Source organism: Lygodium microphyllum, chromosome 7 (assembly GCF_053477565.2).
Source record: "Lygodium microphyllum isolate KBCC chromosome 7, Lygodium_microphyllum_v1.1.10, whole genome shotgun sequence".
In the NCBI taxonomy this organism is placed as follows: domain Eukaryota; kingdom Viridiplantae; phylum Streptophyta; class Polypodiopsida; order Schizaeales; family Lygodiaceae; genus Lygodium; species Lygodium microphyllum.
In genome coordinates, this window is record NC_141141.1 from 102,014,828 (window position 1) to 102,086,916 (window position 72,089).

Below are 72,089 nucleotides of genomic sequence, written 5' to 3' on the forward strand. Positions count from 1 at the left end.
GTAGCATACTTGCAGTGGAGGTCTTCAACAGGAAAGATAATGGCGGTAATTGGATTTGTGATAAGTATTATAAGTTGGATTGGATTTTGATGCACCCAAGTACTCGAGGGAGTTTCAAGGTCAAGCGCAAGGATGTTGCAAACCCTAGCAAACATTGGAAAGGTAGAATTCTAGAGTTCAGAAAAGTGTTTAATGGCACAAGTGCAGTAATAGAAGTGTTGATTCAACATGTTTATACGCATAAACAAATCTTTGTACACGACGAGAACAACATTGCAAATTATAAACAAAACAGTAAGTTGTTAAATTTTATCATTGATTATTCTTTTGTATCAGAGTTGTTTTTAAAAGTCTTTGCAATATTCTAATTCAGTCTTGTTTGATTGACAGCTCTATATCCATCGACTTTGCATGAATGGCAGAATGTGGAATGTTTAAGCGGCAAGATACATGTTTGGCATGAAGAGATAGGTTCTTTGATCTATGATAATACCTCTACAAGTCAACTTGCCACTCAAAATATCTTTTTTTATAATTCATTGTATGTGGTAGAAAGCCAGAGATTGCAGCATGTCCCATTCCGCCATTGTCTAGTGGTGAATGGTTCATTGGTAGCTTGGAGTTGTCAGGAGCTTGCAAGTCGAAGATAAAATCTGACATCAATAGTGCTATGAAACCCACCACAGGCTCCAAAGATGTGCATCTTAATTGGTTTATTCCATTCTCATTGTTTGCACATTTGTTTGGTTCATGTGATGTTTTGAAGAAAACAAAGATTACTTATCAATGCAAGTGTCCATCCGAGGAATGGATGAGTCAGCTATTGGGTGAGTCTTGGGAAGTCAAAAGAACACATTTTGATGAGACGATTGAGTGCAGGGTCAACCAATCTGATATTACATTCAGGTAAAACTTTTTTACTACTTTGCATACCTTGATTTAATTGACATAGGTCTCGCTTAGATGAATTGTTATGTTAGTCTCATTGATCACTTACCATTATTTTTGTTTTTATTATAGGTATTTCATTGCTAGACAAACTCTGTGCGTTCGCTTTCGATATAGAAGATGGCGACTTTTGCGAGGGGAGTGGATCAGCTTGGATCAAGATATCCGAGATGACACACATACAGCGCTCGTAGATGTGGTAATCTTGTGGAGTGGTCATAATCCTTTCGTAGTCAGTGCAGAGAGTCATTGGCCCATTTATTTTCTGAGACAAGAAATCCAATTAATTTCTAGTGAGCCCCTCTACAACTTCTATTTCAAGTTAGATAATAGAAAAGTCAGGACTCGTAGTGAGCAATCCATGACATGTAAACAATGTGCTTCTCCACATATCCTTGAGATAGTGGAATCCTTGTAAAAAAACTTTATAAAGAGCGAATACATACCTTTTTTGAACTTCTGAGTACTTTAAATTTTAGTTTACTGTGATCCAAGCGTGCGATAATACATACTGTAATTACTCAATCGTGCAGTTAAAAATCATAATTAAATTGCAGGTTAGAGGTCTATAATCTAGAGAATATTGTCTTTGCACAATGATATATTGTAGCGCATCTCTGCTGCTCGTTTATTACATTTTAATATTAAATTGGATCCAAAGGGAATTTCAAGGCCTTTTAGATTTATTTTCTTTAAAAATTTATATATTTTCTCTCGTTAGACTTGAATATACTCAGCGACCCAAACATATTCGAGGATATAATAATGTAGAACGAAGCGTTTGTCTGTATGAGTAATTTTAACAGTGACTTTAAAGTACTGAAATAAAGAAACTAAGGTAAGAGTTTTAATTTGAAACTTTAGAATTAATAACTTTATAAAGAACCTTTATTTAAAACCCTAGACACATAAAAGCTATAACTCCAAACTCATTTTCGCTTTCATTCTCCACTTCCCTATACTTGTGCTCTCATTCCTTCTCTCTTTGTGTGCCATGGCTACCACTCCCGCCTTCGCCGCATGGATCAGTTCCACATGCTACGCGCACATAGGGGACTAGATATACCCTAGGTTTTGCGCGACCTTGAGTCTAGAGAGCTCGCTTTCCACTGTAGACCCTGACTCTAGTATACTAGCATCGTTTTGTGATGCAGTGAACCCTCTCACTTGCTCTATTCCCGACTCCACTCTCAGGTGGGTTCCCATGGATTTTTTGTATAGTTTGTGTGCCGGATCCAGCCATGCAAAGGTGATAAGTCGAGCCCTGGTGCATGTGGGGCAACATCTCCGCGCTAGAGCAGTGCCCACCTCGTCACAGGACCACGTCACGATGGATCTCATTGAGAGGGATGCCGCCTTTGCCATATATGTTATGTGCACTGAGGTGCAAGAGGACAGTGACGAGGACATCGACGCACCCTCTCGGCCACTATTAGAGTACTTTGAGAGGGAGCCTGAGGAGATCACTCTCGATCTGAGTGTTGAGGCAGCACAGAGCTTGGCCATTGTGCACCCACCTCCCTGCCCTGATGAGATGCCCACGAGCGAAGAGCCACCCCTCTCTTCTCTCCATGCTATCACCATCGAGGGGGTGGAATATCTACTCATGCAGGATGTGCTAGAGTTGTTGGAGCTTAGGGAAGAAGAACTATACTGTATCATGGTGCGTGATGCACCTAGTGATTTCATAGATTTTGATTTACAGGATGCCCCAGCACATGTTGATGAGGTGGCTCGTTATGATGGCACGAGCATCGATGACATCTCTGCCATTGTGAGCATCCAGGAGCAGATTGAGGATGCGGCGCCACAGTATCAGATCTCTGATGAGGAGTTCGAGCGGTTGCAGGAAAGCCTTTTTGGTCCTCGACCCGACTATGCAGTGCCTACCCAGGAGAGAGACGAGGGCAGCCCAGTGGCAGGAGCAGACCTGGATGCTCCATTACAGCGGCAGATAGATGATGCAGAGAAGGTAATGTTCTCGGTTTCATATGAAACTTAACCAGTAGGGCCTCTAGGGCATCGGGAGCACACACATGTGTTTTTGTCGGGATCGGGCCCCCAGAAGTGCCCTGGCCGGAGGCTCGCGTCTGGGGGCCTGAATCTGCTCGCGTCTGGGGGCCTGAATCTGCAGATTCAGGCCCCCAGACGCGAGCCTCTGGCCAGGGCACTTCTGGGGGCCCGATCCCGACAAAAACACATGTGTGTGCTCCCGATGCCCTAGAGGCCCTACTGGTTAAGTTTCATATGAATATGATTTATATATCTTCAGCACACTCCATGCATAGTGAGTCTGATACTGAACTTGTGTGTTGCAGGAGATTGTCTATATAGATGAGTTTTCATCTAGGCAGGGTGGCCGATCTGGTAGCCAAGGAAGGGTGCAAGACTCGGCATTGAAGGAGTATGTTGAGCAGCTTGTCAACGACATTATTGTATTTCATAAGACATGCTCCCCTGCTTTTGCAGAGAACTTCTTGAAGTTGAGGGCACTAACAAAGGCTGGGCCCTTCAAGACCATCCCGACCAACTCCAGCCTGGAGAAAGTAGTGTTGCTTCGACGTTCGAAGCTTCTCTACTTATTCACGAGTACTAGGTCTGGCCCACTTTTCTCCATGGTGGCCCGTGGCATGGTTGCCGGTGTTGAAGACCCCACTGTCATTAGACAGGAACTATTGGGGCAAAATGTATTGTTGCCTATGATCAAGAATAGCTCTGACCATGGGGAGCCTAGCTCCAAGAAGCCTAGGAGAGAATAGATGTACTTATTGCCTATTGATATCGCATCACTGATGTACTGCACTTTGTAATCTTCTCTTCAAGTAATGAAAACTGATGTTTGTTGGATTCGCGTGCAATGTAGTTTGTGATACGTGTCATTTACTGTTTTTTTTTACTTGAATGTTACATTTATTTATCGAATTTATACGTAACACGATTCGTACCCTAAATTTAATACACAGTGCTTTATCGAATTCGTGCGCAACATGTATTTGTTCGAACGCATGTAACGATAACTCAACGACGTAAATAAAATAAATATCAAGTGACTAAACAAAAATAAGACGCGCCAAAAACTTTGTATTTGTATTAATAATAATTTTACATGGGGTCCATTACGACCAAGGCTTTACAAAATGTCTTCAGAAGCTACATTCCATGTGCTTTTGAGTTTGTACACCTCTATCCTTGCTGACCTCCGCGAGGACTATCTTTCCATCGCCGAAAGAACCTCACTATCCGCAGATCCCTCTCGGTGACAGTGACCCTCCTTGCATGCACCGCTGCATAGACTGAGTCTCCAAATAAGTCGATGAGGTAGGCTTCAGCAGCTTCTTGTAGTGTGAGGAGGGCCTGGGTAGTCCAGCGATCCGGTTGTTTCGCGCGTGATGTGTTTGGAAACTGGTTCATGTTGTTCATGATCAGTATGCCCTCCATGATCTCCCGCACCAACTTTTGGAATGGAGCCTTCGGTATCAGGAGGTGAGTGGTCTTCTGGTAGTGGCGGATCTCGCGAAGAGCCACTGTGCCTGGCTTCCATCGACGCTTGCGATGCTGGCGTGGTGGTGGTGGTGGTGGAGCTGGAGGACGTGGTTGCCGTATGGAATTTCCAGGGGGGTATCTCCGGGCCGCTTGCTTGGTGCGTACCATGTCTTCTAGGAGAGAGAACTCAGAACTCAAAAGTAAAATGTGTAAAATGAGGTGAAACTTTAAACTTATAGCCAAACTTTTCAAAAACCCTAAAATTTCAATTAATGAATCCACGCTTAGGAAAAATATCACCAGTGCTCCGATTCACATGAAATTTTACCTGTAGGCTCCTCGAGGACACATCAACCATCCAAAATTTTTTTGGCCCCAACAGAAGCCTCTGGATCACCTGTCCGGAGGCTCGCGTCTGGGGCCCTGAATCCCCAGATTCAGGGCTCCAGACGCGAGTCTCCGGACAGGTGACCCAGAGGCTTCTGATGGGGCCAAATTTTTAATATAAATGAGTTTTTCTAATGCCCAGCATGAGGGTGAAGTTTCACCAGATTCCGATTTATAAATTTGACGGTTCAATCTTTTTTTGAAAATGCGTTAACTGCATTATACTACACTGATAATGTATTGTCAACCTCGCAACTGTAGATTAAATGTATTGATAATGAGTGTGTGCAACTGCAGATTAAATGTATTGTCAACCTCGCAATGCGAAACATTGGAAACTTAAAAATTGACAAAAAATAAATCATGGGTAAAATGGAATATCGCATCAGATATACTATTGCCAAACCACTAAATATAGTAAGGATATAGTGCATCGGCCCATGTACAACTGATCACCGACGTGTACGTGGTTGCACATTGAATTTATCCTCAACAAAACTACTTACAAAATTGGAAACTTGAAAATTCACACAATGCGAAACATGGTCAAAATAGAATATCACATATTGGATTTAGCATTGCGAAACTATGAAATACACGGTAGATAGTGCATCGCACCAAGTACGACTAGAGCTAGGGAAAATTTAGCTCCATTTTGCAGGCCACTACTATCAAATACTTGAAGGTCTATTGGAAAGATAACCCAAAACTAAGATCCTTACAATCTACAACCAAACCTGAGCTAAAAACATAGATCCAATTACAAGGTAGCTTCTCAAAGCATATTGTTGACATTAAGATTAAATGCATCCTTGTTATTGCGGATCCTACGAACAAGAACCAGATCTATGGGCTTAATAGTGATACGTCGGGCATGAATGGCTAAAAGTTGACCATCACTCATTAGATCAATCAAGTAGCTTTCAACTGCTTCTTGGAGAGCAAGCAAGGCTTGGCTTGACCATCGCCCCACATTCCTTGCCTGGTTCCTCGAAAAGAACTTGTGATGATGCCCTGACTGTAGATCTTGTAGTATTTCTCGCACCAACCTGGAGAATGGTGCCTTAGGAATAATCAAGTCGGCACTCTTCTGGAATTTCCTTATCTCGCGTAGCGCAGCTGTGCCTGGTCTCCATCTTCGCTTTTTATGTGTTGGAGGGCGTGTATTACGAGTTGGAGCAGTAGTGGGAGGTGGAGCAGCTGGAGCATGTGGACCACCATTTCTGGACAATGGCGAACCATCATTATTGACCATACTAGGGCCACCATTGTTGGCCACAGTAGCGCCACCATTATTGGCTGCAGTAGGGCCACCGTTATCGGTCACCAGGGGATCTTTGTCACTCACAGTACGCTCACTAGATTCGGAAGAGTGTTGAGCTCTTGCTCTCGCAGGCGCCTTTTTGATAGGAAGCTTGGAACGTGCCATGGCTGTGATAATGAAGGATAGAAAGGTGGAGGGTAGAGTGGAGAGCAATGGGAAAAAATGAAAGGAGAGACGACTTAAATACGAAACTTTCAAACTTACTGTGGTGTAAATGAATTTTAAATTTATCATTTCATTTCATTTCTCCACCCCATCCCTACCTCTCTCTATCTCCTGACACCCCCCTCATGCCCCCCCTCTCTCTCTAGGCCAATGAATGTTCCAATGTTTAGAATTTTCATATCTTTGTCTTAGGATTTCAAAATGGACTTTTCATAATTAAAAAACAAAGTTCGAAATCGACTTTGAAAAATATAGTGACAAACCTTTGAAATTTTAAAGAAAATTTATAAGACATCTCATGTTAGAGATATGAGTATTGATGTGTCATATCCTTGGGACTTGTGCTCTCTTGTGGACTCTAAATGCATCAAAATTATTATCTTTATCTAGGTCTCCATTTTTTGCCATCTCTCTCTTGGGTTGCCAACCATTCTGCGTGCCGTTGTCTAGCTGTGCTGTTTTCATATCTTGCTTTTCTCACTTCATATATTGCCCTACTTATAGATTCTGCTTGAGATGTTTTGGACTTCTTTTCTTTTTCCTCGTATCGTATCTCTAGTCTCCTATACCACCATTGGAATAATTGCCTCATAGAATTGGAATCATTGATGCCACCTCCATGATCAGTTGCCTTTTGAAAAGCACAGCGAGCTTGCCAGTGAGATCTTTCCATGCCTTGAGTTGACCATATTGCCAAACTTCCTTGATCTGCAAAGTATGGACCATGTGCTTCAAGTATATGCTGCACAAGAAAAGAGATTAGAAACACAAAGTAATTTGAAATGATGATTTTTTTTTGCAATGGTGATAATACTGACCATGTAGTGTGTTATGCTATTTGTAGTCCATGCCTCCACCATGGACTTATGAAATTTAGCAGCTGTCTCTTTAAATGCATTGGCATCACCATCCATAAACCCCAACTTCTGTAAGAGAGCTGCTAATCTATCTAGGTGTATCCACACTTCTGCCTTCGCAATCCTCGTTCGTCCCCCATTGCTCCAATCTGAAACAGCAAGGTGCAACTTTTTCCATGCTTCGTACTTCTCTGGTTGTTTTACTAGTATATTGCCTTCCTCATCTCGAGGTGGAGATAAAAACTTCCTAGCCTTGGGTCCGCCAAAGCATGGTTTACAAGGAACATTTCCACTCTTCCCCGATTTTTTCTCGTCCTTTTTTATTTCTACTTGGCCTCCATGCAATCCAACTTCAAAGAGGACTTGTTCTACCTTCTTGCATGTAGCATCAGATTCTGACACGGGCTGCATCTTGTATGCAAAGCATATATATTCATATAATAGCTTCTCAATTATTCTAACCAAACAATGCAATGTGCAAAAGTGAACCCTTGTTAGTGGTATTTCCAAAATAGGGCGCCAGTTTGGATCCACTGGAATTAGCATTCCATTTCTCATGACTTTCTGATCACGTGTCGAAGCACCCTGTTGTCCTGCCTTGGCAAGCCATTCTTTCTTTCCATCTTTCCCTTTCTTCCTAGTTTGCATGCAGTATATGCACGGAAATTTTGCATTTGCTGCATTTGATAAACCAAACATACACTTCAATGTTTTTAAATCACCTGCAAGATGCCATTCAACTTGATAGTCCCCAAACCCCTCAACATGTAAAATTGCTCCATTATTTTGCTGTTGAATAACACTGGGTATATTAGTGAGGTTAAAAAAAACTTTAAGTACTTCATGGTCCTCCTTTGGTACTTCAAATGCTGCAAGCCACCATATTTCATTCTCCGATTGTACACTGAAGTATAAAGGATGTTTTTCATCGATGTTGGGATCCAATGCTCGATTCATAAGTGTTATACTCACACGCTCAAGTTTTTGCCCCTTGATAATCTCACTCTCATCAAGTTTGAGGACAAACTTAAGCTTGCCTCTACATTCTTCCATAGACATATTGTAAAACTTGACCATAGCAATCTGAACCCTACATATATCCAATACAAAGTTGTTGGATGCATTCAATACAAAGGCAACTTCTTTGGAACCATACTTCAATATGTGTGTGTGTTCCAGATGCGTAGGCTCACTAATTAGTTCTAAAACTTTCTCATTTAGTTGTTTTCGAGCCTTCTTCACGTGAAATGGTTTTGGCAGAGGCATTACTCGCTTAGTATTGAAGACTTGCTTAAAACCTGTATCCAATTGTTGATAGAGCATACTATATGACTCAGAACTCATTCCCACCTTGTCACATAATCCCTGAGCATCTGTAGCAGTAAACAAGTTGCTCACATCCCTAAGACGTTCACTAGCAACACCATCCACAATGTCCCTGAATTTACGATTTTCCAATGCATTTTTTACCATATTCTTGCTAAGGACTTTGGCAATAGTATCATTCTCTGCATGAGGAAACATATTTCTCATTGTAGTAGATTGAGCATATATCCGTCTATGATATTGTCCACTTCCTTTGGCTAATTGGCCAATTGGTTTAACGGATCGGATGCGCCGACGTGCCTCTTTGGTTTTTAAAGTGGGCCCAATCTCCAAAGTTTTTGTGAGCTTCCTCTCTATGTTTTGATTCTCCTTCTCCAAGTCATTGACTTTAGACTGTAACTCCATATTCTGCACGTGTGTAGCATGCATAGCATCTTCAATGACAGACATTGCTTGTTGTAGGTTCTGGTTCTCTCTATCCTTCTCAGCCAATAATCTATCCTTTTCCATCAAAGATTGCATATTCCCTTGTAATCTTGTCTGCATATTTGTCAAGGTTTGATGAGCCCCTGCTATTCCTTGTGTGACAAGTCTGCATGTGTATCCATACAATCCTTCATTGCCTTCACAAGCAAACTTTACAAATGATGTAAGCCCTTCAAATTGTGGTGGCCTTCGAGTGAGTGGATCGGGTGGATAAATGCACCCATCAACCCAAAGGTCCACATTTTTTTTCCCTACATTTCTTTCTTGTTGCATCCTGCATCTTATTGCATCATCTCTTTCCACAGTTCTTTTGAACATTGGTGCATATTCATCCTCCAATTGAAAGTGAATATCTCTCTTTCTCTTGGTACATCCTGCACCTGCATTCTGCAAAAAAAAAGTATACAAATGTTAACTTGGATTAACATTCAAATAGCAGAACTACACCCCTTTGATTCACTATATCTGTGTTTTTTTTAAAACCCAGTTGATTCTTGTCTCTTTCTCTTGCTTTCAGTCTTGATAGACCCTAATCAACCTGTAATCTTGGGTTTTAATCTACCTCTAATTAGCATCAAATCTTATCTTCTTTTCTATCCAAAATATTCTCTCTCTCTCTCTCTCTCTCTCTCTTTCTCTCTCTCTCTCTCTCAACAAAAATTCATCAAGGAAACCCTAAACACATTCATACTGAAGCTTGGCTAGTGGAAAACAATAACATCATCTTATCTTCTACCCTAATTTACTATCTGTCACTCTATCACTTATTTTCTTTGTTCATCTCACACATTCCTCTCTGTCCCCCCCCTTCTCCCCTCCTCTCTCTATCTCTCTCTCTCTCTCTCTCTCTCTCTCTCTCTCTCTCTCTCTCTCTCTCTCTCTCTCTCTCTCTCTCTCTCTCTCTCTCTCTCTCTCTCTCTCTCTCTCTCTCTCTCGCTCTATGAATTGATGCTTAAGGACTGAACAACAACTGTGAAGAATAATAACATCACAAAGATTTAAAAAATAAAGATACCTCCATTATCACTGGATTGCTTGTAGTATAGACTGTTGAAGACGGAGATTTCTTACTGCATATTTCTGAAGAGGAAGATGGCTTGTAGCAGGGTAGAGTGTGTTGTAGATAGAGATTCTTTGATTTCAACAAATGGTATCAAAACTACTCCTCAATGCTGCTTCAGAAGAACTCGTATGCAAGAAACCATATTCTGGAGGGAAAGAGAAGAATGCACAAAATTTGGGACAAAACTAGAGCTTTCTGAGGGAATGAAAAAATGCCCAGAAATAGGTATATACTTGTCCAAAAAAGATGAAAATTTACAAGGAAACTCTTGAGTCAAAAAGGTGTCTCTGGGTAAAAAATAATCTTAAAATATGATGTGTACGTCATTTTATATCATTTTTTAACTTTCGCCCTTTTAAGAAGCGAGAATGAGAATGATTGAAAAGTCATGAGGGCACTAAAGAGGGCATTAAAGAGTCATGAGGGCATTAAAGAATGATTGGCTGCGTTTTTAGAAAAAATAGAATTGTATTTTTTTAGTTATGAGGATTTTGAGAAAAAGTGACCTTATCCAGCAGTTTGGGAATAAAATAATAGGTGAAATCTATTGAAAACACAAAAACGAGATTTTCTTGATTGTAGAAGATCTCTTTTTATAATATTATTTTGGAATCTCTTTTTAGAGAGAGAGAGGTGAGAGAAACCCCTTAAGGGGCAAAAAAGAGAGTCCATATTTCTCCTAATGCAATGGGATTATGGCATATGGCTCTTTGTCTTTGGATTTTTCACTAGCCCTTTTGATTCAATTTCCAATATGTTAGACCAATTTAGGAAGAATGGACAAAAAGGGTCACCATTTGTTGATTTGACTTGTTTATTCCTACTATATTTTTGCTCTCTGAGTTTCTTTCTTTGTACATTACATGTACTTCCTTTTTTAAATAGCATCTACAAGCCATCCTTCTCATTTGATAAACTCTTGCACCATCTTTAACAAAAGTGCAAGTAAAAAATGGAAGCCCTAAATATTGATTATAAATGATTGGGTTAACACTTTGCCATCTTGCAAGGGCTCCCACAAGGTGAAGAAATCGAAACAAGAGGATATCAAATATCATTGGAAGGGACATATCATTGGTTTCAAAATCATAGCTCAAGGGTGATTTACTTTGCCATCTTGCAAGGGTTCCTACAAGGTGAAGAAATTGAAACAAGAGGATATAAGAAAAAAAAATTTGGAAGGGACATGATTGGTTTAACACTTTGCCATCTTTCAAGGGCTCCCACAAGGTGAAGAAATTGAAACAAGAGGATATCAAATATCATTGGAAGGGACATATCATTGGTTTCAAAATCATAGCTCAAGGTTTATTTACTTGGGTTCAACATGTTTACATGCAAAGGAGGTGTACTTGCCTCCAAATGAGCATTATTCTCAACAAAGCCACAGTAAGTTTAGTTTTGAGTTGAATATTGTATGCGCTTTTTGGTTAAAACATGTAGTAAATAGTGGATTATTGGTGTTAGATATAAGTTTTTATGGACAAGTTTTGAATGGTAGCGTGTGAAGAGCCTTAGCGTCACATTCTATGCAATTCATAAAGAATTTTTAGATATTATATATGCTAATCAAATTACAAATTCTTTTTAGTGAAGGTAGGATTTTTGTATGTTATGCACAATATGTGGTTCCATCAAGAGAGGGTGCATATGGACATATTGAGGACTTACCATTATTAAGCCTTACATCCTTGAATTAGAAGACTCCTGATGAAGTAATAGTAAAGAGCTTCAAACTTAGAATAGTTGAAGACATTCAAAAGGCCATGACTCCTTAGAAGGATCTTGAGAAGAATACACTTGTGATTTTTATCCTTACATATATTCATAGATTATTTTTAAAAAATAATTTTATAGAGGATGAAGGTTTCATGGATAAGTAGAAATTTTTAGAGGAGGATTTGGACAACATTCTAGGACTATCCTAGAAATTTAGGGAATCTGACCAAAAGGGTGACTTTATTATACAAAGCAATGCATATAGTCAATCTTTCGCTATATCTTACAATCCCTTCATGCCATTTTTGGCTTTTTGAAATTTTGTGAGGCACTCACTCTTGGATTTTAACTTTACCCTTTTGATGTGAAGCATGCTCATCAAGGAAATTTGAGCAAAGCTTTAATATCCTCTTCCTCCTCTTGGACCACCAAACATAAAACTATGGGACAAAATGACACTTTATTCTACCCATTTCTAATGTCTAAATCCATATATAATACTCCAATTTTGCAAATGGTTGCATAACATATCATACACATTTAAAAAAACTTAGTTACAACTTGTAATTGGATGACCTTAGCTATGCTAAGGGTGAAATCAAAAGAGGATTGCCTTATGAAATGCAAGTCCAGTCTTCAAGTAGCAAAGCACGCATTACATTTCACATTTCATCGGGCATTTCTGATTTTTGGTTTGAAAACTTATGAAGTGTGATAACAGAGTTCAAAAGGGCTTTGTGGATCGCCGTTATTACGTTACAACAAAAAAAAAAAGACTAGTTAAATTTGTTTCACAAGAAAAATAACTAATTTAATCATTTTCAACGTAGTGAATTAGCTCATTCAATCATTTTTCAATGCATGTACAAAAAAAAGACAAATAGAAGTTTGTTACCTTAGAAATGTATTTCTTTCTGAGAATGAATGGATTTTGTTAGGAGTACATGTACTCTCTGCTTGCAATGCACAATGTGGTTTGTGGGTGAGAGAAAAAAATGCATAAAAGAAAGTTTGCACAAACACCAGCCTAACTTTGTGTACTTATTTATCAAATGTCATCATGCACTAATTCAAAAAGGTACCATGTACTAATTCAAAAGAGCTATATTTAAACTATAAAAGAAAGAGCTAGAAATCCTCCCTTTCACCCAAAAAATGGTGCCATAAAAGTTCCATAAGATTCAAAAAATATCAATGACAAGTGGCACAAGTTTCGAGGCAAAAATGGTATGCCGGCCACATGTGTAAAGTAAATCGTGTATTATAATGGCCACGCCTGTGAGGAAATGTCATTTAAAGCAAATTTTTGAACCACAAAAATAATTTTTCTAACACTAAGCTCTTTTCCTACTCTGATTCACCAGCACGAGGCAACCTCATTATAGCTCAAAAATTTTTAGCACCCAGTATACAAGGTGCTAAAATCTTAGGCCTATAATTTCCTTTGACAGATCTTGGCTATCTCAATAGTGAGGTAATTTTTGAAATTATTAACTTTTTTTTTAGTTTCTCCAAACCTAGCATGCTAAAACAGAGTTTAGCTTTGTAAAATCTCATGTCTTAGATCAAATGGAGGTGGAGAATATGTCTCTGATTACTTTGACAGGTACCTTGCTAAACATGGGATTAGAAGATAGTTAACTTGAAACTATACACCGCAGCAAATAGGGTACTGATGGAAGTAGCAAGAGCTATGCTGAATGAGAAGAGTTTGACAAATGGTTATTGGACTGAAGCAGTAGTGACTACTATCTATGTGCTGAACAAAACCCCTACAACAACGATTCATGATGTAACTCCATATGATAGGTTGTATGGTCATAAGCTTGACATTTCACACTTGAAGGTATTTGGCAACATTGCATATGTGCATGTGCATGTTCATGATGAAAAGAGGAAGAAATTGGATCCTAAAGCTGTCAAGAGTGTATTCCTTGATTATGCACAAGATCAAAAAGCTTACAAGTGTTATGTACTGTCTACACATGAGACATTGATTAGCAGAGACGTTATTTTTTATGAGCTGGCATTGTGGTATGGTAATCCTATTGCAGTGGCTACTAATGGATCAGTCAGCACTAGTAATGCTGAAAATACACCTACAGTGAGTACATCTATGAGTGGTCCCACAGGTGATGGGTCACCTACAGTAAGTCCTTGGTCAGGATGCTTGACGAGTCGTACTCCTACGTCCATTGACACGGATATGTTAGTGAGGGGGAGATTGGATAAGGGAAAATAAAAGATGCTTGAGGATGTGACAAGTCCACTTAGAGCAAGTTATGAGTCGTCCGACAATGATAGCTTGGATAGTGAGTTGGGAATTCCGTCTATTATGACTCCTAGATCAAGGCAGAGTCGTTATGTACCGCCTCATGAGAGGCAAGCTTAGAGTGAGCCACAATTACGGAGATCTGAGAGAGTTAGAAAACTAGTTGATAGGTTTACATACACTGGTTATTCAACCATCCATTATGCATATATGGCTATTGTGATAGGTTACAAAGAACCTACAAAGTTTGATGATGCAGTTACAGATGATAATTGGTGTGTTGCCATGGGCAAGGAGTATGCATCCCTGGCCGAAAATGAGACTTGGGAATTAGTTGAGTTTCTTGAAGGAAAATTCCCCATTGGCTGCAAATGGATGTACAAGGTTAAGTGCAAGTCAGATGGTTCGTTAGAATGCCATAAGGCCACGCTAGTTGCAAAAGGGTATGCACAACAATGTGGCCTTGACTATGAGGAGACTTTCAGTCTGGTGGCTAAAATGGAAACAATCAAAACTGTCATTGGTTTGGTAGCATGCAAAGGCTAGAAATTATGGAAAATGGATGTCAAGGATGCTTTCTTGAATGGTGATTTGGTTGAGGAAGTATATATGGAGCAAGCTGAATGTTATGTTCACCTAGACTTTCCTACACATGTATGTAAGCTGAAAAAGGCTTTATATGGACTGAAACATGCACCTAGAGCATGGAATGCTTGGATCAATAGTTATTTATAGCAACATGGATTTAGATTGGGTGAGGTAGATCACAGTTTGTTCACGAAGAAGACAGATCATGGATATGTGTTTCTAGTGATTTATGTAGATGATCTTATCATCACTAGAGATGATGAAGAGGGGATTGTTGAAATTAAATCATGTTTACAAGCTGAATTGAAAGTCAAAGACCTTGTTGATCTAAATTACTTTATTGGGATTGAGGTAGTCTCTACGCCTCAATGTATATGGCTGCTACAGAAGTCGTACGTTCATGACATACTACAGAAGTATAGTATGGCTGGATGCAAGCCTATGGAGACACATCTTGATCAAAATGTTAAGCTGCAAATTGATTTTGGGAATGACATAGAGAATGTGATTATGTATTGAAAAATGGTGGGCAGCTTGATATACTTGACTATTACTACTATTACCTGTCTGACTTATGTTATGCAATGGTGCTGATTAGTCAGTTCATGTAGAAGCCTCGCAAATCACATTTAGATGCAGTCATTAGGAGGATCATGAGATATATAAAGGGTACTATACATTATGGGTTGTTTTATACATATGGAAAATCCCCTGACTTGAGAAGGTTTACTGATGTTGATTGGGTTGGTTGTGCCTATGACAGGAGGTCAACCAGTGGTTATGCATTTGGATTGGGCAGTAGAACGATCAGTTGGTAGAGTAAGAAACAGCTTCTTGTTTCGTTATCTAGTACAGAAGCTAAGTACAGAGGAGCTGCCTTAGCGGCTTGCGAAGAAGTTTGGTTGATGAAACTGTTGAGATATCGAGCTCCACTCGTGATACGCCAGGGTGACCGTTGTGTATTTATGTCACCGACTTGTCAGTTGCAGATGCGGTTGGTACACCGCCCCTGAATAATAGCTACATGATAGCTATCCTTATCTACTCTAGTTCGTGGCTCAGTTAGTATGCCACCTTAGTTAGTTGAGTTTGGTTTGAGACCCATATCTAGGGTTCTTCTATTTCTTTGTACTTGAGTTCTTTTGGCTTACACAACTAAGAAGAGGAAAACTGTTTTCAGCCTCCACCCTTGTGTGTCTTCCCCCATTGTGCAAGCAAGAAAGCTTCAAGCGAGACTCCTTCCTTCTCTCCCACAATCTTGACATGGTATCAGAGCCTTGTTCGTGGTAAGGAGCTCAAGAAAGCAAGCCAAGCTCGCGGTGGTCTGGTAAGAGGAGCAGTGTTGCTTTCATTTCCTGTTTTGGGAGCAGATCTCTGCAGGTAGCACAGCCGGAAATTGCAGGAGTGCATTGTCTCAGGTTGAGACGCCCTTCGCGGTGAAGCAAGACGACCTTGTTTTTTTGATTTGAGGCCATTTCGGGGCCTGTTTTGCAGACGGAAGTTTTCTACACGCACTCAGAAAAAGGCTCGGTTTTATGCTGTGCAGCCACTGTTCTACAGGTCGGTGAATAGTTACAGTAAAAATTGCATTGTATGCTTGTGCGCAGAGACATTGGGAGTTACAGAATCATCCCTGTTGCCTGTTGATGCAAAATCGTCACTAGGAAGTGACTGTGTGGTCAAATACCACTTTCGCCAGATTTGCAGATTCTCCCTTGTGAGGGTGAAGTTGTGGGTTTTGCAGTGACAGAATTTTTTGCAGTCTTTTGTAATGGCATCTGATTCTCTTTCACAGATTGTCACTGAAAAGCTTGACAAGAACAACTTCCAGGCATGGAAGTTTAGAATGACGAATTTCCTTATGGGAAAAGGATATTGGGAATTTGTTGCAGGAAATGAAGAAGAACCAGTTCTTCCTGATGTTCCCAATCAACAGCAAATGCAGGCATTCAAAGCATGGCATGAGAGAGCCAGGAAAGTTATGTACTGGTTGTCTATCAGCATTTCAGACTCCATGATTGTGCATATTCAGGATGCAAGTACGCCAAAGGAGGCATGGGATACTCTGTCAAAGATGTATAGCACAAATACGCAAGCCAGGAAAATGCAGCTCAAGCAAGAGTTGCACAATGTGCAAAGAGAAAGTATGAGCATCAACGACTACCACATGAAGGTGAAGAAGATTGCAGATGCACTTGCTTCCATTGGGTCGCCAGTGGAAGATGATGATTTAGTTTCCGTGACCTTGAATGGTCTAGGAAAGGATTATGCACAGTTTCGGACATCCATTTCAGTTCGTGAAAGATTTCCTGATTTTGAGGAGTTGATTGCTCTTCTAATTTCTGAGGAACAGAGAAATGGTGGTGCATCTTCTTCAGGAGGAACTTCAAAAGAAGCTGTTTTCTACTCAAATGCTGGAAGAGGTAGAGGCAGAGGTAGAGGAGGCCGATTTGGAGGCCGTGGCAGAAATCAGAATATGCAGCAAACTCAAGAAAACCAGTCCTATGGAGGAGGACGTGGTAACTCTAGAGGCAGGGGGAGCCAAAGAGGTCGTGGTGGATGGCAAAGAGGCCAAAATGCAAACAGTAATGTTGAATGCTACTATTGTGGTAAAATGGGTCATATGGCTAAAGACTGCTATAAAAAGCAGAATGACATCATGAATGGAAAACTGCAACAAGGGAATTATGCATCTTCTAGCAGACAGGGCGATGACAGAAATGAGCATTTGTTCATGGTGCAGCACATGAACAATTATGTGACAAGTGCAGAAGAAAGCAATGATGTATGGTATGTTGACTCAGGTGCATCAAACCACATGACAGGTCATGCAGAATGGATGGAGGATGCAAGGAAGATGGAAAAACCAGGATTTGTGGAGACTGGTGATGATACTGCACATCCTATTGTGCAGATTGGAAAAGAGAAGGTTGATCAGCCCATGTTTGATGTGAATGCAGGTCACTCTTATGTGGATGGTGAATCCAGTGGCTCAGAACAGAGCATTGATGATGAGTTGGGTATTCCTTCTATTGTTACACCTGGAGTAAGGAAGACCAGGGATGTTTTGAGGGCACCTGGGAGTGAACCCACTTTGCGCAGGTCTACCAGAGTTAGGTATCCTGTGGATAGGCTGAAATATGATGGATTTACAGCCATTCACTATGCATATATGGTCAAGGTGATACAGGAACCAGAACCCACTTCTTTTGAGCAAGCCATGGGAAAAGAAAAATGGGAGAAAGCCATGGATGAAGAAATGGATGCCTTGGAAGCAAACACTACATGGGAATTGGTACCTTTGCCTAAAGGTAAGAATGCAATTGGCTGTAAGTGGGTTTATAAGGTGAAGCACAATGCTGATGGTTCTGTGAACAGATACAAGGCAAGATTAGTAGTCAAGGGGTATGCACAAACATATGGCATTGACTATGAAGAAACATTCAGTCCGGTTGCAAGGATGGCAACCGTAAGAGCAGTCATTGCTATGGCTGCATCAAAGGGATGGTCTTTACATCAGATGGATGTAAAGAATGCCTTCTTGCATGGTGATTTGCAAGAAGAGGTCTATATGGAGCAGCCACCAGGTTATGTGCATGCTGTTCATCCTAAGTTTGTTTACAAGTTGAAGAAAGCCTTGTATGGCTTGAAGCAAGCACCTAGAGCATGGTCTGACAAGATAGGACAGTATCTTGTCACTATTGGCTTTCAGATTTCCAAGGCAGATTTCTCACTTTATGTGAGAAAAACAGAGAAAGGTATTATGCTACTTGTCATTTATGTTGATGATTTGATTATGACAGGTGACAGTGATGAAGATATCCTTCATGTGAAAATGCTATTGAAGCAGAAGTTTGAGATGAAGGATTTGGGAGAGCTGCGTTATTTCTTGGACATTGAGGTGATTAGATCACCAAGTGGGATACAGCTCTTGCAGAGGCAGTATGGATTGGACATGCTGTCCAAATATGGGATGACAGGCTGTAAGCCTATTTCAGTTCCTTTGGAGCAGAATGTGAAGCTGAGCACAGATGTAGGTGAGCTTCTGGAAGACCCTACTATGTACAGACGCATAGTAGGAAGCTTGATTTATATGACTATTACCAGGCCAGATTTGAGCTATGCTGTTGGATTGGTAAGTCAGTTTATGCAGGCTCCAAGGAAACCACATTTGGATGCGGCTAGACGCATACTCAGGTATGTGAAGTCCACATTGTAGTATGGACTATTTTATGAGACTGGGGTTCAGATACAGTTGCATGGATACACTGATGCTGATTGGGCTGGTAGTATTTCTGATAGACGATCTACCAGTGGATATGTGTTCTCTTTTGGGAGTGCTGCAGTCACTTGGAGCAGCAAGAAACAGCCTACAGTTGCCTTGTCGAGCACAGAGGCTGAGTACAGGGGTGCAGCAATGGCTGCATGTGATGTAGCTTGGTTGCATAAGCTACTTTATGATATGCATCAGTCTACAGATGGGCCAGTTGTCATTTATTGTGACAACATGAGTAGTATACACTTGGCAAATAACCCAGTCTATCATGCTAGAACAAAGCACATTGAGGTGCATTATCACTATGTGCGAGAGAGGGTTTTACTAGGTCTTATTGATCTAGTTTATGTCAGCACAAAGGATCAGGTAGCTGACATATTCACGAAGGCATTGGGCACAGAGAAGCTGCGCAAGTTCAGAGACCTGCTTGGTGTGCAGGAATTGGGATTGAGCTCGAGGGGGAGTGTTGACATATCGAGCTCCACTCGTGATACGCCAGGGTGACCGTTGTGCATTTATGTCACCAACGTGTTAGTTGCGGACGCGGTTGGTACACCGCCCCTGAATAATAGCTACATGATAGCTATCCTTATCTACTCTAGTTTGTGGCTCAGTTAGTATGCCACCTTAGTTAGTTGAGTTTGGTTTGAGACCCATATATACAGGGTTCTTCTATTTCTTTGTAAGAGAGTTCATTTGGCTTACACAACTAAGAAGAGGAAAACTGTTTTCAGCCTCCACCCTTGTGTGTATTCCCCCATTGTGCAAGCAAGAAAGCTACAAGTGAGACTCCTTCCTTCTCTCCCACAATCTTGACAATTTGAGCATCCCTTAGCATGTTTGGCATCACTTCAGCATTATTGAGCATAAGAATAAGCATTCCCATGACCATATCAAACAAGATAGGCTCTCATACATGTGTAATCACTGCCATTACTGCATAGGTGTATCCAATGATACATACATCCATCTTCAACCCAAGTAAAGCAATGTATTACCATACATCATTGCATACATAGTTGTATGTGTATCTAAAGATACATTTTCTGAGGTACATCCATACATCCCATGCATACAAGAGTATGTCATGCCATAATCATCAAAATTCCATCATGCCAAGTCAATTTCTCAATTTCCCAAGAAATACCTATACCTACAAATGAGTTTTGGGCTCCAGATCACCGAGAGGTAGGCAAAGCTCCCCCCGGGCCAGGTTGTGCACCCTTTAGGGTCTTTGATGGCAAGGGGGGGTCACCTCTCTTTTGTCTTGCCACCTCACCTGGCATCGGGCTTTTCCTCACCCGGAATATACATGGCAAACATTTATTAATTAAACACCCAGCATGAGATGCATTTTAGGAATGGAAATTTTGGGCTTTTCATGAAGTGCATGGAATTGGAATTGGGAATAGGGATAGAGAGCCTATCGACAGTGATCTAATAAGGCAGAATAGTCTACTGGCAATCTTCGTGCCTGAATCTTCAGCAAAAGCATCTATAAGAGCCTGATTTAGCCTCTCCAAAGTGAGAGTTTTCCTCCTCAAAATCTTGAATGCATACATTACCGCCTCAGGAAATCTAGGCAAGTGGAATCGCACTGATTAATACATGTCACACGACATGAGATTGTGACCAAAGCATGTGTGAGGAGGGCATCAAGAATAGGCCATGGAGAAGGGCTCAGTGCTCTGGATGTCAGAGACATTATCTCCTTAATGTTGCTTGCTGCTGTGTTGAGTGATATACAGACCCATCAGCCACAAGGGAAGACCCTTGATTGAGATGCATCGAGCTCTGTGCCAAGGGGTATTTGAAATTGGCTGATTGGTTTGATCTTTTCTAGTCCTTCAAAAGGTTGAAATTGAGTTTTTGAGAATATGGAGCTCCTCAAAAACTTGCATATAAATAGCACTTGAGACTAAGTGATTCAATATAGCCAGATGATATCCCATCCAGATTCTGAAGCTTTCCCAAGGTGGCATGAAGTGTTGAATGCATTTGTGACTGTGGTTGCAGCTCATTTGTGACTGTGGTTGTAGCTCATTTGTGACTGTGGCCAGGAGGCCACCCTGATGCATTGACTGGCAGGAGACTACCAGATAGACAACAGTAGCATATTTGTCTTGTTGATCTTTTGATTTAGACTCTCGATCTCCCAAGGCAAGATAAGAAGAAATGAGAGTCTAACAGGACTCCTACTTCTGAATTTTCAACATAGTGTGTACTTTGTGAGAGTGGCATAGAGTGGGAAATTTCCAGTAGCAGTGAGCAACAACCAAACTAGAGTAGCATTAATAAAGTATGAGTAATCAGTAATCATTACCCAACAGTATTGAGCAGCAGATTCTCTAACTCTAAAGCATTCAGTTCAGCTACCTTAGATTAGGACATCATGGATGTTGAAGAGCATTCACCAGATATGATAGGCCTCAACACCCTTAAACACACTCTATGTTTACATGAGAGGAGGCAGGCTGAACGACATGCAGCTGTAATGGCCAATCACACAAAAATGATGGGTGAAATGCTCAAACTGAGAGCCACTATGGACAACCTTGGTCTTCAAATCTCGCAATGGATGAAGTCTCAAGTTAATGGGCAAGTAGATCATGGGCAGCACATTGAAGGCCATGGAGATCACGTGACTCTTGCAGATCATGACCAGCATGATGGAGATCATGGGCAGCATATTGATCAGATTGAAGATCATGAGTAGATCGCTGATCAAGTGGACATTCCACTGCAACCCCATGAGGAGACCCTTCAGTCCAAGGATGTTGTGTTTGTATGCCTAGTAATTGCCAAGAATGCTGGGATTATGGACATGCAACACATCGAGAATGATGCAATAAAATTTTCATGCAGTACTGTATGTTTCCAACAGCATCCATGCACATGCCAAGTTTAATCATATGATACTCATCAGAGACTTGATGCAAAAGTCAACAGTCATGATCATTCTAGCTTCACTCATGAATGATAATCCACTACATGGAAGGGATCACCACTTTCCTTTTGATCCCGGTGGCAAGCAGAGACCCACGTTTGTATGGATGACCTGTACGCTAGTGATGCTTACCATCCAGGTTATTGATTTGATCCCGAGGTTTGGAATTAGTGATCATCTTGTATTGAGACACCTTCCCTCATGCTCACACTGCATACATGATTTCAGCCATGCCTCCCCTCCCCCCAACTATCTTTTCCCACTCGTAATGCTGTACAGAGTAGTACTCTGTAGCCCACTACCTGGCCATACCAATAAGTCCAATCTCTTTTTTTAAGGACAAAAACTTTATTTTGAGTGGGGATGGATTGTAATGGAGGGGAATACTTAGTGTTAGGTTGACCCAAGTATAAAAGGTGTAAGGGACACTGCATATGTACCAATTTATGAATATACATCTGTCCTTTCCCCTTCTTCACCTTCTCTCATGTCCTTCCATGGTGGCTGCTAGCCATTTCTCTCTCCTCTTCCCTTCTTTCTCTCTCCTTCTCTCCTCTCTACAATCTTTCTCTCTCTTCCTGCACCTCTTCTCTCTCTTCTGCAATCCCTCTCTCTCTTCTTTCTTTCTCTCCTATCCTCTCTCTTACAGTGATTCTAGATTCTGCAATAATTTTTGGATTACTTTGTTTGCTAATTTAGGAACGATGATTGATTTTTCATCTGCATTTCATCCTAAAACAAATGGGCAAACAGAAGCTACTAACAGTACAATTTTAGATCTTTTGCGTGCATACACAATTTCAAAACCACAAACATGGGACACACAGTTACACTTACTTCAGTTTGCATACAATAACACACCACATACAGCTACACAAAAAGCACCATTTGAAATCATTTATGGATATAGATTACCTACACTAGTTACATCATTGTCAAACAAAGTTCAAACTACTGATAATATTGCTAACATGCATGCTACTATTTTTGATGAAGTTAAAGATATGATTGTGAAAGCCCAACAATCATATACAAAACAAGCCAACAAGAAAAGAAAAGCTATGAGTTTCAAAGTTGATGATTATGTTTGGTTACGCATTGAAAAGTGAAGATTACAAAGTGTTGACAAACACCCTGTTGTAAAGTTAGCTCCTCGATTTTATGAACCTTTCAAGATCATTCACAAAATCAATGACAATGCATTTAAACTAGAATTACCACAACATTGGAAAATCCACAACACTTTTCATATCAGTTTATTATGACCTTTTAGAGGCCAATTACCTGTACATCCTGTCTATGAAAACCCTCCTTTGTTAGAAGAAGAAAGTGAAATCCTTGAACCTAAAACTATTCTAGATACTGACTTTATGACCACTAGAACTGGCCATAGATATTCTAGATATTTGGTTAAGTTTAAAAATCATCCTATTGAAGAGGCCCAATGGATGCACACTCGAGACATAAGTGCTTACCCCTCACTATGAGCTTCACATTGAGCTAATAGCAATTGAGGACAATTGCTATCCCACCTCAGGGGTATGATGCCAGGAGGCATATTCCACGGTGGATTCCTTGAGGTTTTGCGATGGATTCCGTAAAATTATATTTGTTGCCAAGGCTCATACACAAGGTGGATTCCTTGTGCGAAAAGTCAATGGATACGCCTGTCCTTCTCGGGCGTCTTGTTAATTTAATGTGCAAGTGGGTGATTCCATAGCGGGTGAATCCGCAAAATACATATTTAAATTAATGGACGTTTATGAGTTTAGAGTGCGCACTCATAATAAATTAAGGTTAGAATTGAGTTCTAACCAATTTATTTATTTTGTAGCTGAAGACTGCTAGGTATTCACTTTTGTCAGTTTAATTTTATTATTTTCTAACAATTGTGAATGCTTCAGTTGATGTGTAGAGCAGGCAGCGGTGGCGTTGGGAAGCACTGGGCGATAGCATGTATTCGAGTTATTTAGAAGAAATTATCATTTTGATGGGCGCACATCTTAGGCGTGGCGCCAATATTTATTTTGACACGCTTATTTATTAAAGTGACTGATATTTATTTATTATTTTGTATGTGTATGGGCGCACAATTTAAATATTTGTTATTGGACATTATATTTGGACACAACCTGACTCTTTGGGTGCCCAACCACTTTATTCTTTAGTTGGACAAAAGCAAACACAAAAGCTAAAGCGTGCTAATTGTAAATTGGGCTATTTTTTGAGCTTGGAGATGAATAATATATCAAATACATGCTTCGACGTGGAGCGCTCACACAAGGCATGGGGGGAGATTGTACCCAATTATTATTTTCTTCATGTCGTGCAAGTCTTTCTCTTGTTTTTTGTGCAAAAGTAGAGTTATTTTGTTCTTGGGGACCTTCCGACGCTCGCTACGTACGCATACAGCATCTGATCTATGCACCAAAAGGGGTGTGCTTTTTGGTGGCTCCCTTTGGGGGCCCCTAATTTCTTGAATTTTGTGGGGGGGGCGTTTTTTCGGCGGCGTGAAGGGATGAAGGCACCATCTTCACGATTTGATGAGGGGGGGCTATGGTGGCTGCAAACAATCCTCCCGACTGATCTGATGCATTATCTTCTTTCTATCTTCGCTCTCCATCACTGGTCTCTGCTCCTCCAATGGCTGCCTGCTTGCTGAGATTAAAAACCATTCTTTCTCTCTCCCCCTCTCTCTCCCCTTAAGAGGCAGTTTCTGCCCATGAAGAAGATTGAAGACCGATTGAAGACCGCTTGTCCGGCATGGTACCGCCGGATCACTCCCGGATTGGTGGAGGGCTAGAGTTTGATGTTCGAAGGTGATCTGAGCATTAAATGAGGGCTGATCTGCAGTTCGCATCATATTTTAAAACCCGCAAAGAAGGAAAAAACCGGTAATTCTATTTTACAAAGGAAAATTGCTTGTTTTTGACATTTGATTGAGTCAATGTTGTTCTTATGGAGTGAAAATTGGTAGAAATGTTGTTCACTATTTTTCCTATACTTCCATGATGGAAAAATCAAAAAACATAAAGTTAAAATGTTGGAAATAATTTTTAGAAACCCGTAAAACACGGTTTTTATGAGGAAAATGGAGTTTTTTGTGCTTTCGAGTAGGATAAACCAATACACATGGGATAAAATGCTGATAAAATCTATATTTCTGTTGTTCTAAGAATCAAGAGCCATAGCTATGAAAAATATACCAATTTTTAATTGGAAAAATAGAGAAAAATAGAGAAAATGGGAGAAAATAAGGGGAAAAATAGGAATATGCCTTAGAAAAATACGAAAAAATATAATAAGTGGTTGTGGATATATGGTGGAGCAAAGCATGAGGTTTGGCCTCAGTTTGCCCTATCTTTTTGTTACAGTGTGTGATTTATTGCTCTTTATACACTAAATCATGACAAAACAACCTCTATACACCTATGTAACGAAGCAAAACTTAAATGGTGAGGGGGAGTAGGATTTTGTGCAACAATTTGAGGGCTGAAATAATACAAATTCTGATTGTTTTTCTATGCATAGCATTTAGGAAACAGCCTATTTGGAAATTAGGGATCTAGTAGCACAAGGTTTGCCTTGGTGGTAGATTCTTGCAACGAAGCATACATGTATTAGTTGGAATTCATGGAAGGATTGTTTGCATACTAGCACATAGGCTGATTTTGAAACATAACTATTTATGCACGCTAAGACATCCACTATTGCATTAATCATACATGTGGTATCAACTCTTGGAAATGCATAGCAATTGTTTGAATTATACTTAGCCTACGCTTGAGAGAGTGAGATTTCCCTTGTCGTAGATTAGTCATTCATTTCTTGGGGAAAATTATTGGTAAGAAACATGGTATCTCCTGGATCTCGCTGAAAAGAGAGGAGTTTTGTGCGAATGTGTTTGTATGTGAAAGCAACACATCTAGGGGCCAATCCCCAAGATGTAGGAGAGCTACAGCGGGGCCATGGCAATGAGCCGGTGGGGTGCCTCCTATGTCTATGATACATGGTGCTTATTGCCAATATGTGTGGGATACCCCCTTTAAGGGGTTTTGGGGAAGGTGCCGTTGGACTCTTATCTAGATACAAATTCAATATTAGAAGTATCTAGTGTGCATTTAGTTATTACAGACGCTCATGGCCTGCGAGGGTGTGTGGTGGTGGAGTTGTCTGTTGTGTGCATTAGGTCCGATATAACGTGCTCACCCCTCAAATTGTGGGACATGTTTTAGCAGACCATCGAGAGATCAATCTAGAAGATGCCACCTAGCACTCCCAAGGAATAACACGGGGTTTGCCAACTAGGGTCTCTCGAGTCTGCCTCGCAATAGAACTTATCCGGTCGTTCCCACTAGGATCGACCTGAAGTCCGGGTTCCTAGCAGTCGAGTCTTCCTAACAGCCTTCTAGCGTTGCTCTACAACTGCTCCACTTTGTGCAGATACAACTGGACCAAAGCAGATTCATACCGCACTTCGTTCAAAGAGAATGGGAAATGAGAGGGATGCATCGCTCGACCTCTCTGCCCGTAGGACATAGTCCCATTCCGATCCCCTAAAACGGTATGAATCAGGGTTCCAACCAACATTGTCTAAGGTCATCGTTCAACTTTTCCTAATATTTCTCGTTAACATTTCCTTTGAGGAAAGCTCTCGGCTAACCAAGACCACCCTTCCGTAGGATAGACCCCTTGGTCACATCCACCACGCTTCCCTCGAGGGTTATTTTAGTTATCTAATTACCTATCACATTATTTTTTGATATATAAAAGCAGCTTCCTTAATTAACCCATTAATCACAAGTTCCTTTATGCAATTTAGGGCACAGACATGAATACAAGATAAAACAAGATCAAACACTTCCTTAACTTGTCTTCAGATTAATGTTTGTCTCTTGCCCATACAGGAGAATTAAGTGTTCCTTTCTGCCTCCGCAGAAAAATCCTTCTGTCTTCCGGCAATAAAACCTGAAGGTTTATCCTACCAAGATTCCGCCTTGTAACTAGTATCAAGGCCTCGAGATCCCATCTCGAGTCACGTAGAACACTTGTGTAGGGCCCGAAGGCATTGGGATTTACGGCGGCCAGAGCCCCCACTGGAACCCAAGCGTCCTCCTATGCCAAGTAAGTTCCACGGAGAGACCTCTCGCAGCAGGTTCGGTCCACATTCCTGATGCGGATTCATAACCCCCTTGGTTAGGGTTTGGCGGTTCGCGGGGAGTAGCTAGCGCCATCCTTCCTTAATTATCCCTTTAGGAAATCATCCACAGCTGAAGCAAACAGCTTAAAAACAATTACTAGGGAAAACATCCCTTTTTTTTCCATGGCAATCAGTCATCTCAGACCCAGCCATGCAATCATCAATCACACCCCACTTGGGTTAACATCCAAAACCACATTAATAAACAATTGAATGCACAACCTCTTGCTTCAAGGCATCGCAATCCCATTGCATGCACAACCAGAATTTAACTTGGATGTATCAAAATACTTTTACAACCTTTTCAAACAACCAAGCATAACTTGGGTCAACAATCCATCTTTAACAAGATCAAGCTTCGTTAAAACCATTTCAATAGTTCCAAGCAACATGCTAAGCATGAATCAACTACCCTAAAGTTTGCTCTCCCCCTTGGGTTAGGGCTTCGCAAGCTCAATTTAACAAGTTCCTTCTAGAACCTTTAAATGAACTAAGTGATTTCATCTTGACCTTTATTAATCCTGGGTACCTATTTAGGGTAGAAGATCAACCCAATTCCTAGAGTAGCTATCTAATATCACAGGTCACCAAGTGCTAACCCATATTGCTACTACATCACCAAGAGTACATTGACGAGATTCCAACCTCATTAGCCATAAGTTATTCAATCTTCATCTATCGGCTAGAGTTCGAACAAGGATCTCTAAACAGAATTTCTTTTAGAACTAATGTTCTAACAATGTTTATCGTGCAATCCCATTGTATGTGCAAGTTAACATATATCGACATGTGCATGATCTAACTATTACTTTAATGTAATCTATCATCCTTGCGCATGAAAAACTGGTTTATAATCTTAGGATGCTATTGCATTTTTTTGATAAGGGAGTGCCTTTATCTCTTCCGATGCAAGGCTCCAATCCTTTTCATGAAAATAATGCAAGATTCTAGCTCTTTCTAAATGCAAGCTAGGGTAATCCATTCAATGTATAATACAAACATATATTCTATTATTAACCAGTAGAATGTTCTTCATGCAAGTGTTTGTGTTAGCCATTTCGGCATCTTATAATGCGTTTTCCTTAATCAATTTTACCTATCATTTCATTGACCATAAGCATGAAATATCTCATGATTATTACAATTGTCATAACTAGATTCATGCCTAGGTTCTTTACCTATCAAACCATGCAATATGAATTTTATTATGATCCCCTATTCTCATGAGATAAGCAAGACTTTGAAGCAGTACCTGATTGTGGGGAGAAACTTTAGTGTTTACCCTTGGCAGTGTGTTTGTATGGGTGGTAGCATCTTGACCCGAATCTACGTCCATGGTTGTGGGATTGCCATTCACTTGGGAGGATCTCCGCTTCGCGCCCATTCTCAATTATGAGACTCTATGCATCATGGGGAGAAAGTCCCATAAGAACCTTGGCCAAGAGGCAATATAAGAATAGGGAGCACCTATTGGGAGCCGTGTATCCTATACACGAACTTTGGTAGAGAGCTTTGATGGGATGCGTCTTCTTGTGCAGGGATTGCAGAACTCTAGCACTCCAATGCCACCTGAGCATATCTTGATGATGAAGATATACTCCAAAGGCACAAAAAGGGAGCCGGGCATGAATTGGGCTTGGGGGGGGACCTTAGAAGGTTCCTGAACCTTCTCTTTCTCTCTCCTTCTCTCTCTTCTTCTCCTTCTTCTTCTCCTACTCTCTCCCTCTTCTTCTCCTTCTTTCTTTCCCTTCCTCTTCTTCTCCTTCTTCTTCTTCTCTCTCTCTCTCTTCTTCTCATTCTTTCTCTCCCTTCCTCTTCTTCTTCTTCTTCTCCTCTCTCTCTCTTCTTCTCCTTCTCTTCTTCTCCTTCTTCTTCTCCTTCTCTCTCCCTCTTCTTCTCCTTCTTTCTCTTCTTCTCCCTCTCTCTCTCTTCTTCTCCTTCTCCCTCTTCCTCTCCTTCTTCTTCTTCCTCTCTCTCTCCCTCTTCTTCTTCTTGGGGGCATGCCACCTGGGGGGTTGCATGCCCCCTACTCTCTCTCTCTCTCTCTCTCTCTCTCTCTCTCTCTCTCTCTCTCTCTCTCTCTCTCTCTCTCTCTCTCTCTCTCTCTCTCTCTCTCTCTCTCTCTCTCTCTCTCTCTCTCTCTCTCTCTCTCTCTCTCTCTCTCTCTCTCTCTCTCTCTCTCTCTCTCTCTCTCTCTCTCTCTCTCTCTCTCTCTCTCTCTCTCTCTCTCTCTCTCTCTCTCTCTCTCTCTCTCTCTCTCAAAACAACTTGTCACAACTCATAGGATTCAATAGGATTTATTCCAAGTATAAGACTTATTACCTTAAGAAGATCTTCCTAGGATATCTAGTCATCCTCAAAGGTTACAGCAAGCTCCAGGCCTTCATCATCATATGGTTCATAATATGAGCCAAAAGTAGAGTTTAGATAGCTTCGTTTGACTGCACGTTCCTGATTCTCGGGGTCCAACTCAGGACAATCTGTTTAGATGTGTCCTAGTTCATTGCAGTGGAAACATCGGCGGTTGGGGCATCTCCTATGAATGTGTCCTATCTCTCCGCACTTGTGGCACCTCTTGTCTTGATCTTGTGAGTCCTTTTTAACATAGTTGCCTGATTTAAGTTCTTGGACGATTGGATTCACTTGAAGTAATGCGTCTTGCAAGTCCGCGGGCACATTGATTCCAAACGAGTGTTTATTGGTGGATTCAACCCAACACAGAACTTTGACACCTGTTGTGTCATATCCATTGGGGGTGCATACTTTAGAAGTGAAACGAACTTTGAATAATATGCTTCAAGGGATAATCCTAGCTACTTCAAGTCATAGAATTCATTCATCTTTTGTGTGCGGTAGGTAGGTGGCAGATACCTCCCTTGCGCAAATTCCTTAAGCTTATCCCAAGTGACTGTCCCCTCCGAGATCGCTTGATCTCTGCACCACTGTTTCCACTAAAGTCTCGCTTCGCCTGTAAGCTTAAGTTTGGCGAGCATGGCTTGGTTAGCAATTGCAGTTCCTGTTGCCTCAAAATAGTCCTCCATGAACTCAATCCAGATCTCGACGTCAGCTTGAACAGTCCTTCCCTTGCCATCAAACTCGGGTGGCTTAATTTGCTTGACAAGGAACTTCTTCTCTTGCATGTCAGCATTCGTGGGTGCAGAAGGTGCATGACAATCAAGCCATACCACTTAGGTTATTTTTGTTTAGGATATGTCCATGAACCGAACATTAATCAATCATGTATCATTAGGAAGTTTTCCTCTAATACCAACTGTAACGTGCCCGCCCCGCAAATTGAGGGACACGTTTTAGCAGCCCATCGAGAGATCAATCTAGAAGACACCGCCCGGCACTCCCAAGGAATGACACGGGGATTACCAACTAGGGTCTCTCGAGTCTACCTCCCAACGCAACTTATCCGACCGTTTCCACTAGGATCAACCTGAAGTCCGGGTTCCTAGCAGTTGAGTCTTCCTAACAGCCTTCTAGCATCGGTCTACAACTGCTCCACTTTGCGCAGATAAAACTAGACCAAAGCAGACTCGTACCACACTTGCTTCAAAGAGAATGGGAAACGAGAGGGATGCATAGCTCGACCTCTCCGCCCCGTAGGGCATAGTCCCGTTCTGATCCCCTAAAACGGTATGAATCAAGGTTCCAACCAACATTGTCTAAGGTCATCGGTCGACTTTTCCTAATATTCCTCGTTAACATTTCCGTTGAGGAAAGCTCTCGGATAAGCGAGACCACCCTTCCGTAGGAAAGACCCATTGGTCACATCCACGCTTCCCTCGAGGGTTGTTTTAGTTATCTAATTACCTACCACATTATGTTTGACATATAAAAGCAGCTTTCTTAATTAACCCATTAATCATAGGTTCCTTTACGTAATTTAGGGCACAGACACGAATACAGGATAAGTCAAGATCAAACACTTCCTTAACTTGTCTTCAGATTAATGTTTGTCTCCTGCCTATACAGGAGAATTAAGTGTTCCTTTTTGCCTCCACAGAAAAATCCTTCCATCTTTCGGCAATAAAATCCGAAGGTTTATCCTACCAAGATTCCACCTTGTAACTAGTATCAAGGCCTCGAGATCCCATCTCGAGTCACGTAGAACACTTGTGTAGGGCCCGGAGGCATTGGGATTTATGGCCACAGCCCCCACTGGGACCCAAGCGTCCTCCCACGCCAAGTAATTTCCACGGAGAGACCTCTTGCAGCAGGTTCGGTCCACATTCCCGGTGCGGATTCATAACCCCCTTGGTTAGGATTTGGTGGTTTGCGGGGGGTAGCTAGCGCCATCCTTCCTTAATTATCCCTTTAGGAAATCATCCACAACTGAAGCAACCAGCTTAAAAATAATTACTAGGGAAAACATCCATTTTGTTTCCATGGCAATCAGTCATCTTAGACCCGGTCATGCAATCATCAATCACACCCCACTTGGGTTAACATCCAAAACCACATTAACAAACAATTGAATGCACAACCTCTTGCTTCAAGGCATCACAATCCCATTGCATGCACAACCAGAATTTAACTTGGATGTATCAAAACACTTTTACAACCTTTTCAAACAACCAAGCATAACTTGGGTCAACAATCCATCTTTAACAAGATCTTCGTTAAAACCATTTCAATAGTTCCAAGCAACATGCTAAGCATGAATCAACTACCCTAAAGTTTGCTCTCCCCCTTGGGTTAGGGCTTCGCAAGCTCAATTTAACAAGTTCCTTCTAGAACCTTTAAATGAACTAAGTGATTTCATCTTGACCTTTATTAATCCTGGGTACCTATTTAGGGTAGAAGCTCAACCCAATTCCTAGAGTAGCTATCTAATATCACAGGTCACCAAGTGCTAACCCATATTGCTAATACATCACCAAGAGTACATTAACAAGATTCCAACCTGATTAGCCATAGGTTCTCCAATCTTCATCTATCGGCTAGAGTTTGAACAAGGATCTCTAAACAAAATTTCTTTTAGAACTACTGTTCTAACAATGTTTATCATGCAATCCCATTGTGTGTGCAAGTTAACATATATCGACATGTGCATGATCTAACTATTACTTTAATGTACTCTATCATCCTTGTGCATGAAAAACAAGTTTACAATCTTAGGATGCTATTGCATTTTTTTTATAAGGGAGTACCTTTATCTCTTTCGATGCAAGGCTCCAATCCTTTTCATGAAAATAATGCAAGATTCTAGCTCTTTCTAAATGAAAGCTAAGGTAATCCATTCAGTGTATAATACAAAAATACCTTCTATTATTAACCAGTAGAATGTTCTTCATGCAAGTGTTTGTGTCAGGCATTTCCGCATCTTATAATGCATTTTCTTTAATCAATTTTACCTATCATTTCATTGACCATAAGCATGAAATATCTTATGATTATTACAATTGTCGTAACTAGATTCATGCCTAGGTTCTTTACCTATCAAACCATGCAATATGAATTTTATTATGATCCCCTATTCTCATGAGATAAGCAAGACTTCGAAGCAATACCTGATTGTGGGGAGAAACTTTAGTGTTTACCCTTGGCAGTGTGTTTGCATGGGTGGTGGCATCTTGACCCGAGTCTCTGTCCATGGTTATGGGATTCCCATTCACTTGGGAAGATCTCCGCTTCGGGGCCATCCTCAATTATGAGACTCTCTGTGTCGTGGGGAGAAAGTCCTGTAAGAACCTTGGCCAAGAGGCAATATACGAATAGGGAGCACCTATTGGGAGCCATGTATCCTATACACGAACTTTGGTAGAGAGCTTTGATGGGATGTGTCTTCTTGTGCAGGGATTGCAGAACTCTAGCACTCCAATGCCACCTGAGCATATCCTGATGATGAAGATATACTTGAAATGCACAAAAAGGGAGCCTGGGCATGAATTGGGCTTAGGGGGGGGACCTTTGAAGGTTCCTGAACCTTCTCTTTCTCTCTCATTCTCTCTCTTCTTCTCCTTCTTCTTCTCCTACTCTCTCCCTCTTCTTCTCCTTCTTTCTCTCCCTTCCTCTTCTTCTCCTTCTTCTTCTTCTCTCTCTCTCTCTTCTTCTTCTACTCTCTCTCCCTCACAATGATCACACGGGGGACTGCTGATCGGACGCTGGGGGGAGATGTGTTGTATCCCCGATGGAGGGGGGTGGGATCGTGCTGCAGAACCAGAGGGGGGGCACTGTTTCTACTGGGGCTGAGCTCGAGGGGGGCCGCTGCTGCCTGGCTAGAATAACGAGGAGGGTGGAGGACCTGAGTTTTCCCAGGGAGGAGGGGGGAGTCTTTTATGTTGGAGGGGGGGAGGACGGCACCTCCCACCACTTGGGGGCTGCATGCCCCCTACTCTCACTACTCTCTCTCTCTCTCTCTCTCTCTCTCTCTCTCTCTCTCTCTCTCTCTCTCTCTCTCTCTCTGTGTGTGTGTGTGTGTGTGTGTGTGTGTGTGTGTGTGTGTGTGTGTGTGTGTGTGTGTGTGTGTGTGTGTGTGTGTGTGTGTGTGTGTGTGTGTGTGTGTGTGTGTGTGTGTGTGTGTGTGTGTGTGTGTGTGTGTGTGTGTGTGTGTGTGTGTGTGTGTGTGTGTGTGTGTGTGTGTGTGTGTGTGTGTGTGTGTGTGTGTGTGTGTCCCCGCCATGCAGTCAACAGGGGGAGAGAGAGGGAGGGTAAAAAAATTTAAAAATTTTCTTAGGGGAGGGGGGGTTCTCATGGGGAGGGCACGAGGGCTCGGAGATGTTACATCTGACTAGTGCCATAGCCAGTGCCAGCCCATTTTTGGTCCCATCAGGTTGGGTGCTCTCGGTGAGTTAAGAGCTTTCCTATAAAGGAATAGGAATTACATTTTTTATAGACCATTATAGATCAAAAATCTTGAATTGCATTACTTTAGAACCATAGGCAGAAGTGATCACAGTGCCACACTTTCCTTCATCTCCCATTCAGTTTGAACCTAGCACAATGCAAGCATATTTCAGTCAGGAAATTTTGTAAGGAGTGGAAACTAGAACTCCTGACACTAATCAACTGTTAGTAGTTGATTTGACAAAAAAACTCAGGTCGATCCTCGTGGGGATGGTTGAAACTTCTATTACGGGGAAGACTCAAGCAAGCCTAGTTAGCAAACTCTGAGGATTTTCATCAGAATCTCAAACGACGTTCTCTAGGACATCTCTTGATGGGCTACTAAGAACGTACTGCCGAGGAAGAAGCAGCTCGGGCAGGCACATTACACTATTCCCAATTTCTTGACATTCTAATATCATATCAAATGCAAGAGTACTTGCCTTACTTCTAATTCCATTAACCTAGAATCACATTTTATACACTTTTTTCTAGTCCCTATCACTAGTTCCTTCACAAATTTAATGTCACATGAAACACCAAAGTTGTTGCTTGGTTTTTAATTCCACTATATTAAACTCGTGTTTCATATATTTTCTCTCTAGTCATTGTCTTTCATGGCAAAAACTTTGCAATTCAGGTGATTTTGCATTCTTTGAAGCTCTTTCACGTGAAACGTGAATTTAGTTATTGGAATCTTCATTGTTGCACCTATCTATTTTCACATTTCATGTTTGGTTTTTGTTTTCTAGTTGAATGAAATGTGATGCATTTGCTTTTATGTTGTTGGATTCTTTGATTTTTGTGCTTTATATATTTTTTTCAATTTGCTAGTTGATAACTATTTTTTAATTCATGTTGTTGCTGTTAATTTTATTGAGCTATGGCTAAAGCTAAGGCTACTGCAAGGAAGTAGAAGGTTGATCCTAGGAACATTGCTAAGAAGATCCATCTATCATAAGCCATTCAAGCAACCAAAAAGGCATAAAAAGAGATTTTCACAAAGTGTAAGTTGTCTTAGGGAAATCAGAATGGCAATGAAAGCTCTTGATAATGTAGTTCTGAAGCTACCATTCCAAAGAGTGGTCAAGGAGATATGTGACACATTATCTTGATAGCTTTAGGTGAAAAAGAAGTGCCATTATTTACATCCATGTGCAATAGAGCACTTCTTGATTGAATTTTTCCAAGAGATGCATATATATGTGATACACATGCACATAGAGTGACACTTATGGATAAGGATATAATTATCCTATGAAGATTGAGATATAGATTTTTCAAGGTTTTAGAGCCAATTCCTCTTATAGATGAAAACACATGCGAACATTGATGATGGACCGCCTGGCTAGATGGGTCCGCATGTCTACACTTAGCACGTTGGTGGTCATTATGATACTCACATGGCCACTGGCTTATCACTTATTATATTTAGTTTGTTACACCTACCTACAATTGGCAAAGACATAGCGCCAGTCGATTAATGTAGCCAATTATGCACTGTTTGACTTAGTAGATCACTTTCCTTTATGTCGTATCTTATATATACTTTGTGTACATTGTATAGTGTGTGAAAGAAGAAGAAAAAACCAGCAAGAAAATATTTTGGCCTCCATCTCTCTTCTTGTGTTCTTGAGTGAGCTTCCTTTTGTGAATACAATGTGTATTTGGCACCACAGCTCAAGCAAGTCCCCCCACCACGTGATTCTTGACATGGTATCAGAGCCATGCCACTGAGAGAGGCTGATTTCGAAGGCTGAAGTGAAGGAGAAGAAGCAAGGTTCGAGCAACCAAGCCACGAGTAAGAAGCTCTCCCATTCTTCCACTCTCTCTCTTGGATAGTACCTGTGGAGGCACCGGAAGCAGGGTCGAGCAAAAAACTCAGATTGCTATGAGATTTGGTGTGCGAGTAGATCTCTGTATATTCTGCAGATATGCCATTAAGGGCATTCCCGGAGTTATTTTGGGCATTTGAGGCCGTTTCAAGCCCCGTTTTAGAGCCGCAAGGTTGCGGATAGAAGTTTCAGGGTACACTGTGATTTTGGTTGTATTGACCGAAAGTGGGTGCACATGTTACAGATTGCAAATCTGTAATTTTTGAGGTGTTTTCAGGAAGAAAACATAAGGTTTATCTGCAAACAAGTTGCAGATTACATGTACTATTGAGCAATCAATGAAAAAGGTTGCTTGGCATAGTGTTGTGCACGTGTTGTGAAAGATTACAGAAGATTACCTTGTTGTGTTGTATCCTTGTTTGTGATAATGGCAGAGAACAGTGGAAATCCCATTATTGAGAAGCTCGACAAGAACAACTACCCTTCATGGAAGTTCCATGTGACGAACTTCCTCATTGGAAAGGGCCGTTATGAGTTTGTCTCGAGTGAAGAAAATGAGCTAGAGCTGGGTATCCCTCCGCGACTGCAGATAAATTAAAAGCATGGAAAGAGTGGAATGCGAAAGATAAAAAGGTGATGTACTAGTTATCTGCAGTCGTTGATAATACTATGCTGGGACATATCAGGAATGCAGAAACTTCACATGCAGCTTGGACAATTTTTGAGAGTATGTTTTTAGTAAATACAAAGGCACGAAAGATTCAACTCAAGCAAGAGTTGAATTCCTTGAAAAAAGGGAAAAATGTCTGTCAATGAGTATGTGTTGAAGGTAAGGAGCATTGCAGATGCTTTAGCAGTAATTGATGCAATGTCGGATGATGATGATTTGGTTTCATCCACTCTGAGTGGCCTTAACAATGAGAAGGCATGGAAATCATTTGTTACTTCAATATATGTACGGAAGCCATTTCCAGATTTTGATGAGCTGATCTCTCTCATGATTACTGAAGAGATCAATATGCAGGGTGATTCGTCTGAAAGAAATGGTGAACACGTCCAAGCATTTTACTCAAGTTCAGGAAGGGAACGTGGTAGATCCTCTTCAAGAGGCCGTGGTATGGGACGTGCTGGCGATAACCAGCAAAACAGGTTCAATCAATAGATTGGTGAAATGCACGTTTCTGGAGGCAGAGGAAACTTTAGAGGCAAGGGGAGCTCTAGAGGAAGAGGTGGATGGTAGAATAGAGGTTCTGGAAATTCTGCTATTGTTTGCCATTATTGTGGCAAAATAGGCCATATTGCAGCCCATTGCTATGCAAAGAAGGATGATATTCGCAGTGGTAAATTGTAGCAACGAAACTATGCATCGTCTTCACGATAGAATGAAGACAAAAATGAGCATCTGTTTGTTATGCGGCATATGATGAATGCAGTTACAGGAAAGGGGACACATGATGATGTATGGTATGTCAATTCAGGTGCATCTAATCATATGACCAATCATGTTGAATGGTTTGGAGAGATGCAAGACTTACAAAACCCAGGTTATGTGCAGACGGGTGATGATTCATGCCACCCAATTTCACACATTGGAAAGATTCCCTTGTCCTTGTATGACAAGGATGATGGCCAGACAAAGAGTCTAACAGATGTATTACATGTGCCATCAATTACAAAGAATCTAGTATCTGTTGGCCAAATGGTAGAGCAGGGATTGCAGGTCCGATTCAATGCAAAATGTTGTTTTGTAGAAGACTTTAATGATAAGTGCAGGTTGGTCGCAAAAGGAAGTAGAGTTGGGAAAATGTTCACATTAGATGCTGGAATTCCTGCAATGGATGCTGCTATGTATGCTAAAGGAAAAGGAGTAGTTGCAGATATTGAAATATGGCATAAACGTATTGGACATGCAAATGTGCAAAGGCTGAAATTAATACAGTCTAGAGGATTGGTTACAGGGTTGCCTTCTTTTACAGTTGCAGAATTGCATAAAGTCTATGAAGCATGCCATTTTGGTAAGCAGGCAAGACAACCCTTCTCACATGACAGAGAAGTGAGTAGAAAAATACTTGATGTAGTGCAAACTGATGTTTGGGGGCCTACATAGAATGCATCTCGTGGTGGCAGCAAATACTTTGTCATATTTATTGATGAAACTGTTCAAGGAAGTTATGGGTATACTTTATGAAGGAAAAAAGTGATGTGTTTGAGCACTTCAAATCTTTTAAGGCAGCTTGTCAGAGTTTGGATTGGGATGTATTTGATGTCTTACATGCTTATGGATGCTACATACGGATACTCTACCTCCTTCATGTTTGGGATGTACTACTGATGTATTGTCTTGAGTTGTATCATTGGCACTGTTTCTTGCATTAGCTTGAGCTCTTGAGCTCGTACATACGGCTTTTGTGCCAGTGGGAGCATTCTTGAATGCTTATTAGACATTGAGCAGGCGGTACTTTTATGCATTGAGCAGTTACAGACACTTGAGACTTTGGGATTTCTTACCCTTTGGGATGATACATTATATGTCTTGGTTCACTGTATGTTTATAAGCTAAGTCTCAGTTTTGGATCTGTATCTTTGTGAACTGACACCTACTTGTGTCAAGTTTTGGTAGTGGCAGGAATACTTTGCCCCATTGACTGGGGGGTGTGCCTACTCACTGGCAGATGTTTGTATGACATACTTGGGTGTTGGATTCATGCTTATCGATCGTCATATGCTTATGCTATGCCCGCATGTGCCGGCTTTGGTCTTGGCAGTATCTGATTGCCTTGGGATCCGATTTTGGCACTGTTAGCTCTCTTTTACTGAAATCTGAAATTTATTATAGCAAGCATATATGTATGGACTGACATGGATTTTTCATGCTAAAACACTCTGAAATGATGTACTTTCACTACTACTTGGTGGGCAACAGCTTTGTTTCCACTTTTCTTGCCATTTTTCCTCAATTTTGGTGATTTTTTTGTCATTTTTTGCAGTAAACAACAAGCAGTTTTGAACTATCTACAGTCTTCCAGCCTGCATTATGGCGAGTTCGTCCACTGATCATGCTATTTTCAACATCACTAAGCTTGATTGTACGAATTAGTCTTATTGGAAGAGCTAGATTTGGCAAGTGTTGGTGCAGAAATCGCAGATCAAACCTTTGAGGTTGAGCGGGCATCCACCTGCAACTATGCCAGATGAGGAATGGCTTGAGCTTAATGAGTTATGCAAGTCCACTATTGTATTGTCTCTCACAGAATAGATTCATTATAATGTCTTTGAGGAAGAACAGAGTGCATGGCAGTCGTGGGATAAGATCAAGAATCTCTATGACAAGAAAACTCCAGCGAGTCAGATGTATTGGCTGAAGCAACTTATGGATCTGCGCATGAAGGAGAATGTGACTATGTCTGCTCACTTGAGCCAGTTCGATGCTATACTCAAGAACTTGACTTCATAGGACATCACTTTTGCAGAGGATGTCACTCCTCTTTTCTTACTTGGTACTCTTAATGAGTCATGGGATGTATTCCGCACTACATTATGTGCCTCTACTGCTACCTTGAAATTATATGATGTTGAGAGTACTCTTCTGTAGGAAGAGGTTAACCGTAAGAATTTGGATGCCTCTTGTGTGTCTCATGCTATGACAATTAGAGGCAGGAATGATGGATATGGAAAGCATGGCAGTGGTAGTGGCCGTGGATGGGATTCTCAGAAATCTCGGTCCAAGTCTCACGGGAAGTCACATAGCAAATCCCGTGGTGGCAGGAATGCAGATGTTACTTGTCACCATTGTGGGGAAAAGGGCCATATTAGGCCACAATGCCATGAACTGTGTAACGAAAGGTGCAAAGATAAGGGAAAAGACAAAGTGCAAGATAAGTCTTCTGATCGCAGCATAGTGCCTGCAAAGTCCAATGTTAAAATTCAAGAGATAAATGTTATGCAGCCTGAGGATATTGAAGATGATGATTATATCCTAGCAGCTTCTTCTAGTGCTTCGCAAATGACAGAGATACACTCTATGTATGCACAGTGTTGGCTCTTGGACTCAGGTGCATCCTTTCATGTGACACCTTGCCGAGAGTGGTTTCATTCATACCGTACTATTTCAGGTTCTGTGCGCTTGGGTGATGACAACTCTCTTGATATTGTGGGCATTGGTGATGTTAGGCTGTAGTTTCCTTCTGGCATTAGTTTTGTTATGCAGGATGTACGTCATGTACCTGCTTTGACACACAGTCTCATGTCAGTTGGATAGCTTGATGACGCAGGATATCATGTATGTTTTGGAGACTTTGCATGGAAGATTACTTGTGGCAAACTTGTGATTGCAAGAGGTGCCAAGGCTAGCAACCTCTATCCCTTGATTGTATCAACTTTTTCCCTTGATCATGTTTTGTCTGTGGGTTCTATCCCACATGTATCTCTTTGGCATGCCCGTTTGGGCCATATGTCTTTGAAGAGAATGAAAATGCTTTCTGGTTTGCGATACTTATCACCCCTTGATTATGCATGTTTTGATTCATGTTTTGTCTGTGGGTTCTATCCCACATGTATCTCTTTGGCATGCCCATTTGGGCCATATGTCTTTGAAGGGAATGAAAATTCTTTCTGGTTTGCGGTACTTACCACCCCTTGATTATGCATATTTTGATTCATGTGAGCATTGTCTTTATGGCTGGCAGACTAGATCTACGCATAAGAAGTCTGGCAGGCCACACATGAGTGAGCCCTTGGGATTGGTACATTCGGATGTCTGTGGGCCCATGCCTTATCAGTCTATGGGTGGTGCAAAGTATTTTGTTACGTTCATAGATGATTTTTTACGAAAATTTTGGGCTTATCCCATTAAGATGAAATCCGATGTCTTGGCTGTGTTTCAGAGATGGCTTGCATTGGTTATGAACTAGTTTGAGTATAGGCTAAAATGCCTATGGGACAGATAATGGGGGTGAGTATGTCTCACATGCTTTTGAGCAGTTATGTGATAAGAGGGGTATTAAGCGTCAGTTGACCGCCCCCTACACCCTCCCCAGAATGGTTTGGCTGAGCGGATGAATCAAACCATCCAGGAGCGTGTACGCAATATGCTTAGCCATGCATGCCTACCACAGAGCTTTTGGGCTGAGGTAGTTAGTACAGCTATGCATGTCATCAACAGATCACCTTCTAGTGGTTTGGATTTCCAGGTTGCAGAGGAGGTATGGACTAGATTTTGGTTCCATATATCCCTCCAACACACCCCCCAACACGGCTTGTATACAAACTCAAAAAGCCACATGGCTACCCTAGCAACACCGTCCGACTCACCACCCAGCAAGTGCCATGGGATTGGCACTCAACTAGGAGGGGGTAATGTTAACCCTCAAACAAACAAGGTGGAAAATCCAGAAAATCTAAAGCAGAAGACAAGGCCAAGGCAAAAGCGGAATGGAGGATGAAGGCACTCCAAGAAAAATCAGAAAACGCAAGAAGTGTGAAAAAGTCCTAAATCAAGGAGAGGCGCACAAGAAAAATCTCAAGTCAATACTTTCGTAAAAGAGCACAAGGCACACCTTGATTTATTTTAAGAGCACCGAGAAAATTGTAAAGGTAGATGGGCAGTAGGAAGGAAGCTAGGAAGATAGGAGAATAATAGATAAAAGGGCCTAGGCTATGGCTGGCCATGTAAAAAGCGGATGTCCGCCCAAAGAGGATTTAGGGCTTTGTATTTAAAGTTTAAAAGATGAATGAGAGCTCATTCTTTGGTGTGTGGCAACAAGAGACTCACAGTCTTCTCTTCTTCTCTTCTCTTTTCTTGCTTGTGTGTGCTTGAGAGAGGGAGTGTTAACCCTTAAATGAACAAGGTGGAGAATCCAGAAATCTAAAGCAGAAGACAAGGCTAAGGCAAAAGTGAAAGGAAAGACGAAGGTGCACCAAGAAGAATCTAGAAACACAAGAAGTGTAGAAAAGTCCTAAATCAAGCAGAAAGGTGCACAAGAAAAAGCACAAGTCAATACTTTTGCAAAAGAGTGCAAGGCACACCATGATTTATTTTAAGAGTGTCGAGATCTCACCCATGCAATTTGTAAAGATAGATGGGCGGTAGGAAGGAAGCTAGGAGGACAATGGGAAAAAGGGCCGGCCATGTAAAAAAGGGGATAAGGGGATGATAGGAGGACAATGGGAAAAAGGGCCTAAGCCACCAGCCATGTAAAAAAGGAAATAAGGGAATGATTACCCAAAAGGGATTTAGGGTTTTATATATAAAGTTGAAAAGTGAATGAGAAGCTCATTCTTGTGTGTGGCCAAAAGTAGCTCTCTTCCTCCTCCTCCTCCTCCTCTTCTTCTTCTTCTTCTTCTTCTTCTTCTTCTTCTTGCTTGCTTGAGCTCGTGCTTGAGAGAGAGTGCATGAGAGTGTGAGGGAGTGAGTGTGTGAGGGTGAGGGTGAGGGACCATGGTGGAGAAGCTCTCCATCTTCTCCTTTCTTCTTCTCTTCTCTTCTCTTCTCTTGCTCGTGGCAATGGAGCTTGGAGCATGGAGCTTGAGGATCGAGCTCGCTTGAAGCTTGCACTTGGATCATAGAGCTATCGAAGTGCTCGAGAGAGGAGGAAAATCGATCTGGCATGGAGATAAGCTCAATACACTTGTAGAGAGAGATAGTGCATCATCTATGTGAGAGGTAGCCATTAGTGCTCAGCTTGGAATGCTTGAAACAATAAGCAATCCCTGGGTCTTGGAGGTTGATCGCCTCTATAAGGAGTGTGAGAGAGTGAGGGAGTACGTGTGTGAGGGTGAGGGATCAAGGAGGTGAAGCTCTCCACCATCTCCTCTCTTCTTCTTCTCTCCTCTTCTCTTCTCTTCTCTTGTCTCGCATGTGCGGCTATCGAGGATGGAGCTTGGAGGTGGAGGCTTGAGGATGCTTGAGCTTGCATCAAGAATCATGGAGCTATCGGCTTGGGAGAGGAAGAAACTCAATCGGGAATCAAGGTAAGCTCACTACACTCGTAGAGAGGGATGGCTTGTTGGCTATGTGAGAGGTAGCCATTAGTGCTCACTTGAAACGCTTCAACAATAAGCAGTCCTTGGGTCTTGGCTGTTATTGCCTCTACAACTAGCAAGCATTACCTTTCGTAATTTAGTGGTGGATATGTTATATGTGGTATCAAAGCACAATCTATTATTCTTACAAAAAAGTGCTGAAAAACTCATAGAAAAAGAATTTAGCAAAAAAATAAGTTAAAAAACCAAATGATTTAACTTAGAAATTATGGTAATACTAAAAGTCTATGATAAGACAAAATTTGACTGCCAATAGATTCATTTCCTTGGACTTGATCTTGGAAGGAATGCAAAATGTGCACTATCATAAGAGTAATTCTTAATGTACAATTAGGATCAAGGGAAGGATTGAGGCTATAATAACTCAAGGCTAAATGATCTTTGATTAATAACATAGGTATTAGCTTGATATTAGGGATCTCAAAAGGATTATATTATTCACTACAAAAAGTGTGTAGAGGTGGAAATATAGTGATTTCGAGAGATATTTCATGTAGTCTATGAAGTAAGAAATCAGTGCAATATCTTCTTAAGGGAGGAAATTTTCCACACTATAGAAAAGATCCCTTGAGCTTGTGTCTTCAATCGTGAACATTGGACCTTATACCAAGGTTGGGGATGGTCACCAACTTATTTCTACATTTGTGTTCATTGTACAAGTGATCTAGAATACAAATTATGGAGGCTATGCTAGGGAGAGAGGCTTAATTTAGTTAGGCTTTACATGTTTCATAGAAGTAGTCAAAACCTTTAACTACATATGTTATCATATGTTTCTTTGGTTGATATGTAGCACTTGGAACCAATGTGGTAAATGATGATCCTAAATAAATTTTTTATTGTAAACTTCTCAACTATTGGAACCAATGTTGTAAACCAAGCAATGATAGTATATTTGAGGCTTGCGGGAGAAGCACAACTTTGGTGGAAATAGTGGTGTCAAGATAAGGATATCCTTGAGTTTACTGCAATGTGGAGCTAAAATAAGCTATAGTCCAAAGTTGATACTTGTCTCTTATCTATTAGACTCTAAAAATGAACAATTTTTAGTCTCATGCAATAATGGATGACTCTAGAAGGGTAGTATTTTTGTTTTCTTACACTATAGAAGTACACACTCTACATGTCCACCTCTTAATGGTTAGTTGAGGCCCATTGACCTAGAGGACTCCTTAATGATGGGACAATCATTGGTGGGCCACTTGTCCTAGGAAATACCACAAGCTCAATAGGTTTCCTTACACCAAAAGAGCTTGAGTGAATTACTAGTAGGGAAACTATAATCAAGGCCATGCTAATCTTATCAATACTCCTCAAAACCATGGCAATAATAATATTACTAATAAGAATTAAAATAATGAGCTGTATTGCTTCAAGTGCAACCAACTAGGCCACTTCCATACTTGATGTCCCAATAGGGAATGAATTCAAATACTAATGCTCCTTTTTATCCTCCAAGAGAAGGAAACTTGAATAATCAAGGATGTAGATGTGGGGCAAGGCATCGAGCTATGGGCCAAGAGCTAGAAAAGCAATAGGCCTAGAGTAGGAGTGGTGTAATGTGCCAACCTAATGGCTGTCCAAGCACATTTCTTAGCGGTCCATCGAGAAACGAATCTAAGTGTCGCTGCCAGGCACTCCCATAGAATGTTCCGAGGTTTGTCGCTTAGGGTTTCCTGAGTCCACCTCGCAACGGAACGTTTGCAGTCAAACCCAGTAGGATCGACCTGAAATCTAGGTTCCTAGTGGCTAAGGTCTCCTAACAGCATTCTAGCATCGGATCCTAGACATACTACTTTACGTAGAGAACCCAAGCCGAAGAAAATCCATGCCACACTTGGTTCAAAAAGAGAATGGGAAATGAGAGAGATGCACCGCTCGACCTCTTTACCCATAGGGCATAGTTCCATTCCGGTTCCCTAAAACGGCATGAATCTGGTTCTAACCTAATATTACCTATAGATCATACGACTGTAGAACCTTGTGAGAAGCCTCCCAGTCCTCCGGGACCACCGTTTCGTAGGACAACGGACCCATCAGGGGTTCTGCCCACCCACTTCCCTCAATAGGCATTCTTTAGTTAGCTAATTAGGTCCTATCACATTTATGTGTGACATTTAAAATCAGCTTCCTTAATTAAGCCTTTTGGGGAACAGGGTTCGTTCACGTAACTTATGACACTGACATGAAAACAACTCAAGCAGGTTCCTTGGAAGCAAACTGTATATTAGTATCTTAACTAAGATACAAATCTTGTCCAAAAAGGATGGATCCTGTAATCCTTGAGGATGCATCTTATTTTCTTCAAGTTTTTTCCCTTATACTAGTAATAGGGCCTTGAGAATCTATCGCGAGTCACGTAGATCATTTTAGTAGGACTCAGAGGGAGGCATGGAATTTATAGTTAGAGCCCCCCCTGGCATCCAAGCATCCTCCTACACACAAACTAATCCATGGAGACCTCTCGTGGTAGGTTTGGTCCACATTCTTATCGCGGTTATTTGGAACCTCGTTGGCTAGGGTCGGTGGCCAGCCGGGGGTAGCTTGGTGCACCCTCCATGAATTCAACCTAATTCATTATTCAAATTTCTTTTGTGAGCTTGGGTCATACATTCCTTTCACAGAAATTGAATCTAGATGTAAAAGCACAAACAACAATGAAGGCGAGTGCTCAGGACATCTGCTAAGGTGGAGTTCCCATCTTTGAATGCTTAGCGTTGCCCTTCTTGGGTCTTTCTTGCCTTGGCATCATTTTCCATTATCTTCTAAGAGATAGATAATACCCTCTTTCTGACCTCACTCCTATGTAATAGGAGTGAGCAGTTACTCTATTGGATTTATATGCGATAGTTTTTGGATGGTAGCTTCCCTGAGTTACTAACCTTTGGTTCTTTTCTTAAGGTCCAAGTCTTACATGATTCAAAATAGGATTTCAATTTGGTCAGTTGGCAACCATTTTTACACCTTAGAATTTTATTGGGGTTCTAAGCTTACCCTAGGGTTTCCTTCCCTCGAGATAACACGAACTTTTGTTCATTCCTCTCGCAAGTCAAGCTTAAACTAAGCCCATTTACCATCCTTAAATAGTTGCGAGCATCGAATGTAATGTGGCGAATAGTCGTTCTTCTTGTGGATACGGCATTCGAGTTTTCTTGTGTTAGCTTTGAGATGTATCATGTTTTGAAAGTGATATACTCAAGAGTGTTTTGGACCCATCGCGACTGGTTATTGGGATAGAGACCAAAAAACATGTTGACTCTATGTCAAAATATGGTCGTAAGGACAACTTGACCTATTTGCAATTAGAATCCTAGTTGGGTCGAATTAAATCTTAGCCTCACTTATCATGTAGGATTTCATTTACCAAACTGGCCCTTGCAATTAAGCTTAGCATTTCACATGCGCATCTTAAATCTACCTTTTTAGATGCATCCCTATTATGTGGTGCAACTAAGGCCATCCATGATGCCATGCAAATCTAGATGCAAGTCTTTCTTGAGTTGATGATACAATGCAGGATCCCCATTCACGAAAATTCCTTCTAGTGCAGTTATGCAACTCATAAGGTGTGACCTAGTATTTGAATGTGAGTGTACATGAGTTCATTGTAAATGCAAGTTAATTCACTCCAATGGTCTACAGGATGCAATTGACCTATACGGAATATTTATGTACACCGGAAATCTATGATGCATTTGCAAAAGTTCGAACCTAATACTTGGCTTAATTACTACAACACCCCGTAGATGCTTAATCTATTCGTGGCAATTCATGGTTATTAAGCCTTTTCAACTACCTTTTGAGTTATGCAAGCTACACAATGTGAAATATGACTTCTTCCTAATGATGTCCATGCTTAAATGTTTGGTTTCAAGTACTAGACATGGTAGCAGTACCTGGTTTTGGAGTCTCAAATTAGCATTTACGCCCAATAACCCGTTCCTATTGATGGTGGCATCTTTGCTTGATCCTCCTTCTGTAGTCGCAGCTTTTCCAGTTACTTGGGAGAGTTAGTTTTGGGGCCATTTCGGAGCTTGGAATGCGTCCTTCACTCCTCTCGGAGGACTCCTTGGTGCTAGAGTTCCCTACGCCTTGTCTTTACTTTCGAGATCTCCTTGTCAACTAGAGGGGTAGCTGATGGAGAGGTCACAAGGATCGCCAGGGAGGAAGGGTAGTTGTAACCCCTTCTCAAGAGGGACAAAAGGAGATTTCCTTGAGCCTTCTTCTCTCTCTCTCTCTCCCTTTGTCTCTCTCTCTCTCTCTCCTTCACTCTCTCTCCCTCTCTTTCCCTCCTTCACAAAATTGGAAACAAGGGGGGGGGGGGGGGGGTGACACAGGTCCCCCTCCCTTTCCCTCCACTCAGCGGCCAGAATGACCTTCCCACCATGCAGTCTGTAGTTTCTAGAGGAGAAGGAGAGACATTGGGGGTTGGAGATGGCTCACGTGTGCCCCTCCTCCCCGTTGTCGTTAACGTCCACATCTTGATCGTATTCTTCATCGCTATCTTCATCATCGCCACACCTTTGGCTCTCTGGCAACTCATAGTCGTCACTTCCCTCACCTCAGTTGACTTCGAGTTCAACTCCCCCTCCCACTGCCAACTAACGACGTTGACAAGGGGGGAAACGTAATTTAAAATTTTTCATTTTAAAAAAATTTGATTTTTAAGGGGGGGTCGCATGGCCAATAGCGAGATATTACAAGTGGAGCCAGAGCTTGTGTTTATGCTATTGCAACCATTAAATTAGATTCATCTCTCCCAAATAAGTTAAAAGATGGTCTATTCATGCATCAATCAACAATCATGGCATTGGGTGATAGTTCTCTATCATCCAAATTCCAGTAGAATATCAAGGTATTTCTTTCCAAATTGTGGTCAATATTGGAGGTTCTCATTCATTATTTCTCCTAAGCGTGCAAAAAGGATGAAGGTAAATCCCACACCCTCTAGAAAACTCATTGTAGAACTAGAAAATGGGGAGAAACAATGTCAACCCAAAACCATTAGGAATGTGGAGTTTCAAATAGGGGTAGAGAACACTACAATAAATTTTCGAGTCATGCCTTTAGGAATTTATGACTAGTTGTTATAGGAATGGATTGCTTAGCACCCAATCAAGAAAAAATATACACTATGAAAAAGGTTAGGTGACATTCAAAAATCTATTTGAGAAAATGGTCCAATCACAGAGGAAAGTGGACAAACCTAAGATGAAATTAGCTAAGGCTAGTTGAATCCTAAATGGATTAAGAAAAATGATTTCTTGTCTATCTAATTAAACTCAACAAGGTTGATGATACCAAGGTTGAGGATGAGCCTGAATGTGGTTAAGTAAGTATATGGATGTCTTTTTCGAGGAGCTTATAGAATTTCCTCGTGAAATGGATGTGGACCATGAGATCAAGTTAGTCCCTAAAACTGAACTAGTTGTGCAAGAAGACCCTAGTACAAAATGTCCATCCGTGAGGTAATATAATTGAAGGAGCGGTCAAAGAAACTACTAGATCAAAGATTTATGAATTCGAGCAACTCTCCATGGGGTGCTCCTACTTTTTTCCAAAAGAAAAAGGACAGGACCGTCAGACCATGTATTGATTTATAAGGGATTAAATCAAGTCATCATCAATAATAAGTATCCCAATCCTTGGGTCGATGAGCTATTGGATTGATTGCAAGGGGTGATTTTTTCTATGATAGATCTAAGGCCGGTAATGTCTTCTAGATTGACCAACACTCTTGCTACTTTTAATAGGCTAGTTCTAGATATTTTCTAGCCATACCTAGATGAATTTGTGCACACACTTTTTGATGATATTCTCACTATTTCAAGGCAAAAGAAGATAATCTAGGCCATTTGTAGATTGTCTTGGAAATTCATTGAAAATTTTTACCACACAAAAAGTGTGAATTGTTCAAGAAGATGATCAAATATCTTGGATTCATTGTCTTGAGACAAGGCATTTTACTGGACCTTGCTAAGGTCAAGGATGCTCAAGATTGGTTGCCACTGTTAGATATGATCAATGCCCCACCCTCATTAGGTGCTACCAATGATCCATGGTGCTCAAAGTTGTAAGGCCCCCATTATGAGGAGAAGCCAAATGTGAGCCCGGACATTGGTTGAGTCCTGACTTGTATATCAAATGAGGTCTATGTGACTGGATGGCAAAAAAAGAAAGGTGACTGTTGTGGGTCTAATCTTTGGGTTAGACGGAGTGGTTAAGCTGGTAGCAACTCGAGGCGCATTGCATCAAGTTACGAGATAAGGGAGTTAAAAGGGGCCCCTATTGTGGGGTCTGGGGGCCGCGGAAGCGGCCCCTGGCTAGGGGGTCCTAGGGAGGCTAGCGGCCCCTGGCTGGGGGGTCCCAGGGGGGCCAGCGGCCCCCCTGGCAGATGGTAAAGGGAATATTCCCTGGAATATTCCTTGGTCGACTAGTGGAGGCTTATATGGTAGGTCAGTCATGGCCAACCTCACGGCCTTCGCAGGCTATAAAAGCTAAACCCCTTCACAGCCATCGATCACTCATCTTTCACCCAGTCAGAGTTGTTGTTCCAGCTAGCCTTAAGCTCTTCACCTATCTTCTGTCTAGATCGCCATCTAAGCTTCACACAATGGAAGCACACGGGTGGACAGAGTCATCTTTGTATCAGTTGTTTGGAGTTAAAGAATTTACTAATTCTCCTCTTATCTGTTGTGTACTCTCTATCTCTTTCTCAGATTCTGTTCGTTGCGCCGTGTAATATTTTACATGGTATCAAAGCCCAGGGGGCTCTAGAGATTAGAGAGTGTGCAAGAGGCAAAGGCTTCAACAGCAAAGAGAAACTATGTCAACTTCCGGAAGCGGTTCTGGTGCATCAGGAAGCGGTGCAGGAGGTGGTGTTGCTGTACCGGCTATTCAAACACACTGAGGATTCATCCACCAACCTTCAACGAAGGAAAGTTATATGGTACAAACTACACCTTGTGGAAGTTCAAAATTACAACTATCCTTGATTCTTATGAGCTTCTGGAGATTGTGCTGGGGACTGACGTAGAACCACAGCCTACCCCCGACCCATCAAATCCTACTGTGATGATTCCTCCAAATGCAGATCTTCTACGAGCTTGGAAACGAAGGAATGCAGATGCATTGTGTGCCTTAGTTACAAGCTGTTCTGATAGTGTTCTGACTTTGATTCAGCATATACAACCAAAGCGTCAGAGGCTTGGAATGTACTAAGGAGTCAGTATGAAACACGAAACCAAACAAGGATTCAAAACTTGGAGAATCAACTAGCAGCGGAGAAGTTTGCTGGAGGAGAGACAGTGGAAGCATTCATCACTTGGATTAAGAATCTGCGCGATCAGATGGCTGGCGCTGGGATACAAAAGACTAGCGAAGAGCTAGCTCGGAGATGTCTTCGGATTTGTCCACAAAAGTTTGATGGACTAGTAACTGCCCTTAATACTCAGGTGAGACCTCAAGCTTTGACTTTTGAGGAGTTTTGTGCATTATTAATGGAGGAGGAGTTGAGGCTGAAAGCACGAGAAGGAAGCAACAATGGAGATGCTACATTCTCTGCCAATGCAAAAGGCAAAGGTAGTTCCTCCACCAAAAATGATGGTGACAAAAAGAAGAAGGGCAGAAAGAAGAAGTTTCAAGGAGAGTGCTTCTACTGCAAGAAGAAAGGACATGCAATTACAGATTGTTGTGTCAAGAAGGTAGATGAAAAGAATGGTACCCTTAAAAGTAAAGGGAAAGAGACAGCCAATACGGCTGAAGCAGAACTGGAATTATTCATGGCGACCATTGAGGAAGTGTGCTCCTCGGCGCAAGAAGAATCTACCACTGACTCATGGGTGTTGGATAATGGGGCCTCCCGTCACATGACCAACAAGAAATGTCTATACAGTTCTATGCAGCCTCTACAAGAATCCATCACTATGACGGTTGGAAATGATGCTAAATGCCCTGCTGTGGGCACAGGTACTATTTCTTTTGTTGCTGCAAATGGTGAAGTCAAAAAGCTTTCAAATGTGTTGTATGTTCCCGAAATCAAGAGAAATCTCTTATCAGTTGCTGCCATAACTGATCTTGGTCATGAAGTGAGGTTCAAGAAGATAGGTGCAGAAATTCTTGATAGTGTTGGCACAATTGTTGGCAAAGGAGAAAGAAGGAACAACCTATATGAGCTAAGTGCTCTTACAACCACCGCTGGAGTGGGCACAAGTAAGCTTTGGCATGAAATGTTTGGACACATCGGATTTGCAGTGTTGAAGGAGATGCAAAAGCAAGGTATGGTTGCTCACCTACCTACAATAACTGAATTGAAGGAACCATGTGAAGCTTGTATGATGGGCAAACAACAGAGAAAGGCATTTCCACAAGAAAGCAAGAATAGAGCACAGGCTCCTCTAGAGTTGGTGCATGCTGACTTGTGTGGTAAGATGCCTACACAGGCCTTGGGGGGATCTTCTTATTTTATATTGATTGTCGACGACTACAGTAGGAAGATGTGGGTGTTCTTCCTTTGTGATAAGGCTCAAGCTTTTGGTAAGTTTAAAGAATGGCTAAAACTTGTTGAGAATGAAACAGGGAAAAGTGTGAAGAAATTTAGAACAGATGGTGGTGGTGAGTTCAACTCAAAGGAGTTTGAAGGCTTTTGCAAGAGCAAAGGGATCAAGCGTCAATTGACAACATCTCACACACCTCAACAGAACGGTGTTGTGGGCACCATTGTGGAGATGGCAAGATGCATGCTAAAGGGCAAGGGATTTCCTACCCTTGAGTTGGGAATGAACCCTGATGTTGGAGGGATTTATAGACCTGTTGAAGGGATTTATGGTACTGAAAGGCCCTTGTGTTGGATATGATCCCTAGTGCTAGAGGGATTTATGGACCTGTTGGAGGGATTTATGGAACTGAAAGGCCCTAGATTTTGGAATGAGCCGTGGTCTTGGAGGGATTTGTGGACTTGAAAGACCCTTACGTTGGATATGATCCCTAGTGCTGAAGGGATTTATGGACCTATTGGAGGAATTTATGGAACTGAAAGGCCCTTGCGTTGGATGGACCTATTGGAGGGATTTATAGAACTAAAAGGCCCTACAGTTTGGAATGAGTCTTGGTCTTGGAGGGATTTTTGGACTTGAAAGGGTCTTGCATTGGATATGATCCCTGGTGCTAGAGGGAGGTTGGTGGATGGATCTGGCTTTGAAATTGAAGATAATGTTGGACAGATCTATTGTTTTCCCCTCCGCGGCTGCCGTCTCCAACACAGTTTTAAATGAGCTTCTTCATTCACGTTTTGACTGGGACTGTTGCATCTGCCCCAGGCTTTGTTATGCCTGCATTGTGACATATCACATAAGATGGGGAGGACATTGCATGGATGATGGGGTCTTTGGAGTTGGTGATGGAAGCCTTTTTTTTTTTAGTGGGAAGAAAAGAAGGTACACTACTTGGGGGTGTGTCTGCCTTACTGTGGAGTGCATCGTGCCAATGCTTGTGGAACTGGAAGATGGGTCTCCCTTGGGCAAGGTTTTGGTGGTGTCCCACACTTGAGGACCTAGTTGGTGTATAAGGGAGGTGCAGTCCAGGGGGCTTAGGGTGACAGGTCTAACCAAGTGTTACCTCCCTAGGTGTGTCCTACCCTTGATGTGCCATAAGTGTGAGGGGGGGAATTTAAATGAGGCTAGGGGGTTAGGGACGGATCCGGCCGACCGGGGCCACTGGACGCACCTAATTTGAGGACCTCTAGGTGCAATGATTGTGGTTGATGTGCAACTGCGGTGGCTAAGTGTGAGCTAAGTGTGATATCTTTTCCTTTGTCTTTTTCTTTTTTTTCTCTCTTCTTTTTTTATTTTCTTTTCTTTTTTTTCTCTTTTTTTTAAATTATAAAGTTACATAGTCATGACAGAAGTTTAATCTTCATCATCGGAGTGAGGTGGAAAAGGGGGCTTAATAGATTTATTAAGGAATCAGCAGCTTTGGAGATACCCCTTGAGGTTTAGGCAAACTTGAAGGGTGGTGGTAGAGACGAATGGATGATTCCAGTGGGTGAACTAGCTATCATTTATGTCCTCTAGTAGAGCTAAGCAAAATGAAGGCAATAGAGCAACTCGCATCATTAGTCAAGCCATCATGCAACTATCTATAGCGTTAGGATTAAAATGGAGTACTGGGAGGCCGCACTCCTACAGGGTGGAATCTTGCCTAAGGAGTATCCTAAGCAATCTAAGGTAATTACAAGTAGTAATAAAGGCGGGGTCAGAGCATGAAGAGAATTTGTTAGTGAATTGGATTAGGGCATCATACAAGCTTTTTTATGTGAAGATGAGGGCATCTTCATATGTAGTACAATGATGGTTATAGATTATAAGAAAGTCATAGCGGCCTGGACACTGGAGTCAAAATCCACTCCTACCCTTTGAGGATAGGGCATAAAGGTTGGTCATTTCGCTCGAAGGGTTGAGTGTTGCAAAATGCCATCCAAATGTCCAAGTTGGTTGATGGGACCTAAAATGGGCCAGCACTGGCTATGGCACTAGCCGGACCTCATGCATATGATAGATAACCCCATCACACGGCCTCACGGGCCAGGAGCATCTAAAACTCACTTTGCACTAAATGCTTATGACTATTTTGCGTTTGTATCCAATATGTAGTCCAACGTTCACCTTCCCTTCTCCTTAGAGGGAGATCCCATAACATATATGCATAATGCCTCGTAATACACGCATAGGGAAGCACCTCTCGGCTGATTGCTGTGGCTCTACTGCAACTCTCCTACACCTCCGGGATTGGCCCCTCGATGCGTCACTCCAACATATAAAACATAATGCACAAACTCCACTCTTTCATAATTCAGCGTTCCAGGAGATTTTGATTTGCATCACAAAACTTTTCCCAACGGAAGCACCTATCTAACCGACGAATTAGGTTTCTTGTCCTCTCAGCGTTGGTCAAAGTTTATAAATCAATTGCAATGCATTCTAGGAGATACCACGTGGCATGCTTGATGCAAGGTGTATGACGATTGTGCACAACCATTTTATGATTAAAAAAACCAGCCATGTGAGATGTGAAAAACAACCCTTTCATGAATTTTAACTAAGCGTTACGTGTTGCGCTGCTTTAGGGACTAGCATCGAAACTTTCATGCTACTAGTTGCCTATATTTAATTATGGAATGATCCCTAAATGCTATGCACAAAGAGGAAAATCAAAATTTGTATATTTTCAGCAATTAGATCGTCGCACAAACTTCATCCCCGCCTTACTGTTTAGGTGTTGCTGCATTGCATAGGTGTAAATGGTTGTTTTGTGTCATTTTTGTATGTAAAAAATAATAAACGCGTACTATAATAATACAAAGGACAAGAACAAACTGAGGCTTGACCTCATTCTTTAACCTCTCCAAACATTCACGCACATAAATCTTATTTTTCTATATTTTTTGTGCGTGAAAACCCCAATTTTCTCTATTTTTTCTATTTATTATGCATGAAAAATAGGTATTTTCTTATTTATTTGTGTTTGATTATTATTTTGATTGAAACTTAATATTTTTTCTGATTTTATCCCATTTTCACTCCTTTTTTTCAACTCAAAATTGGAAAAATCACTAATTTCCATTAGAAAAATGACATTTTGCGAGTTTTAACAAATTAATAATGGCTCTAAATCATTACAGGTTCTGCATTTTTGTAATTGCAGCCCTCAAACATGATGCAAACAAGATTCAAACAAACATTCATTGCATATGAACAACATTTGGACCATGAAACAACAAAAACAAGCAAATTTCTTCATAAAATTGGAGCATACAGCGTGTTTTGCATGTTGCAGGTTTTTTAATAATTATTCCGGGCAGCCCATGGGCCGACCAGCAACCATTCTTCAGTTTTGAACCTCTTTTCTCAGCCTCCTCTTCATCTTGAAGTAATCCGATCACAGTCGGACAAGCATCCTTCAGTCCCTCTTCTTCTTGATTTCTTGCATGCAAAACACCGCTTAGAGGAGAGAGATGGAGGAGAGAGAAAGAATAGATCTGCATCTCTTTGATCGTGTAGCCATTTGATGGGCGAAGGCAGCGATAGGAAGCATGGAAAGTCTTCAGTCTACTGTTGTCTTCAATTGGTATGGGTATGTGGAGCCTCTCCTATGGCTAAGGTGCCCCCCCCCCCCCCATTTCGTTGTTCTGCGCCTTTATCTCCTCCATTCCTTCATCACGCGAAAAAAATGCCCCCCCCCCCCCCTTCATTTCGTAAATTTTTTGGGGGCCAAAGGGCCCCCTAAGGGTCACACCCTTTGGCTTCTCCACACTTTGGCCCTTTGGCCTTCCGGTCACTCCCTCTCCCACATCCGGTACCCGAACTGCAAACCGAAAATTCCTGCACGCCTGTCTTGAGGTCCCACACTGTCGGGCATCTCCCAGGGTCTCATCTGCAATGCCAAAAAATTATGGAAATTCTTCTACTTCCGTCCAGTGGCTCTTTTAAGCACTTTTCGAGCATTGCCACTTAAAATCGTACTGATTGCCACCACTGCCTTCGACAAAGTCTATTTCTCCCCTGATATTCGTAATTTTTGGCTATTTTTAAGCACTTCTTGACATCAATAATCATCTGTCATTGGTGACCACCACAGGATAGGGCGACTCAGCCCGTCGAATCCCATGAACAGATCTACACATAAACAACAAAAAGGAGCATCAAGCTTATACAAAAAATACACAACACAACACATCACAGCTCATACCCTACCCCCTGACAAAACCAAGGCATGAAATCCACGAGGAGTAGGCCTAGCATAAGCGAATATAAGGCCCGAAGCTAGTCACTAACTGACTACTCCAACACGACCAAACTAAAAAGAACTATCACAGAGGTCGCCCTAAGTGGTGGTCTGGACTACCTACCTAACTAAAGACAACTCTACTAGGAGCTTCTACTAGGCGAGGACTCCTATAGCCTGAGCAAGAAATATTATCTTTTAGCACATTTCTTCTTTTAGGCTTTTATTTTTCCATACTCGAGCGTGTAAAAAGGAGGGAGCTGAGCGTAGTGACCCAAGGAGAACAGGGCATCGGCCTCAGGTCCTATCTCAGTACCTAAGAACCTACCAAGCCCTCGCAAGGGCGACACTGAATCCTTTTCTAACACTTACTTTTATTTTCACTCCAACCTTCTTATATTCTTTATTTTTCTGCTAGATGCCACCCCTAGGAAGACAAGGCATCGGCCCCGAATCTTGTCTCATCTCCAGGAACCTACCAGGCCTTCGCAAGGCGATAAACAACAACTCAAGGATTTTTCTTTCTTTCCTTTTCTATTTTTATAGGGGTTAAAACCCCTTTTTATACACCTTCGTATATTCATATATTGTCTTTCATATCTTTATGGTTTTGTCTCTTTCCATCATTATTTTAATAGGCTTCTCTAACTGCCTCACAACCAATAGGAACTCCTAGAATGGCCACTTAGCAGGTCAGTAGAATAGGGTCATTAGAACTCCCATCTAAAACAGGTCTTTCAATGCCTGGCAATGTCTTTACAGGAGCCAACAACTACTCAGACCTCCCTCAAACATACCTAACCTAAACCTTTCCCCAACAAGAAAGAAAACCCTCCCCCGCACATATATCATTATTTGCTTAAGGAAAAAACTTGAAAAGGGGACGAAACCACCTGGAATGGCCACAAGAAGCTCCTTTGCAATAGCGCCTCTCTCCAGTAACTTTGTCAACCTGTATGGTGCAATCACTAAAACAACAAAGCATTAAAGGTATCTGCACCAAACAGAGATAGGGCCCTCTTGGCCTAAAGAAATAGCACATTTCACTACAAACTAACTGGCCCTCTTGGCCTAAAGAGATAGATTATTAAAACCTGAAAACAACTGGCCCTCTTGGCCTAATGAAACAAACAACCTAGCTCATAGAGATCCCTCCTTGGAAGAAGGCAGATATATGCAAATATGCTCCATTCCAAGGGGAAAAATAGGGTTCTCAGGCCTAAAATAAATGCATCAAGTTATGGCCCATACCTCCTGCCTATATAACAAGAGGCGTACGCATAACATGTCATCGGATCAACCTATGGGTCCAAGATAACAACGGTAGATGGGTCTCGGCTACTCTTTGCATTACCTATATCAACCATCGCCCTCCATATAACGCATGGTCTGATAACATTCCCCACAAGCGACCAGGTCCTGTCTCATTATCAATAACGACGTCTGAACTAGGACCACAGTTGAAAAAGAGGTCCTCTTCATAAGCAAAATTAGCTAAGGAATCCGCAAATTGATTCCAATAATGTGGAATGAGCTGAAGAGATATGCTCTCAAATTCATCAAGTAGGGTTATAGCACTTCGATGATACATACCAAGGAGAGGATTCCGAACTGTTTATGTCCCATTGAGTTTATTTAAGATCAGATGGGAATCCCCTTTTATTAACAACCGCCTAATACCACCTTTCTTAGCAATATTCAATCCCATAATCAGGGCTTTATACTCGATCATGTTGTTAGTAAATCCTACCCCGAGATGAGCAACTAATTTCATTGTAACTCTATGTCGGGGATCTCAGATAACTACTCCAACACTCCCTTTTCTATTAGGGCCCCTGGACGCTCCATCAAAGTATAATGTATATGTCCATAATGGGTTTACACAGCCAGCCATCAAGAACTTCCCTATTCGTAATTATGATACTCAAAGTTCAACATATTTAGAGGATGAACTGACGGCTCCATCGCACCTTCTTCATTAAACTCAACAGGGATGCTTGTCAAGATTTGTAAGCAGTGATGGCAGAAAACTTTAATTTCCCACACAAAGGTACCGTCTTCTTGCTCAATCACTTTGTATCCCTTGCTCCACCAGATAAGCCTCCCCTGATGATATCTTTGCTCCAGATATGGGTGCTCCAAATAAGGGATTAACTGCCCCATCAACCAATTTAAGCTCTCCTGCAGATCTCCAATCAGCCATAGCATGGACCTGCAATGCATTTTTTCGCATTAGCATACTTAGAAATAATAAGGTTTAATCTTATTAAGTTTTACCTTATTCTTAAATTCCACTCCTTGTAGATTAGCTAATAAAACTATGGACTTATTTTTACCTATCCGAACTATCTTGTAAGGGCCATCCCATCGAGGTTCCAACTTTCCTAGAAAGAGCTCCATACGTGCATCGTAATATAGAACTAATTGCCCCTTTTTAAAATTATATTTCTTCGCTTTCAGATCGTGCAATTGTTTCATCCGACATTTAGCTACCTCCTAATGCAACAAACTCTATGATTTGAGCTCGTCTAAGTGGGCTATAGTCGTAAACCGCTCAAATAGGGCATTTTCATCACCCAGAGAATGATTGATTGCAAATCTAATGGTCAGCAACTCAATTTCTAAGGGCAAGTCACACTCCTCCCCATAAACTAATTTGAATGGGGTGTGGCCAGTGGCTCGTTTAAACATCGTATTATACGCCCAAACCATCACATAATATTTTGTATCCCACTTTCGAAGACTATCTTGGATAAGATACCCACAAGCTACTTATTGGTACTTTCGACTTGTCCATTTGCTTGCGGATTATAGGGGGTCATCTTATTATGCATAATTTTCCATGCTTCAGTCAGGCTTCTAGTCACTTTATTTAAAAAGTGAGTTCCACGGTCCGATACTATTTCCTTTGGGGGACCAAAACGGCAGATGATTTGCTCAAGTAGGAAACTGGCAGACTCTTTTGCATTGTCATGCCTCGTCACCCGTGCTTCTAACCACTTTGTAAAATAATCAGTTGCTACTATAATGTACCTCTTCTGAGTAGTAGACGACGGGGTGATAGGACCCACAAAGTCAATGCTCCACTTCTCAAATGGAAGGATAGCCATGATAGACGTAAGTGGGTGTTTCCTATTCTCTCTGATGTCATGTCTTTGACAGGTATCACATCTCTTAACGTACTCAAAGGAATCTTGGAAGATGGACAGCCACCAATATCCAGCTCCTAAAGCTTTCTGTGCCGTTAACCGCCCAGCAAAGTGCCCTCCACAAGCAGAGTCATGGCACTCTTCCAAAATAAAGGGAACCTCATCAGGCATCACACATCGGCAATAGATATCATCAACACCCTGCCAATATAATGTGCTTGCGATCAAGGAAAATTTCAATGCCTGCTGTTTAATCTTCCTCTTCTTCGATTTTGATAAAGTAGCTCCAGTCTCTCCTGTAGAAAGATAGTGTGTTATAGCAGCATACCAGGAGGGAATAGATGCCGTATCAATCTTGAACAAAGTTTCCATGTCACTTCCTTCAACCACAACCTCTTTTGGCTCTCCAAAATCCACAAGACACTCTACAATGCCTTGAAGCTTTGGCAGCTTGCTCTTAATCTCATAATCAAATTCTTGCAAAGTGATTAACCACTTTGCTAAATGATCAGGCAGCTGTAACTTATTCAACAACAATCGAAGCCCTTCCGCCTTCGTATAAAAAACCACCCTCTCATAAAGAATGTAGTGCCTAAACTTTTTGGTCGCAAATACCATCGCAAGGCACAACTTCTCCATATAGGTGTAGTTAATTTCTAATACACCCAACTTCCGACTAGCAAAAGCTATCGGATGGTACCACTTTTCCTCCCAAATTTGGGCCAAACAGCAAATGATATTATACATGGTTGCTACTGAAAATATATAGAACATTTTGCCCCTTTTTGGTGCTTTTAAAACAGGTGCTTTGGCAAGCTCCTGCTTCACATCATCAAAAGATACTTTGCAAGCATCACTCCATGAAAACGGACAATTAAAGGACAATAGGTTTGTCAGCGGCAACTGCCAAGGCATTGATAAACCTTTGATAATACCCTACTAATGATAGAAATCTATGCACTTCCTTTGGAGTACGTGGCGGACTCATGGCGACTATGACCTCGATCTTTTCAAGATCAATCACAATCCCTACGGAACTAAACACATGGCCTAACAAGAGCCCATAAGGGACTCCAAAGACGCACTTCCATGGGTTAAGAGCTATGCAAAATTGTCTGCAACACTCAAAACACTTCTGCAAAATGATCAAATGTCTATCCCTTACGGTGGTTGCCCCCAGATCGTCAATGAATACTTTCAGCTCCTCTTGGGAGATATCACCAATGTCTTGTCGGCTATTCTTTGCCACGAACCAAGTGCATTACACAACCCAAATGCCATCACATGGTATGCAAAGGTACCAAAGACTGTAATAAATGTTGTTTTTAGCTTGTCTTGCTCAGCGATCGCCATTTGGTTATACCCTGCAAAGTAGTCCATAAACGAATAGATTTCCCTACCCGCTAGTTGATCCAAAATTTGGTCAATAAATGGCAACGAGTAGTAATCTTTAACAGTCTGCTTATTCAGCTCTCTAAAATCTACACAAATACGAATTTGATTATTCTTCTTCTTCCTGATCACAACGGGTGAGCACCGTTCAATATGCTGAACAGGGAAGATCAAACCCGCTTTTCGCAACTTTTGTAGTTCCTCGTACAACCCGTCCCTTAATTCAAAAGTCATACGTCTTACTTTTTGACGTACAAGGCGGGTACCTTCCTTTATAGGAATAGTATGCACAGCTAGACTGGGAGGAATACCCCGAAGTTCGAAGCAAAGATATCGCGGAACTCTCGAATTAAGTACACATAATCCTCTCTTTCTTCCGAACTGAGCATGGACCCTAATTTAATTGGCCGTGAATCATTTAGCATACCAAGATCTAGCTCAATAACGTCCGCGTCTCTTATTCGATTATGAGGCTCTATCGGCTCATTCAAGGTTATCTGATAAATATCCTCTATAGTGGACCCTTCCTTAGATCCATCGCTCAATGAAGTCTCACTATCAGATGGATCATCTATTGTTTCTAGTTCAGTGGAGGATAGTGGAGCTCTCTCACTCTGGGAGACTCAAGGTAAGCATCCCCACTATTACACGATGGGCACCTCGACCTAGAATCACTCGACCAATGGGTATATCGACTTGACAGTCTGTCCGTAGAATCCATGGCCTGCCTAGCAAAACTCAATAGCTAGGACGTCCCGCAAACCTTATCACCCTAAAGTCCAAATAGCATTCCACACTCGCAATTGTAACGTGGACCTTAGTAATGCAACCTTCTGGTTGTCTTAGACTATCATCAGCCATCCTAAGAAGTGTGGAGCTGTCTTTTTGGATCTCTAGACCTAACCTCTCCATCAAGTCTGAACTTATGATATTGACGGAGGATCTAGTGTCCACGATAGCGTGCTCCACTAATATTCCATCCACATATGTTGGAACCCTAGGGAAATGCTTTTCAGCATGATCAAACCAATCTTCCCCCACTCTAGCTATGCCCAAAGGTTCTATTATATACCCTATACACAAGATTTTCTTGAATTCCTTGCGTATTCCTGGAGAAAGTTTAATCAATTACAGGAGATTCGCGTTTGTTTGACTTCACAAAGGGAACTTGCTAGATCAAAGTCATGGTAATTAGCCAAAGTTCTCTTCTCACACCAAACCATTCTCCCCTTTGGTCTTTTCATCAGCTTTGGTGACTCTTTTTTAGCCTTTACCTTCTTTTTTGGCAATCCTTTATCCTCCTCGGGATTGGCTTTACTACCAACAAGTCTTAACGGTCCACCTTCCTTATCAGGATTCAGGACTCACTTTTCCCTAGCATCTTGCTTAGGGCTTCCCTCGACAGGTTTTACAATTCCTTTGTCACCCTCTTTAATCTTTTGACCTCTTGTTACGGCTCGTAGATTAGAATTTTCAACATCATTGACACGTACAGCCTCAATAAGGCTGACTCCACTGCCATGAGGTAATTCCTCTACAACAATCTTTCCTCTTTGTAGTATTTGCCTTGGTCCATTGTCTTTGTTGGAGATTATTCCCTTGTGTGTGATGGTTAACTAGACCTGGTTGTTTACTCCCTTGTTGGAGAGAATTGATCTTACTCCAACAGGTAGCAACTAAGTGGTCAGACTTCTTGCAAATATCACATTTGACATTCGGGCAATTCCTAGGGAAATGTTGGCCCCCACACCATTTACAGCTGAATCTTGAGGGGCCACCCTCTTCAGGGTGCCGGCTCCCTATCAAATTCTATTGCTTCTTAAGAAAATTGACATCCACATCTATTTGTCGATACTGTTCAGAGATCATATCGGTGTAGTGCTTCATCATGTCCTTAACTTCACCAAGGACATTAGAAGCACTCGACTCATAGCCACGATCGTCAATCTGTCGTTCCATGGGCCTAACCACTTGATTAGAAATTGGCCGTTGACCAACTGGGACAACATTAGGATTCATTGTTTGGTTTCCACCACTATTTAGTGAGGCAGCCTGACTAGCCATAGGCATAGTCATGCTAGGAGGAGCTGGTAACATAGGCAAATTCGACATAATACTCCCTCTGCCACTTGTATTTAACATGGGGTCCCCTTGACTCCCATTGGTCAAGGCCAAATTATTACCATTCCAATTTATCCTTGCTACATAAGCTGCTTGCAAGCGCGACTCTACTCCTTCTGCTTGGGTAATGGCAGTGTCAATATCGGCCAAAGCAACACTACTCAATTACACCTAGATATTAAAATCCAATCCATGTAGGAAATATTGCAACTGTGCAGCCGCTGGAATGAGAATATAAGTGTTAAGTTTGCGAAGAACTTGTTTTAGTTTCTTGGCATATGCTTGGACATTCTCATTTGGCTCTTGGCGTGTTACATTCAAAACACCCAACCAATATTGCCCACCCTTCTCAGGGGCAAACTCTCTATGGAAAGCCATAAAGAATTGGGCACTGCTAGTTATGGTTCCAGCTTCTAGACCATGATACCGCACTACCGCTCTTCCTTTTAACATCATGTTGAAGAACGTCATTAGGTGTCCTTGAACATGAGTGTTTGAAACTCCTTAATGTGGAGTTCTCCATCTTCTTCTGCTAACCCATGGAAAATGGGCAACATTGCTCCTAATGCCGGTAAATCCGATGTACCTACTCGGATTGCGATAGGTTGTGCCATGGCTACAACCGGATTGACAACAGGAGTTTGTGTAGGCAACACTACACCCCCACTTCTTGTGGGTTGATGTTCGATGGAATATCTGCAAGGTAGGGTTGACCGTAAGGCTACAGGTATGGGAGTCTTCGAGGTAATCGACAATGCATGGTGTCATGGCCGAACCTACCACAATTAGCACAAGGTCGTGACCTAGGGTTCCTGACACTCAGTTGGCAAGTGGTTTCCGCCACAATGCACACATTGGACATGTGGGCGTTTTGGTTGTCTCATCATCTCCTATAATTTGGTTATGTCCATTCTAATCTTTGCTAGCTCTTGTCTCGAGTCAGTTCCCTTCCCTTTGTCCTACACACTTGGGCATGCTCTCTCACTCAGCGTTAAGGCTCTCTCGGAACCCCTGGTACTGGACTCTTCTTGATTCAAGCCTCTAGAGATTCTTTCCTTGAGCTGGTCATCAACTCTAATAGCTTCCTCAAAGACCCTTTCCAGTGTGTCTCGCTGCAGGCTTGCGTTGCCCGCCAAGGCTTTGTAGAGCTCTTCACTTTGTATACCGCTGATGAATACCATGGATACCACTCTTTCGATTGGTCTCTCACCTATTGGGATTCTCTTGAAGAGGCTCCTCACATGGGTTACATAATCTTGAATGTCCTCTTTCTCTCTCTGCTTGACATTCATGAGTTGCACCAGCAAGTTATCAGAGTACCCAGGTTTGTAAAATCTCTTAATGAAGAGATTTTTCAAAATTGCTTGGTATTTGTCCCCAACTACTTTGCTACCACGGGGATTTTCGATTGGCTCTTAGAGCCTTGGTTAACTCCCAACCCTATCAGTATCGAAGTTGCCAATGCTGTAGCACTTTGTTTTGCATTTGTATTATCTAGCAGCTACTTCGTCAAGAGCTCGTTCGGCGTGAGGTCTCCTTCTAGCGCTCTCTCGCTCTCTGTCCGATTTTTTTCAACCTGCTAGGGCTAGCACTCTCTAGATCTCTCACATTTTTAAGCTCTGGCGTAATTTTCTAGTTTGTTGATCCTGGTTGTACACAGCTAGGCCTTGCAGAGCCCTACGTGCCAGCTTCCTCTCCTCCTCAAGATCTGTTATAATGTCCTCTACAGGTCTATCGTGGTACTCTAATTGGGTTTGAGCATCGTATTTGTTCACTAACAGTTGGACAACCTCAAAAAAGTATCCTAGGTCAAGCTCCTCATTGCTCCTACAGCTTGAACTACCCTCTTCCATATCCAAGGCTTTCTGTTTTTCCAAGTTGTCAATCAAGTTGATAAGGTCGGGTAGATCTACTTCCACAATAGTGCACATTTGGTTTTTTAACTATCTTCCTCACTTGGTCCTACTTTTGGGGATTCGATCATTCGTCTATGTCTTTGGGTCTTCTCCTACTGGTGGGTTCCTTCATATTCAATGAAAGAAATAATACAACATAAGAACATTCTAGGACTACACCCTCATGACACCGCACATATGAGGGTTCACTACTAGGTATAGGGAGTCATGTGTAGAGTGGAAACCAAGCAAGGCTCACTGTCACTACTACTCCCTACATAGGTGTTTCTAGTAGCAACACGATGGTATAGCTACAAAGCCCTTACACTCACCCTCACTTACTAGATTAATGTCCTCAGCAATCCAAGGGTAGAGTTTATTGACTCATCCGGGGTCTTAGCACAGCTTCTTCTCAACATGAGTTGGCTAGTGTCTGCCGGTCTAGGACTTGACACCTTAGCAAGATCTTTATGTAGCCTTTACTATCAGACTCGTGGGTGTCTATTGCATTACGACTTGGGGGTGTTAACACAACTTTTCCTATTCAAAGCTGGTCACTGTCTAGCCATCTAGACTGCTTTATTGCTTGGTTTATTCTTGCTACCATGTGGATTCACCCTCAACATAGTTACATTTGAGGAGTGGAGGCGTTATTGGGCCTATGATAAGGCAAGTGATGATTCAAGGGGCATTGGAAGAATTGTTGGAATTCTCCTTGAGCCAAGTGGAAAAGGCTTCAATGCCATGTTCGTGAGCCTCCACTTTTGAAATCCAAGTCACTTCTTTGAGAGGGTGCCCTTTCCACTTGGTGAGGTACTCAGGATACCCTTTGTGTTCCTAATGAAGACTTCTACTTCAAAGGGGCCATTAGAGTGCAGTAGTGGAACATGTTGCCCCCATTGGTTATCAAGATAAAACCTGTGCTGAAGGTAGGCATGAAATGCATTGTGGATGCAAATGCTTTTCAACAAGTCAAGCTTGTATGTTACTTCATTCAGGACTTGTGATGCAGTAGGGTCCATAGTAGCAGTGATTGAATTTGGAACTCATATTCTTTGGGAGAGACATATATTTGGAGCTAACAAGGACCATGTCTCCTTTGGTAAAGAGTACCACCTTACGCATCTTGTTGGCCTATTCTATCATGGTGATTTTTCTCTTTTCCAAACTCTACTTAGCTGCTTCATTGTGGTCTCTCCATTTCATCAAGAATTCTTCTGCATCTTGATCTTCAGCTTTGGTAACTCTTGAGTTGTGATGACTTATTTTCCCATGGCTAACTCAAAGGGTGTGTATCCTATGGTGGAGTGGATTGAGTTGTTATAGTGGAACTCGAGTACATCAAGGAACAAGACCCAATATTTTTGGTCCACCTGAGTACAGCTCCTGAGATAGTCTTTAATGCCTTGGTTCACTCTCTCTGTTTGCCCATATGTTCTGGGGTGGAAGGAGGATGAGAATCTCAACTGTGGTTCCAGATTCTTAAAGAGTTCCTTCCACATGTAGCTCATGAATCTACCATCTCTATTTGAGACGATGGCTAAGGGTAAGGCATGCAGCTTGAACACATGCGTGAAGAAAAGGCGGGCTATCTCCTTGGCATTCAATGGTGGCTTAGCAAGTATGAAGTGAGCTTGCTTAGAGAAATAGTCCACCGCTACAAAGATGATGGTGTAACCATGTGATTCTTGGAGCTCCACAATAAAATTCATGCCAATGACATACCATGGCCAGTTAGGTATTGGCATTGGTTGAAGTAATCCTACTCGATGATTGGAGCATGGTGCCTTCACAAGTTGGCAAGTGGGACAAGTTTTGATATAGTCCATGACTTCTCCCTTCATGTTTGGCCAAAAGAATAGTTTCCTAAGTGCTTCAAGTGTCTTGCTTTGTCCCTTATGCCCACCTAAATTTCCATCATGCACTTCATGTAATGTGACCTTCTTCAGCTCCACACTGTTGGGAATGTACAATCTCTTGCCTACAAATAGAATTCTCGCCTCTAGGGTATACGTGCCATGTAGTGTTCTATCAGCTTTCACCTCTTCTATAATCTTGTGCATTTCTTGGTCATGTCCCAAAGCCTCAGTTACTAACTCAACGAAGTTCCTACTGACCACACTGACAACTTTCAAATCGGCCTTGCGACTTAAAGCATCTGCTATCTTGTTGGTGGAGCCTGGCTTCTGTTTGATATCCAAGTCAAACTCTATTAGGAAGTCGAGCCATCGGGCTTGTTTAGCAAACAATTTGGTTGGGACTAGAAGTATTTTAGTGATATGTTGTCTTTTGTAAAGACCACTGTGTGTTTTTCTTGAACATAATGCTTCCATTTTCTAAGGTAGTGAATCATTGCTAGTATCTCCTTCTCATGTGTGCTCCATCTGGTTTCTGCATATGTGAACTTCTTGGATTCATAAGCTATGGGGTGGCCATCTTGCACCAACACTCCCCCAATTCCATAATCTGATACATCTATGGAGATTTTGAAGGGCTTTGTAAAGTTTGTTGTTTGAGTACAAGGGTTTGACTCATACATTTTTTTAGCAGCTCAAAAGTGGCTTGTTGCTCACTTTCCCATGTTAAATTTCCATCTCCTTTGGTGAGGTGGGATAGTGGTATAGTTATTAGGCTATAATCCTTGATGAATCTTCTACAAAACACTGTGAATCCTAGGAATTCCCAAACCTCCCTCACGGTCTTTAACACTAGTCAATTCTTTACTGCTTTTACTTTCTTGGGGTCTTGTAATGTCCCCATTACTTAGTTTATTTTAATGTGCGTATACATTCCAAAAAATTTGATTTATGTTGCACATTTTTAAAAACTAACTCTAATCATGAAACTGACTCTCATTGAGCTTTCATTATAAATATAATTGTTATTATTAATGAGGTATTATATGCAAGTTCATGGAAGGAAAACTTGGGAGGCCCTCCCAAGGCTAGCTTATTAAGACTATGTTTGTATTATAGAACAACAAAAAGAACTAGCCTAGTGGATAGTCACTTGGCAATTAAGTGTACTTGGGTGACGACACTACTAGGATGGGTGACCTCCTGGGAAGATTTTCCTATAAGCTAGTGGGAGCTTCTCACGTGCAGCCAACAGCGCCAACAAAGCCTTTGTAGCCCATTGCCAAGTATGCCAAGACCAAGATGCCAAGGTCTGTGCATTGGTCGCCACCTTGGTCGTGAGCCTTAGAGTGACACTGCCCAACGACGAGACATGCGGTGGTCGCCCATATATTTGTTAAATTGGTATCCTCGCGCTACAAAAATGGAGCCCCTCCGTGATGTCATTGATGACATCGTCAAAAAACGTTAAAAGAAAGTGTTCCCTCTTTATCATGGATGACATCATCAAAAATGCTATCCTCGCGCTACAAAAATGGAGCCCCTCCCTAATGTCATTGATGACGTCGTCAAAAAATGCTAAAAGAAAGTGTTCCCTCTTTATCATGGATGACGTCATCAAAAATGCTAAAAAGAAAATGTCCTCTTTTTACCCCCCCCCCCCCCCCCCGTGTTACTATATAAAAAAGGGTAAAGTGTCACGTTAGGAACACACACAGACACAACAACGACCTGTGCAAAAATCTCTGTATTGGTTGATGTGACGAAGCTCTATTGCAATTGATCGAATCTCTCTCTCTCTCTTTCCACACCTATGCAAGCACACTGCTCGAATCCATCAGCTTCTTCCATGGCTCCTAAGAGACGTCGAGATGCTAAGGGAGGTCATGCTTAGAGAACTCCCCAACGTGAAGAAGTAGTTGCTGCTAAAACGCAAGCGAAAGTTAACGTCAAACCCATTCAACCCAAAGGGCGGGTTATTCCACAACAAATTGAGGTTGCAATCATAAACCGTAATCATGATGGATGGTAGGTTAGTACATAAGAAAAGGATCACGATTAGTTAGAACTTACTTAAATTTGTAAAAGCATGTTAGTATTATCAAATGCTTTATAGGAAGGAACACAGAAATTGATGAAGGGGATACATTCTATGCATCGCATACATTGACAACTCTGTTAAAAATGTTTTATGGTTATGACTGCTTTTAGATTTGTGAATGATGAGTTATGGCTCTTATGATTCCGGGCTTGCACAGCCAGATGAGTTGTGGATTGTGGTAGTTCGGGACATTGGGATCCCCAACCCAATGTTCCCTAACTTTCTGTGGAGTGTGGAAAAACTTACCTACGGGTGGGGATCCTACACTCCCGAGGGAGGGAGGTGTTTTTTATTTTTGATCACTCAAGCACCTAAGAGGGCAAAGGGCCGAGTGATAAGTGACCCTGTTATGTAGGATGGCTCCGTAGACTCAAGGAAGCTTAGAGGGGCTCTAAGCCAGTAAATTCCCTATTGATCGCAGATCTGAAGTGTAATCACATGCAGCCTAATCCCGAGGGATTGAAAGGTCATATCCTAGGCTAGGTGGTGTCTTTCTTCGGAAAGATGATTTTGTATCACTCTACGGAGTGATGATTCCAGATGTTATTATGAAATAAAGTATCTGATTTTTGAATTGTTTGTTATGTGCTAAAGATTGAGTTTAACAAACCCAATTTAACGGAGTAATCAAAGGAAGCTGATTTTGAGGCGATTAAATCATGACCCTCCCAATATCAGTAGGATTAGTTACCAGGTTTAACATCGTTTTAGGGGGCCAGAGCTAAGATTTTACCTTATGGGTAGGGGGATCAAGTTACACTCTCCCCCGTCTCTCACTCTCTTTGAACCAAGTGCGATGTTAACCTTGCTCCTACCTTTGATTGATTACAAAGTGGTCTTTCTTAGGTGGGTGCTAGATTTCTATTAGGGGTGACTTTTCCACACTTCCCCTGCAAAGTAGAACTGAGATTCCCATGTTCAACTAAGTTCAATGTTTCTAATGGGGAGACGGGATGGTGATGTGTATGGATATGAATTTCAATCAACTACTAAGAGGACTCCTCCAGGTCTGTTGGAGGAGGTACCTCACATGTCTACTTTGATGCCGGCCTCACCTACAATGAAAGCTAGGAATTCCAACTCCTTCACTACAAACTCACATTTTTCATGCGCTTGGCATACAGTTTGTGTTGTCTCAACTTCTCAAAAACTAGGCATAAGTGTCTTTTTTGTTCCTTTAGAGTTTTACTATACACTAGGAGATCATCTATGTAGATAATGATAAAGACATCTATTTTAGGCTAGAAGACTCCATTCATTAGGCCACAAAATGTGCCCAGCCCATCACTCAATCCAAACCCTAGGATGAGCCACTCAAAGTTTCCATATTAGGTGCAAAAGGTTGTTTTGGGAATGTCTTCTTTTGCTACAGGAATTTGATGGTACCTTGACCTAAGGTCTACACAACTAAAGTATTTGGCTCCATCTAGTTTGTCTAATAGGTCTTCAACTAAGGGTATGGTCTACTTGTTCTTGATGGTGATCTTATTAAGAGCCCTATAGCCTACACATAGTTGAAGTCCCCCATCCTTCTTCTTGAAAAACAGCATTGAGGCACAAAACGGGGATTTGTTAGGTCAGATGAACCCTTGATCTTCCAATTCATATAACTGTTTCTTCAACTCCATGAGTTTAGTGTGATTCATAAGATATAGGGCTCTAGCTAGTGGGATTGCCCCTAAGATTAGCTCAATCTTGTGGTCTACTTCTCTTTTGGGGGGTAGGCCTTTGGTTAGTTCAATTAGCATCACATCCTCATATTCCTCAAGTATTTCTTCCACTTCTATATTTCCAACTTGGGGTTTGGACTTCTTGGTGACCTCTTGCTCAATGGGTTGAATCATACACAAATACACTGTGTCTCCTTGCTTTACTGATTTCTCCACTTGTTTGGCACTATAAGCCATGATGCAAGGCCTAATATGGGTAATCTATTCAGGTGGTTCTTGGGTTGGTGCTCCTTGTTTGTTAGATACTAGTTTCACCATTTGGCATGAGACTCCAAGCTTGTTCTCCTTCATTTGCACTTTGATTGATGTCTTGCTACCTAGAAGTATACTTATCATAGAACTCCACGCCTAAAATGACTTCAAAATCATCCATGGGAATGACTAAGAAGTTGAGTTTGGCCTTACATTTCCTTGCTTCTACTTGCATTGCAAAGACCTATTTGACTTCCTTGGCTTTTCCTTGTGTAAAATTTATTGTTAGTTCTTCTCAGGCGCGGCGGGCCTTCGACAATTTGAGTCCATGTTTGGCTACACAATCTGGGGTAAGGAAGTTGTGGGTAGCTCTTGTGTCTACCATGATGGCTTGAACCCCTTCACTCACTCTACCTTTGAGGTATAAGTGTTGGAATATTGCTACACATGCCACCATGCATTGGGGACAAGCACTAACTGTCCCCACCCTTGGGTGGTCTAAGTTCTCTCTCTTCGCTTCCACTAGGGATTTCCTTGATGCACGGGGGTTGTGGCTTCTCTCCTCCATACTCAATGGTGGATGCTACCGTAGACCCACTTGATGAGGTTGTATCATTCATGGGGTATCTATTTTGATAGTGGCATCTCCCACACTTGAAACATCTAATCCCTATGGTTGAGGCTTGGGGTCTCCACCATGATGTGTTTGATCCCGCACAAACCAATACAATGCACTTGGAATTGGTCTGTAGTGGTTTTTTCCCCATCGCCAAACTACTCCTTTTAGAAATAAGGCAAATTGTGATGCAGTTGGGGTTATTCCTAAGACTTGACCTCGCACCTCCAGGAAGGCGCCTCTAGGGGTATTGGGTTTCAAGGTCCAAGAGTTGTTGATGGTGAGGTTGGTGTTGAATCTGGTCTAGCTCCCTTGGGTTTTTCTTCTCCCTTCTACTTCAACTAGTCTTTCAGCCATCCTCATGGCCTCAACTAAATTGGTTGGCTCATGTCTCTCCACATCTCTTCTAGCCCATTCTTACATGCCAAATAGAAATGCATGTAACTTAGTGTCAATGTCCATGTTGGGTAGCTGCAACATCAAATGCCTATATTTGCTAACATACTCCTTCATCTTTCCTTGTGGTTGCTTGAGATTTCTCCATTCATCTCTAACTTTGAATTTCTCCATCTTTGGGATGAAGTAGTGTTTGAGTTCTTCTTGGAGTTCTTCCCATTACAAGATAGTGTGTCCTTGCTCCTATTCCAACAAGTACCAACTAGCAGTGTCCTCCTCCAAATAGATGGTTGCAACTTCTCCCTTCATGTCTTTAGTGATCTTAGCATACTTCAAGTATCTATCTACTTCCACAATCCACTTCTTTAAGATCAACCCACCGTCTCTCTCTCTTTTGTACTTGGTGGGTTGGGGAATTTCAAACTTGCCATAGTCGACTTCTGAACTCTCACTCTCCTCATCTTCCTTATGGGTTTGTCTTTTGTCTTTCTTCTTGTCCTTCATCTTACTTCCTATTTTGACTACCTTCTCCTTGTCTTTCCTTGTATCTTGAGCTCTCCTAGAAGTCTCCTCTCTAGCTAACATATCTACCAATAGATACATCCCCTCTTGCTGTTTGTGTATTTTCTCCTCTTCCTATTATTGTATCACCCACTCTCTGTAACCTTGCTCCACTTCTAGTTTTTTTTCTATTTTCCTCTTCTTACTCCGTTTGCATGTTCCTCTAGATTGAGTTCAACAATCATAACATGCTCTCCAATTGCCTCTCTAGGTCGGCTACTTTCTCCTCTTAAGCAACTCTCCATTCTTGACTTCGGCTCTTCTTCCTCTCTTCAACCGTTGGGATGGGTGCATTCTCTCTGTCATCCTCCATGTTGTCATGGGAAGCCGCACCTTGCAAAGAAGCCATGTTTTGCCTTCAGATGGTGGTTTTGTTGCAGGGAAGCCACATCATGTCTTCAGATGTTGACTTGTGTCGATGTGACATGGGGCAAAATGACATGGGGGTGATACAATGTGGGGCATCGCAATGTGGGACCTCATGACGTGGATTGTCTCGACATGATTTTTGGGGCACTAGATCTCCTCTCCTACTTCCGTGATGAGTAC